At 41.3% G+C, this 72089-nt stretch overlaps 1 non-coding gene and 1 pseudogene across 1 annotated transcript; both read right to left on the bottom strand.

The window, feature by feature from the left end:
* Positions 1 to 14997: 14997 nt before the first annotated feature.
* On the bottom strand, positions 14998 to 15101 carry LOC137226910 (U6 spliceosomal RNA). The gene has a single exon (XR_010944602.1). It is a non-coding gene; the product is annotated as a U6 spliceosomal RNA (small nuclear RNA).
* A 5358-nt stretch (positions 15102 to 20459) lies between these two features.
* Positions 20460 to 41881, bottom strand: LOC137225980 (thiamine transporter 2-like; annotated as a pseudogene).
* Between the last annotated feature and the right edge of the window lie 30208 nt (positions 41882 to 72089).

Genomic DNA, 72089 nt, shown 5'->3' with positions numbered 1-72089 from the left:
ATCACACTGATGGCTTATAAGGATTAACATTTTATCCTCTCAACTAAGTTACTGTTTAAAGGGATTATTTTAATATTTATAAATACAAAAAAGACATGTGGGCCATTCTTTCTTCAATCTCCAGTTGTCAGAGGGAATTCCTTTTAATGATTGCTAATTTAAGGCATATGAAATAATGCCTTTATTTATTGGTGGGGTTGATTTTACCATAGTTTACTAGTTGAATTTTCTCATTTATGAATTGTTCTAAAAGTTAACTTGGAACTATTAATTGGATCACCTAAATCTGTATTTTTATTTATTACATTGTATATTGTTATGAAATTACAGAGGCACAGTCAAGGACTTTTCTATTGTTAATAATGTCATTTAACTTTCAGGCTGAATAATGTCATCTGTAATGGAATTTCAAATCTAGAAATTTCCTCTTAGTTCCATAATTTTTTTCCCCTTTAAACTAGTTAGAGAAGGATGAATGTATTCAGATACTCTAGTTGAACTGATTATTATTCAGGCTCAGAAGCTCATCTTTTCTCCCTACCCTGTAGTTGCGACACATAGCAACCTAGAAATGGCTATTGGTGGGGGCCTGGGGGGGCAGGGTATTAGTTTCACTACGATGTGTCTGGATGTGGGTGTTTATTTTTATTTTGTGCTTGGAATTTGATGTGCTTCTTGAGTCTGGATCGCTCTTTTTACCAGTTCTGCAAGTTTCTTGACTGTTCTATCTTCAAATGTTATCTCTGCAGTATGCTCTTCTTAAAAACCTTTAAGGTTTTTAAGAGAATTTTTGATGAGGGAACTAAGTAAGATTTTGTGGAATCATAGAATTTCAAACATTTTAATGCTTATGGTTATAAATAACAATTCAGACTAAATTTCTATAAGGCTATCACCGAAGAATACTGTAAACTTATAGAATACAGTAGTTAACGATTTTAGAACCGTACAGTTCCTTTCAAGCCTTATTGTTCTTTTCATTTACTAAATATATTTGGGTAGCTCCCTCAGAAAAGAGAGGAATTACCAGGCTTTCCAGATAAGATGTCCAGTATCCTAAACTAGGAATTTAATTAATTAATTAATTAATTAATTAATTAAATTTTTTTTTGTGGTATGCGGGCCTCTCACTGTTGTGGCCTCTCCCGTTGCGGAGCACAGGCTCCGGACTCGCAGACTCAGCGGCCATGGCTCACGGGCCTAGCCGCTCCGCGGCATGTGGGATCTTCCCAGACCGGGGCATGAACCCATGTCCCCTGCATCGGCAGGCGGACTCTCAACCACTGTGCCACCAGGGAAGCCCCTAAACTGGAAATTTTAGATTAGAGGACCTTGCAAATCCTAGTGCGCCATGCAGAGACTTCCAATATTTTCAGTTTCCCCTATTCAGAAATAATACCTTTTAAAATGCAGAACAATTTTGACTTTTTAAGTAACGTTTGAGAATTTCTCATGTGAAAGATTATACTGAATGCTGTACGTCATTGTCGTAGTAGCTTCCATTTAGTCGGTGTTAATTTGGTGCCACTTTGCTAAATGTTTTGTAAACATTATTTCCTATAATCACAACCTTATATGACTTCTGTTTTACCAGACGAAACTAAGGCTAATATGGCGGTTTACTTGCTCAAGGAAAGTAGGTGGCAGAACTCTCCAAACAGATGTTCAGAACCTCTCCACCACAGTGCCCTGGAAGAACTGATCGTCTAGATGGGGGAAGGCTGATGTATGCAAACACGCAAGCCAAGGGCAGGGAAAAGGGCTCTGGAGAGTAGGGGGGATCTCAGTCTGGCCTAAGGCAGACATATAAAGGAGTAGCCACCTTGAAAGGATAGTAGAATGTAAGACTGAGGGCTAAGGCTGAGCAGAAGCTGAAGGAAGCAGGAAAGACAGGCGTTTATGTTGTGGGAACTCCGTATTGATGGAGAAGCTGCTATTTGCTGCACTTTGGACAGCTTTGTCCTCCCAGCATTTGAATAAAGGATGGGGTATGTGTGTGTAGGAGTACTTGTTGCAAACACTTCCAGGTTCCTAGGGCATGAAGAACATGGAAAGCAGTGTAAGAGTCAATAATAATAATTGTATTTAAAGTTAGTGTAAAATAGTATTAGTTTGGAATTCTGTAAATCAGGGGTCCCCAACCCCCAGGCTGTGGACCAGAACCGGGCCACACAGCAGGAGGTGAGTGGCAGTCAAGCAAGCGAAGCTTCACCTGCCACTCCCCACTGCTCCCCATCGCACACAGTACCGCCTGAACCATCCCCAGCCACGTCCGTGGAAAAATTGTCTTCCACGAAACCCGTGTCTGGTGCCAAAAAGGTTGGGGACCACTGCTCTAAAGCATATATATTGCACCTATTGCATTAAAGATGATTATGGCCACTTGGTACTCAATGTGTGATCTGAGGACCTACAGCCTGGACGTTGCCTGGGAGCTTGTTAGCCATGTAAATTCCCATCCCAGGACAGTAATCAGAATCTGCATTTTATGCAAGCTAGTCTGTAGAGAATGGATAGTTGTGGCTCGCGGGCTCTACAGCACAGGCTCAGTAGTTGTGGCGCACGGACTTGGTTGCTCTGCGGCGTGATCTTCGCAGACCAGGGCTCGAACCTGTGTCCGCTGTATTGGCAGGTGGATTCTTAACCACTGCGCCACCAAGAAAGTCCTGAATTGTATACTTTAAAAAGGAAAAGTGTATGTGAATGATATCACAATTAAGAATGCAAAAATAAAATAACTATGCCCGGGTAAGTCATTCAAATGTTTAATCTCCCCTAACTGGACTATGGGGACTTCCTCTGTATCCCTAGCACCAAACCAGTGCTAGCAAGTAGTAAGCACTCATTCATTCTTTTTTTTTTTTTTTTTTTGGAGCAATTCAACAAGTGAACTAAATACATATGTCATCCTAAATTGAATTCCTTTGACTCATTTCCCAGGGGCGATGAAATGGGTCCCTGTGACTCATTTCCGAATGATGATGTGGCTGGCGGTTCCACTGCTTCCCTTCCTGGAATGGCTTTTGCCATCAGCCACTTAGCAAATATTATCCACTTGCTCAAGTGATGTTATGAGCAGTCTGGTCGTAATTGATTGTTTCAGCACTTTATTGACGAGTATTCTCAGACTTCATATAAGATGCTCTGATAACATGGTTGAAGACACCAGGTGGGTTGTGTCTGTGATGAAAGAAGCTCACGACTTTTACCGGGTCACGTTTGGGTTGAGGTGGCATGGGACACGAAAGAGAAGCTACAAGCGGCAGTGAGAAAAGCAAGGGATGGACTAGCTAAGGTACAAAGGGAAAATCGTCCTGTCCTCGGCTTGGAAAGAACCTGATATCTGTGTTTCTTTGCTGCTTTTAATGTGATAGAGCACTGACACAGCTCAAATCAAGAAAGAATTTAGCTGGCCTCAAATATTTCCTGATAAATTGATTGTCCTTATCCAGAGAGAATGAACAGTGCTGGTAGTTACTGCTAAAATATATGGAGGCGTCTGGTCACCCCTGCCCCACCATTTGCCCAAGTTTATCCAGCAACCCACTGTTTCTGTGACCCTGCTGGTGTTGGCAGTGCAGTAACTGAGAACATGGGCTATAAAAACTCTCAAATCTGGATCGAAATTCCAGCTCCACACCTCAGAAAGCCTTGCACCTTTAGCAGCTTATTTAATTTCCCTGAACGTTAGTTTTTCCCTTTGTAAAATGTAGATCATGATATTGATCTGTCAGGATTATCATCGGAATTAAGTTAGATTGATGTATGTATGCTCTCCGTAAGTGGTGACTATTATTATACCTTCATTATTATCGTGGGTTTTGTTTTCAAGTTTTTACTTGTTCAGAGTCTAAATTTCTTTTAGGTCTGGTCTAACTTTTAAGAATAAAATTTGGGTCTATATGCTTATATTAAATTACAGTTCTAGCATCATCTGCTTAACCTCATCATATAAGTAAATTTGACTGAAATCATTTCACAATTACATAGTTGTATACATTAAGTTAAAAAAAATGAAACCATCAATCCAGATCAAATAAAAGTAACTTCTGCCCTCTTTAGATAAATCAGTAATTCCCTTTATGAACATATATCTAGAGAATAATTTTTAAAATGGATCATTCTGTATTATCATTAAACTCACAGAAGAATTAAGAGCTGGACGGGTCCTTGGGAGAGCCTGAGCCCAATGTTTACAAGGGAAGAAATGGCTGTTTAGGAAGTTTAGTGACTTATTGACAGGCAGACAGCTGCACTGCGATATGGACAAAACCAGATGGCTCTGCCTGCCGTGCCCACTCAACGCTTGTTCCAAGGCACCAATTCTTGTATTAAGAAAAAGACAAATAGTGATACTGGTCACTTGCCCTTAAGGCCTTACTTTATGTTATCCCTTCAATTACCTGTTTGAACTCCCCAATCAATGTACATCTTCCATCTATCACAGCCTCCTGACCCATCCTAGCCCATCAGTCTTAAAACACTCAGGTTCTTTTCTGACCTCAAGGTTAAAAGGCATCGTAGAGCCACCAGTGGTAATTATAGCCTCCCACCCTCTATTCCCAGAGTCTTATGAACAGTTACAGAGCTGGTGATTTCTGGGTAAAAATACTCAGCCCCATATTCTATGGTCTCGTTGAGAAGTGTTTGATGAAGATTTGGTCCTACCTGCTGGCTCCTGGTGGGTTAGTGATGTGTCCCAGACACCCCTTTTTTGTTCCTTTCAGTGGCTCTTAGTTTCTAATTTCTTTATTCTGTCCTGTGTCAGAATAGCTCAAAGGGAAAAGAATATCCGCGAATACTCTCCTTGAAAAATAGTCAGAAGTCATTTTGAAGATCTTGGGTCCCAGGGAAATAGGCATATCTCTTTGGTCTTGCCTTGGTTCTGCTGGTAAGTCTTTTTACCCCAGGATGAAGAGGCTGGTGATGGAACTGAGCGGCGGCTCTGCCCCTGGGGCTAGGTGGGGCTGGGTGAAGCTCCCTCTGCAAGTGTGGAGCTGGTGGGAAGCACCGGGGGTAAGTCTTCTCTTTGGAAGCCGAGTTTCTGGCCTGTTGAGACACTTAGATGGAGGGTGTTAAGAAGTATCCACATAGATTAGACATTTTAGGTTCCTCATTCCAAAGGTTTTCTTTTTATTGTCCAACTATGGGGCCTATATATATATATATATTTTTTTGGTAGCTCAGTTTTGCTTGTATCTAATTATGACACTTTTTTGTAACAAGCAACAAAAACCACAAAAAAAAAACCTCTAGATGAATTGGGAGATCATCTTAATGTCTTTTTAAAAGGGCATTAGCATGATCTTACGTTAGCATGGGTTTAAAAAACCCACTTGGCTTTTAAGATGACTTTATTCTCTGAGTTTCCATCATCCGCTCTGGTGACCTCCCAGAAGCAAGGTCACTTGGACATCCCTTATGAGAATCACTGATTTAATTTTGAATGAAATTTGTTGTATGACTATTATGGGGCTTTCCTTTCCCTACTGTTTTAGATGAGGTACCTTTTTAAAAAGCATTCCAGTTTAAAATCTTTCTAGAAGATGCAATTGTGCTTTTGGTTTTCAGCTTTGCTCCTTTATTTTGTGAGTTTTCTGTGAAGAATGTCTTTGGCCAGAAGCTTAAGGACACGGCTGAATTGCGTACTTTAATGAGAAGGGAATTGTCAGGTCGTCGGTGTCTGACCCTTATACCTCACGTGAGACACTGTTCAATACCCATCCTCGCTGGCCTTGTAAATGGCTTTAAATGGATTCCTGGGGTCGTGACCACCTGGTGTCATCCCCTGGAAAGAGGATGGTCCTTCATTCATCAAATATTAATTGATGCCTCATACTGTGAAAAGACCTGGGAATTCAAAATCAAAACATGTGGCTCCTGCTCTCTAGAACTGCAAGGTCTTGTAAACAAGCACGTGCGTGATTGTGTTGATGTACCAGTGAGATCATGTAGAAGGCAGCTGCTTGCACAGGTAAGGGAGTAATTGACTCTGAAGGATGGGGAGGAAGCCAGCTGGTCAGAGTCAGCCTCCAGAGCTCCCCTTCTTTCTCTGAGTGGGTGTTGACTGAGGGTGTGCCTGGCACTGTGGTGGGCACCAGGCACACAACACTGATAGGCAGGTAGGACTCAACTCTCAAGGAGGGAGAGAGAAAAACAATAAGGGCCAACGGAGAAGCAAAATTCTGGTGTTTACAAACACCATACCCTAAGGGCTACTTCAGAGTGAGTGATCAGAAAAGATCACTCTACAGAGGTGAGGTTTAATTTTCTACCTGAAAGTTAAGCAGGAATCAATTGTGCAAAGATTTGGAAAACTTTATTCCAGGCATAGAAAGCAGCGAGGGCAAAAGTGTGCAAGTTGGAACATGCTTTATGTATTTGAGAATGGAAAGAAGGCAAGTGTGGCTGGTGGGTGGGGCTGATGAAGGGAAGGGGAGGGGTCAATCATGTAGAGCCTTGTGGGCTGGGGTAAGGGATTAAGACAAACCCAGAGCATGAAGGGAAGCCATTGGTGGGTTGTCAGCTCGGGCATGATGTGGTCCAAACTCTAGCTGCTGTGTGGAAAAGGGAATTTATCGGGGATAAGGGTGAAGCGTGGAGAGTAATTTGGAGATTACACCTGTAGTTCAGAAAAGAGACAGTGGCTAGTGGCGGGGTTGATGGTACTGGAGAAAGAATTGGATGTTGTTGAAAGAGGAATTCACTCAGTGTACATGGTGAAGGTAGGACAATCCAGACACAGGAGGAAGTGGGGGAGGAGCATAGTCTTCACAGGCTAGACTGAGAATGAGCAAACGGAGTCGCCAGAGAGGAGCTGGAAAGGAGGGCTTTAGGGATCTCAGTCAGCCTAGGTGCCATCTTGATCTAGATGTGTTCTTTGCAGCTTAATTTTTTTTAAGCTTTTTATTTGGTGATAGTTGTAGATTCACATGTACTTGAAAGAAAGAATGCAGAGAGGTCCTGCACACCCTTCACTCAGTTTCCCCCAATAGTAACATCCTGCATAACTGTAGTAGAGAATCACAGCTGAGAAACTGACATTACATTGTGTTTGGATTTCACCAGTTTTACAGGCACTCATTTGCATGTACTTACCTCTGTGCAATTTTATTGCACGTGTAGACGTGTGTGACCAGTGCAGTGAAGACACAACTGTTCTGTCACCAGGACCCCTCCCATTACCCTTTTCCAGTCACATTCACTCCCTTCCCTCTCTTCCTCTCTAACCCCTAGTAACCACTAACCTGTTCTCCATCTCAGTACTTTTGTTATGGCAAGAATGTTATACACATGGAATTATACACTTTGTATCCTGTTGAGCTGGGCTTTTCCCTCAGCATCATTCCATCGAGGTCATCCACGTTTTGCATGGAGCAGTAGTTCGTTCCTTTTTTATGACTGAGTGGTATTCCGGGGATGGATATACCATAGCTTGTTTAACTCTTCACCTATTGAAAGACTTCTGAGCTGTTTCCAGTTTGGGGCTATTATGGATAAAGCTGCCATAAGCATTTATGTATAGGTTTTTTGTGAACATTAAGTTTTCATTTCTCTGGGATAAATGTCTGAGAGTACAATTGCTAAATTGTATCGTAAACACATTTGGTTTTGTAAGAAATTGCCATATACTTTTCCAGAACGCCTATACCATATTTTATTCTTGCTCACAGTGTATGAGTGACTCAGTTTCTCTGCATCCTTGCTAGCTTTTGGGTTGTCACTATTTTGGTCATTCTGGTAGGTATATAGTGATATCTCATTGTGGTTTTAATTTGCATTCTTTAATGGCTAATGATGTAGAACACCTTTCCATGTGCTCATTTGCCATCGGTATATCCTCTTCAGTGAATTGTCTGTTCACGTCTTGTGCCCATTTTCTAATTGGTTGCTTGCTTTCTAACTGTGGAGTTTTGAGAGTTATTCATGTATTCTAGATATAAGTCCTTTGTGGGATATGTGGTTTATAAATATTTTCTCCAAGTCTATAGTTGTCTTATCCTCTCAACAAGGTCTTTAACAGAGCAAACATTTTTAATTTTGATGCAGTCCAATTTGTCAATTTTTTATTTTACTGTTCGTATTTTTGTTGTCAAATCTAAGAACTCTTCATCTAGCCTTAGTTTCCAAAGATCATCTTCTCTATTATAAAAAAAAACTTCCCTGGAAAAATGAAATAGAAATAGTTAACTAGATGCCTATTATAATGAGATGGTTCTCTAAATCTAAATGGAAAAAAGCTTCTTCTCCTATACTGATACAGTCCAAAGGTCTCAAATTCAAGCATGCATCAGAAACACCTGGAGGACTTGTTAGAACACAGATTACTGGCTTCACCTCCAGACTCTCTGAGAATTTACATTTCTAACAAGTTCCCAGGTTATGCCAATGATGCTGGCTCCAGGGGCTACACTTTGAGATAGACTAATATATTCTAACTCTACTGAAGGTTAAAAATTTGAGGTTGTTGCTTATTGGGGAAAAAAAAATGACTGAAGACTGCCCTCAGGTCTATAAAGAGTTCTGATGAGCAGACTCTCATCTAAGTCTACAGTGGACCAGGGGAAACATGAAAGCAGGGAAGGTTTCAGTTGTACATCTGGAAGATGTGAAGTACCAGGGTGAGGGTGCATTGGGATAGGCCAACAGTGGAGGACACGGATTTTTTATACCTGGAGTCTTTCTAAAGAAAATAGGCCAGAGGCCATCCTTTGCTCTGAATTGTTGAGAAAGTCTCTTGTTTAAAGGCAAATGATTAAGTTTCTAAAAATGTAGGAGATGGCACAAGTCAGTGTAGATGAATTCTTCCCAGTTTCTAAAACTACTAAGTATAGTAATTGGATCCTTCAATTTTGTAGACGTTTTCTCTCTATGTTAGACTTGCATTCACTTAGTTACACACAAGGAGAATTTTCCTGGGTCCTGACAGTCAGGTACGCATGGTATATTCCTGGCATTGCTTGGCTAAGAGTCATTGTAATCCTTATCCCCATATCACACAGAAATTTCAAAAATCTTCTTCCTCTTGCACATTAATGTGCATAAAATGAGTGGGAGGGGCCTTGATCAACATCTTAGATCTGTCTTGCTCATTTATTTGTTCTTCTCATAAGAATGGGGCAGAGAATCACTCTCAGAAACTGGCAAATGCAGAATTAAAATATTTTCACCATTTCTAAGAGTAGTACCAGAGTAAAAAAGAAATTAGGACCTAAATCTTCAGGTGCAGGCCTAACCTTGGGTCAGTGAACTTTGGTAGCACCTACATACACCTGTTCCCAATCCATCGCAACACATCCTGGCACCGAGCCATTGCTATGTAGGAGCCAGAGGCCATCCATGGTCATGGCCTCTTACAAAAATCACTCTCTGTGATAAGCGTTTTGTGTCAGAGGCCATATACTTCCAACTGAGGTTTGAAAAGAAAAGATTTAAGGCAGATTTGGAAATGTATTACATTTGTCTTAAGAATATCCTTTTCAGGGATGGGGTAGGCTGATTTGGGGTGAAACGCCAGCTGTTATTCTGGAGTGGCAACAACTCAAGCTGGGTTCGTGTTCTTTCAAACCAAGGTGAGATGTAGGAATTTTTGGAAAGAATAATAACATTCCCATTGACTTCAAAGAAATGAGTGTCACAATGAGATAAGGAGACAGAATGTGGGTAAATCAGGCTGCTCTGAGACCTGCTTGTGATTGTTCCATAACGCATCAGTGCAACTGATGATCGTAAAAGAAAAGAATCTTACAACTGGGGAAATCCTTCCCAGCAAGGGTTTCTTTATTTAGCTTTCCTGAATTTAGAGACCACAGAAGGTCTTTTCGTAGCAAGACAATTAATAAAAGTAGGAAAAAAAAAAAGGTCTTTAGCCATCAATGTATGGTGCATTATTCTATTTAAGATTTCATTTTTAGCAGTACAGCACTGCTGGGCAGAATACAGAAGAAATGGCATGTAATGTACGGGCACAGTGAAAACAAGTGCGGGCATTGAAGTTGTGTAAAAGAATTTCAGAAAAGCAAAAAAGTAACTGATTTGATTTTCAAGTTTGTTCAATATGTGAATTGTCTACAGCAGCTGGGCTGTCTTGTTTGCACAGTTCTTATTGTTCACCTCAATAGCAGGGTCTTTTGAAATTATCAATTTGTGATGTGGCAGAGATTACAACCCTTGAGTGCACAGGAGTGACTTCCAGGTCACGGAAGGAGAGACGGGGAGGGCTGGAGGAAAGACTTGCCAACAGACAAACCCAATCCCTGCAAACGCCGCCAGCAGCTGAGCTGGCCCACCCGGCAGCAGCGTTGCTTCTGGCAGCAGCTCTGGTGCTGGCAGCAGCCCTTCCACAGCCGCAGCCACACGGGCTGCAGCTCCAGGTGCTGCGATGGCGGCAGACCGCGGGGACGCTGCAGCAGCCCCCAGGGCCGCCGTAGCAGCAGGGGCAGCAGCTGGGGCAGCAGCCGACCCGGGAGCATCTGCACGGGGCGCAGCTGCCGCCAACCCAGCCGAGGCAGCCACCACAGCCACAGCTGCCCACGGTGTCAAGTAGGGAGGACGCGAGAGAGATGAGGAAGGAGATGCAGGAGGGGAGGGAGGTGTGATGCCACCTTCTGCTGGGGGAGACCCTTATATACCGACTCTGGGGACAGGAGAGGGAAGACACATGACCATTTCCCTGTTGCTATTTGGCTTGATTTACATGGAAGAATCCATCATCTCTTATTACTTCCCTTTTAGATATCTTTGTCTTCATCACATTTTCAGTTTTGATAATTTTTTCATAAAACTATATTCCAATGCAATTTGAAAAGGCCTAAAAGTTTTAGGGAAGCATGCTGGGAACCGGGCTGTCAACAGGAATGGGCAGACTTCTCTATCATCCCTCACTGCCCAGGGAACATTACTCTGTGTGTGGGTTGTCAGGGGGTCTGCAGACCATACCCATCATTGGACAGCCCCTAGGCCAGGTGGTCTGTGACCTTCCAAGGGGGTCAGTACAGTGAAGTTTAAGGTATAATCTTTGACCTCTAAGAGTTTGCAATAAAGTGACATTGGGAGATGGGGATGTGAAAATGGCAACAGAGTCAAAGTCCACCGCCAAGGCCAGAGGCCATGATTATGCTTTGTGACCAGTAGGAACTGCTGAGGCTAGAAGCTTTTATTCTTTACCTCTTCATCTGAAGCATACCATTGTGATTTGTCTTCTCACACCCAGGCTGTAATGATTATTTTAAAAACAGAAATACATCATCTGACGAGTCTGAATTTTGATGATGTAGTTCTTGGTATGTTTAGCTTTGGATGAGGAACTAATTTTGTCATTCATGATACGACATCAGTTGATGTCTGAGAGAAACACTATGCTAAGTAGCCTGACTTAGGTGATTCTGAGAGCAGGGCAGGTACCCTGAGGAGTGCAGGGGCAGAGGCCAGAGATGCAGGGGAAGTTGGGAAAAAAAGGACTCTGGCTATGAGGTAAAGCATGTAGTTGTGGATCCTGGTGAGATTTGAGGGTTGGTGACCAACATGGAAGCTGTAAAAATATAAGGTAGGAAAAATGGAAGTGCAAGTGGGCTATTCATCACACAAGCTGGTGTAGGAGCATCTCTAGCCATCACTGAGACTTCAGAGACCTTGGTGGGGATGTTTGGTGGCTGACTTTACCCCAAGCTTCATTTGCAACAGGCTTGCTGTTCAGAACCCATTTTGCCAATCTGGTAAGATTGTTCTTCAGGAATTTGAGTGAGAGGAAACGCTGTGTCGTCCCCAGGGCTGATTGTGGTGTTGTCAGTGATCCTAAACCATCTCTGTGGTACGTGGACCAAGAGCATTTCAGCTGTACAGGGGAGAGCAGCACAGTGGAGCAGAGATATGTGAATAGGTGTGAGAGCTTTTAAAGAGGCAGAATCAACAGAATTTGGTGAAAGACTAGATACGGGTTGAAAGAAAGGAAGGATTCAAAGATGACTTTTTTAATAGATTGCCAGTTTGATGGGTAAGGAACAGTGGAGAAATTTACTTTTTGTGGGGGTGGGGTGGGCAGAGAAGATTAGGACTTGAGTCTGGGGCAATTGACACTGGAAGTGCCTCTGAGATACCCGCAGGGAGAAGCTGGACTGCAAGTTGGGTAAGTTCGGAGTCTGGAGAAGATGCCAAGCTGGACGTGCACACTGAAGGAACGAGTCCAGGCATATACATGTGGAAGTGGAAACCATGGGTGTGGATGTGAGCACTAAGGGAAAGATTGCAGAGTGAGAGAGGAGAGCTTTGGATCCAGGCTTTTAATAGACAACTTTTGAGGTTAAAAAAGAAAAGAGGGTCATTTCATTTACAAACTTTATTTTCATTTCATTCCAAAAATTTTGGAAATATAGCCGTGAACATGTAACTTCACAAGAACGAAAATGGCCAGTTTAATGAGGTGGAAGGCACACAATAGTAACAAATGGGAAACTTTTGAAAGAGAATGGCTTCTTCAATTTGTATATTCATATTTACTCATCTGCATCTCGAAGTTACTGTTAAAGCAGGGTGATTTCAACTGAATATTTGGAGAAAAAAACCATTGAGGAGAAACGGAACAGGAGCTGGTAGTAATCAAGTGCCTTCTTGATTCAAAATCTCAAAGATTCAGCTGTGTTTCTGTGAAAATGAAGATCCCTTCCAACATGTTAGCATCTCTTGGTTTGTTTCTAAAATGACTTTAAAGAGAAAAGCTAAAATTAGCAAATGTATTGGGTCAAATATAGTCCATAAGAATGTAAACAAGGAATAACCCCAGACAACCCCATTTGGAATCTGCAATGGCAACAACGAGGGAGTGACCAGTGGTCAGGAGTCCTGGGTTGCTCCCTCCCCCTTCTCCCAAGATGGTACATAAGGGCTTTGTAGAAGGCGGCATCAGACCTCCCTCCCCTCCTGGGTCTCCCTCCTCACCTCTCCTGAGTCCTCTCTCCCGACACCGTGGGCAGCTGTGGCGGTGGAAGGGCTGCTGCCAGCAGAAGGGCTGCTGCCGGAAGCAATGCTGCTGCCAGATGGGCTGGTGCTGCTGGTACCCATTCTGTTGGTAAGACTTCCCTCCTTCCCATTCTGCTTGTTTTTCCTCCATTCTATGGTCCTGGACTCTTCCTGGCTTTCTTTTGTACCTCAAGTCTTCCCATCTGCAAAGTTTCCAAACTAATAGGAAACATCTAATGGAAAAAATAGGTATGCAGCCCAGCACCTGAGTAACTGTGCAAATCAGTAAACTCAGCTGAACAAAAATCATGATTCCTAATGTTTGGTTTTATGGATATGAATACATCCAACTGACTGCCATTCAGCTCCATCTTTGCTCTGTTTTTGCCTGTCCTCATGCATGGTTTTCTTTTCTTTTTTTCCTTTTGTGTTCTTAGTTATCACAGAATATTGTCCAAATTTCCTAATAAAATGAAAACTAGATGCCCATAAGAAAACATTCTTTTTGTCTTCGTTGTATTTGAGCACACGGAATCCTGGTTTGTCTGTTCTGAAACTTGAGAGAATTTATCTTTGAACAAAGCCTTTAAAACCCTCACAGCGGCAGCATCACAAGCAAAGGTCGGATAGGAAGCTCTGCCAGGTCAGGGGGGACTAACCTCTCCTCCCAGTGAAGCAGCACTTTGCCTCAGTGACTCCTCCCTCCCTTATACCCACGCGTGCAGCCTCTTCCCTGTTTCACTGATGCAACATGACACGGCCCATCAGCAGCTGGCCCATCCACAAGCCGAACAAGGCCATTCCCTTCAGGACCCAAATACAGAATTCAGTGGTGGGACTAAGACCACTTGGGCTTTTGACGGGTTTCTTTTTACCGACATATTCAATCTGTTTCTTCTCCTCTTCCTATTCTTTGTGTATGAAGTTTTCAATTTTTTCAGTACACTGCAACATTCAATAAAAGGTATTGAAACATTTTAAAATAAAACACATTAGATTGCCACAAACTCTCCCAATGCCTCTGTCTTCTCAGCTATCTTTAGCAAAAGTAATAAGTGAAATGAAGGCCTGATGAAAGGAAGCCAAGGGGAAAGGGGGTTTTCAATGCATTTTTTCCAGGAGGAAGACTTTTCCCCCACTCTTTCAATTTAATTAAAAGCAACAGGGTAACCGCTTCTTTTCTTTTTCCTTACCTTTCTATTCTCTTCTTTCCCTCTCCTCTTCTTTCCCTTCCTTTTCCTTTCCTTTTTTCTTTTTCTGGTTCTTCTCTACAACTTTCTCCAATTGTGGAGATTTTGCTGTTTTATAAGGAGTAGAGATCGTAGGCTGAGATTTTGGATAGCAGTGGTTCAGTATTTGCACATTGATGCAACCTCTATGTTCAAAAAGCAAAAAAAGATCTAGTATGGATAACATAAAATAAGTTAATAGTATAGCTGGACTCAAAATCAAGATAAATATCCCCATGGAGAAGACACAGAATGAGAATGCAGAACGCAAGGCTGTAGCCGTGGCCTTGTCGGGTTCTGGGCCTGAAAATGGGCTATTAAGAGACTGGGGATATGATAGCAGAGACTAGATATCCCACATGAGATGGGAGATCAGAGCCACGCTCACTTTCAAGGTTAGGTGCCAGGGTGGGTCCTCTTGGGTCTTGAAAAATATCTACTGCTCCTTGCTGCCTGGGGTGTGGCTTCTAAATTATTGTCCACCAGAGAGACTGGAGCATGGACACAGTCCTGAGATGGCAAATCTTTTCCTCCTGCTTCTCCTCTTCTTCTTCCTCTCCCCTCCCCTTCCCCCTCTTATTCTTTTTTTTTTTTTTTTTTTTTTTTTTTTTGCGGTACGCGGGCCTCTCACTGTTGTGGCCTCTCCCGTTGCAGAGCACAGGCTCCGGACGCGCAGGCTCAGCGGCCATGGCTCATGGGCCCAGCTGCTCCGCGGCATGTGGGATCTTCCCGGACCGGGGCATGAACCCGTGTCCCCTGCATTGGCAGACGGACTCCCAACCACTGCGCCACCAGGGAAGCCCCTCTTATTCTTTTAAATATGAAATGTTCCATGACTTTGCATGTCATCCTTGCACAGGGGCCATGCTAATCATCTCTGTATCATTCCAGTTTTAGTGTATATGCCGCATTTGAGACCACAGATTGACTTAAATCATCTGTGGTTTGAGGATAATCTATGATATCCCATGACTGCTATGGGATGGGTCCTGGGGGTGGGGCAGGAAAGATAACTACAAAACTTCCAGACAGGAAGAAGCAAGGTGTGGGGAGTTGGGGTGAGAAGAGAAAGAAATGAAAACAAAACCACAACACCTCTCACTTTAAGTAAGTCTGCAAACAAGTTTCAAACACTCTTTGTAGTAGGAGCCTCTAAGATGGCACCCAATGATCCTTGCCTCCAGGTGTTGACACACTTGTGAAATCACCTTCTCTTGAGTATTGGTTGGATCTAATGGCTAATGACCACAATGCCACACAAATCGTAGGATGTCACTTCCTTGATTAGGTCATAAAGTCTGTAACTTCCATCTTCAAGCTGACTCTTGATTTCTTGTCTTGTACACTTTGATGAAGCAAGCTGCCATGTTGCAGAGACCCACATGGCACGAAATTGAGGATGGTCTTCAGTCAACAGCCAGCAAAGGATTGAAGACCTCGGCTCAATGGCCCACAAAGAACTGAATTATGCCAACAGTCACATGAACTTGAAATGGATCCTGACCCAGACAAGCCATGAGGGGACCACAGCCCAGTCAATACCTTGACTGCAGCCTGTAAGAGACTCTGAAGCAGAGCACCCAGTTAAGCTGTACCCAGATTCCTGACTCAGAAACTGTGAGATAATCAACGTGTGCTTTTTAAGTCATAAAGTGTTGTAGTAATTTGTTATGCAATAATAAATAACTAATGCACATTTGGAAACATCTAATGCTGAGAAAGAACAATGAAATAAAACTTAGGACATGAATTCATTTCAGATGAAATTGACTTTATAGAACTGGCAATGTCTTTTTTTTTTTAAACATCTTTATTGGAGTATAATTGCTTTACAGTAGTGTGTTAGTTTCTGCTTTATAACAAAGTGAATCAGTTATACGTATACATATGTTCCCATATCTCTTCCCTCTTGCATCTCCCTCCCACCCTCCCTTATCCCACCCCTCTAGGTGGACACAAAGCACCGAGCTGATCTCCCTGTGCTATGCGGCTGCTTCCCACTAGCTATCTATTTTACATTTGGTAGTGTATATATGTCCATGCTACTCTCTCACTTCGTCCCAGCTTACCCTTCCCCCTCCCCGTGTCCTCAAGCCCATTCTCTAGTACGTCTTCATGACCATTTTTTTTTTAAATTCCATATATATGTGTTAACATACAGTATTTGTTTTCCTCTTTCTGACTTACTTCACTCTGTATGACAGACTCTAGGTCCATCCACCTCACTACAAATAACTCAATTTTATTTCTTTTTGTGGCTGAGTAATATCCCATTGTATATATGTGCCACATCTTCTTTATCCATTCATCTGTCAATGGACACTTAGGTTGCTTCCATGTCCTGGCTATTGTAAATAGAGCTGCAATGAACATTGGGGTACATGACTCTATTTAAATTATGATTTTCTCAGGGTATATGCCCAGTAGTGGGATTGCTGGGTTGTATGGTAGTTCTATTGGTAGTTTTTTAAGGAAACTCCATACTGTTCTCCATAGTGGCTGTATCAATTTACATTCCCACCAACAGTGCTAGAGGGTTCCCTTTTGTCCACACCCTCTCCAGCATTTATTGTTTGTAGATTTTTTGCTGATGGCCATTCTGACTGGTGTGAGGTGATACCTCATTGTAGTTTTGCTTTGTATTTCTCTAATGATTAGTGATGTTGAGCGTCCTTTCATGTGTTTGTTGGCAACCTGTATATCTTTGGAGAAATGTCTATGTAGATCTTCTGCCCATTTTTGGATTGGGTTGTTTGTTTTCTTGATATTGAGTTGCATGAGCTGCTTGTAAATTTTGGAGATTAATCCTTTGTCAGTTGCTTCATTGGCAAATACTTTCTCCCATTCTGAGAGTTGTCTTTTCATCTTGTGTATGGTTTCCTTTGCTGTGCAAAAGCTTTTAAGTTTCATTAGGTCCCATTTGTTTATTTTTGTTTTTGTTTCCATTTCTCTAGGAGGTGGGTCAAAAAGGATCTTGCTGTGATTTACGTCATAGAGTGTTTTGCCTGTGTTTTCCTCTAAGAGTTTTATAGTGTCTGGCCTTACATTTAGGTCTTTAATCCATTTTGAGTTTATTTTTGTGTATGGTGTTAGGGAGTGTTCTAATTTCATTCTTTTACATGTAGCTGTCCAGTTTTCCTAGCACCACTTATTGAAGAGGCTGTCTTTTCTCCACTGTATATTCTTGCCTCCTTTATCAAAGATAAGGTGACCATATGTGTGTGGGTTTATCTCTGGGCTTTCTATCCTGTTCCATTGATCTGTATTTCTGTTTTTGTGCCAGTACCATACTGTCTTGATTACTGGAACTTTGTAGTATAGTCTGAAGTCGGGGAGGCTGATTCCTCCAGCTCCGTTTTTCTTTCTCAAGATTGCTTTGGCTATTCAGGGTCTTTTGTGTTTCCGTACAAATTGGGAAATTTCTTGTTCTAGTTCTGTGAAAAATGCCATTGGTAGTTTGATAGGGATTGCATTGAATCTGTAGATTGCTTTGGGTAGTAGAGTCATTTTCACAATGTTGATTCTTCCAATCCAAGAACATGGTATATCTCTCCATCTATTTGTATTATCTTTAATTTCTTTCATCAGTGTCTTATAATTTTCTGAATACAAGTCTTTTGTCTCCTTAGGTAGGTTTATTCCTAGGTATTTTATTCTTTTTGTTGCATTGGTAAATGGGAGTGTTTTCTTAGTTTCACTTTCAGATTTTTCATCATTAGTGTATAGCACTGCAAGAGATTTCTGTGCATTAATTTTGTATCCTGCTAATTTACCAAATTCATTGATTAGCTCTAGTAGTTTTCTGGTAGCATCTTTAGAATTCTCTATTTATAGTATCATGTCATCTGCAAACAGTGACAGCTTTACTTCTTCTTGACAATGTCTTTTAAATAATATTTTTTTTGGATTTTCAAGGCGATAAATAAAGGGATGACTTCCATAAAAAAAGAATAAGAATTTAGGAGGCAAATACAGGTAGAAATGAAATAAGAATAGGTTGATATCAAAACAACCAATCTGAAATCTTGGGAATAAAAATATGCAAGTTGAAATAAAAACTCAAGCAACAAAATAAATGTGGGCACCATCAAAGAGAGAATTTGTGAATTGTAAAATTGATATGAGGTGTTTACTCAGCACACAGCAGGGAGAGATCAAGGCCTATAGTAGAGAATAAAGTCATTTGTCTCAACATTCTATCTAATCTGGGAAGAAACATTTTGAAAACTTTCCCAGTGGAGCTGCCTCCTATGCCCAAGCATTTCTTCCCACTACCCCTAAACTCATTCGCCTTGGACTTAAATTAAAGACACCTGGGTGGATTAAATTTCAGGCATCTTTTATCCTTGGGTGGATTAGTTTCCAGGCAGCTTTTACTCTACTAAAAACATCAGACTCTAAATTATCACAAAGCAAATGTCAGTGTTTTCCATTACAACGTTGAGTGAATATTGAGTTGCTTAAAATTAATTTGAACACCTCTGCTTAGATCAAATAAGAATTTAGTAGATTGTGCATCTGTTTCTTTTCTGGGGATGCTAACTAGCCAACACCACAGGTCTCTGTGAGTTAGGCTATTCTGATGACTGCTTTGGCTCCATTGTGGTAACCGTACTATCTTGTCTTTGGCAATTAAGTGACAGCACTTGGCCTCTGCTACCCCAGGACCCCATTATCTCCATTGCATTTAAGTATCTCATTTCAATGGTATCAGCTCCTACTGTAATTTCTGACCTGCAGAGAAAAGCAACCACAGAGTTCTTCAAGAATGCTGAGCTCCCCTCACAAATGCATTTCTCACAATCATGGTAGCATTTTTTAGCAATAGTGTATTTTTTATCTAAGATTTGTACATTGTTTTTAAAGACAATGCTATTGCACATTTAATAGACTACAGTATAACTTCTTTTAAACATCTTTATTGGAGTATAATTGCTTTACAATGGTGTAATAAGAAAGTGAATCAGCTGTATAAGAAAGTGAATCAGCTATACATATACATATATCCCCATATCCCCTCCCTTTTGTGTCTCCCTCCCTCCCACCCTCCCTGTCCCACCCCTCTAGGTGGTCACAAAGCACAGAGCTGATCTCCCTGTGCTATGTGGCTGCTTCCCACTAGCTATCTATTTTATATTTGGTAGTGTATATATGTCCATGCCACTCTCTCACTTTTTCCCAGCTTACCCTTCCCCCTCCTGGTGTCCTCAAGTCCATTCTCTACGTCTGCATCTTTATTCCTGTCCTGCCCCTAGCTTCATCAGAACCTTTTTTTTTTTAGATTCCATATATATGTGTTAGCATACAGCATTTGTTTTTCACTTTCTGACTTACTTCACTCTGTATGACAGACTCTGGGTCCATCTACTTCACTACAGATAACTCAATTTCGTTTCTTTTTATGGCTGAGTAATATTCCATTGTATATATGTGCCACATCTTCTTTATCCATTCATCTGTCAGTGGACACTTAGGTTGTTTCTATGTCCTGGCTATTGTAAATAGCGCTGCAATGAACATTGTGGTACATGACTCTTTTTGAATTATGGTTTTCTCAGGGTATATGCCCAGTAGTGGGATTGCTGGGTAATTCTATTTTTAGTTTTTTAAGGAACTTCCATACTCTTCCTCATAGTGGCTGTATCAGTTTACATTGCCATCAACAGTGCAATACAGTATAACGTTTATATGCACTGGTAAACAAAAAATTCATGTGACTCACTTCATTTTGATATTCACCTTACTGAAGCGGTTTAGAACCAAGCCTGCAATATCTCTGAACTATGCCTGTATACAGTACTAGTATAATAATAATAATCACACATTGATCACTTAATATGTATTGGACCTGTGCTCTGTATTTCTTTATCTATTATCCAAATCAAAACAAATCACACTTTTATGAGGTAAGGCACAGACAGCTAATATATATCATTCACTCTAGGATATTTCATCTTCCTGCTCTTGGATGATCCAAGTTGTCTGATTTCCATGTTATTTTGGGGACAGACTTGAAAGTATTGAAATGGTATTTTGGGTCCCAGTTGCTCACTGAGACCATACAGATGGTTTGTTTCAGTTTCATCAGCTCCATCTTTTGGTTGTATCCTGTTTACTGGCCAATAGCTGAGGCTTTAATGTGATGTTGATGAGGTTCATGATGGTCCTGTCTTTCATGGTATCTTAGTCTAGGATAAAACACTAAAGAACCATGTATTTTAGCACCACACATATTCAGGAAGCCTGTCCTCTGAGTCCATGGTGGGAGAGACCAGACTAAAACTGTGTTACTGGGCTCCTGTCAGGAGTTGAGTCCTCTGATTCGTTTAGTTTCTGACTCATAGTAGAACTACATTTTCCCTTTCTGTATTTGGCTGAATAGATTATGTAAATGCTTATTATTAGGAAAAGTCCAACAATGACAGAAAATTAACTCCCCTAAACTAAAAACTAAAAACTAAAAAAAAAAAAAAGAATGAAAGGAAAAGAAAAGGACAATGAGTCACATAAGTCTGACACTGAATATATATAATGATATTTTACTACAAGCTGAGAGAGCTTCCGCAGGTGTGATTCTCTGTCTCGGTTTTCTCATTTGTAAAATTAGAATAATAACAATACCTACTCACACACTTGTTGTGAGGATTAAATAAGTTGTTACATGTAAGGCATATAGAAGTGTGCCTATATAGTATGAATTCAGTAAATTTTAACTTTGTATGCTTCTGAAACTCTCCAAATATATACATATTCTAAAACTATAACTATATAGTTATATATACAGATATAATACATATTTACTATATCTGTATATATAGTTTATTCTTTTCCTAGAATGTAATATACTTGAAAAAATGGCAGTGTTTCCATCTAGAACCATTGAAATTATATTAATAGACCTATAAAAGTTTAGAATTAATGTATGTTTCTAATGAAATAATTGAACCCTTGTTTTAATGACTCTTTTATATGTCTAGATCAAGAGGCCTTAATTATATTTTATATTTTAAAAATTTAACTATAGTAACTTAAAAATTTTTTTGTTTGTATGGTGTGAATTTTTTCTTTCCCCCATCTCCCCCTTGAACCTTAGATGTCCTTGTATTTTAGATGTGTTTTCTATAAATAGAATATATTTGGAATCATTTATAATGATTCCATTTATAATTGGAATCCTGTCTGGCAATACCTTTTAGTATTTTACTTTTTTTTACTGGGTAATTTAACTTAAAATTGTTTGAATTTAATTTTTAGAAAATTATAAACGTTCACAAAAGTGGACAGAATAGTTTACAAATGCCTATTTATCCATCACCAGGCTTCATCAATTACCAGCTCAGAGCCAATCTTGTCTCATCAATGCCCCAAGCACTTACCCTTTCCCCTCATAGATTAATTTGAATCCTGTATCATATAGCTTAATAAATATTTGTGCGTATCTTTAAAAATAAGGACTCACGAAAGCATAACCACAAACTACTATCACACCTAAAAACATTAGTAATTCTTTAATATCTCTAGTCAGTGTTCAGATTTCCCTGATTAGTTTCTTGGTATGAATCAGGATTCAAATAAAATTCACACATGACAATTGATTGATAGATCCCCTAAGATACTATCAACTTCTTTTTCTTATCCCCTTGAATTTTATTTGTTGAAAAGAACCATAGCTTCCCAGATTCTGGTGTTTTTGAGTGATATCCCTGGATGTTATTTAATGAGTCCTTGTACCTCCTCTATTTTCTGTAAATCGGTAGTTCAGTCTAGGAGCTTGTTTATTATTTCTTACTACTATATTTTTCGTATTTTTTCATGCTCCTGAATTCTCCTCTCCTTTCTTGAATTCTTTAGGGTTATCATTTTTCCATAATATGTTGTATTCCTCTCTTCTGTATATAAATTATGTAATCTATTTCTAATTTTTTAGTAGTTACACTTGACATATTCACCCTTAAACAAAGCGGGGGTGTATAAGAATGCTGGTGGTAGGAGTTGTCTGTCCTGGGTGCAGTCAGTAAGGGGGAGAATTGTCCGTAGAGAATTTAAAAGCAATAATAAAACTGATTAAAACTCTGTTTGCATTTTATTATTGCCATGATCCAGCAATTCCACACAATGATGCTGATAATTCTTTTAAAACCTTTGTTGGTCTGATTATGCTGTTTATTATTTCAGTTGATTTGCTTATGATATTTTATATCCTTATATGATTTTGGATTTTGTAATCATAAACTCATATTTGGTGGAATTTCATCTGTGGCAATATTTTGATTCTTGTATTGAGGGACACTCTTCTAGAGAGCATCTGCTTTAATACATATATGTGCCTGCAACCATTGCCAATCCGGACCACTTTTTAAAAAAAATTTATTTATTTATTTATTTATTTTTGGCTGCATTGGGTCCTCGTTGCTGAACACAGGCTTTCTCTAGTTGGGGCGAGGAGGGGCTACTCTTCGTTGTGGTGCGCGGGCTTCTCATTGGGGTGGCTTGTCTTTGTTGCAGAGCACGGGCTCTAGGCGCGCGGGCTTCAGTAGTTGTGGCTCACGGGCTCTAGAGCGCAGGCTCAGTAGTTGTGGCACACGGGCTTAGTTGCTCCATGGCATGTGGGATCTTACCGGACCAGGGCTCAAACCCGTGTTCCCCGCATTGGCAGGCAGATTCTTAACCACTACGCCACCAGGGAAGTCCCCAGACCACTTTAAACTAAATTCTCAGTTTAAAAAAGAAATTAGCTTGCAGGAATTGGGTTCTAGAATTATGTGAGTGCTGGCTTATGAAGACAAATTCTTAGAGTTAATTCTTCCAATTCCACCCAGATTAGTCTTCTTTGTTAGGGTTCCCCCCCCCCCCGTTTTATTCTATTTCACCACTCACTGAGGATGTAGCCCTTTGGGGTACCACTGAAACCCAAACTCCAGGTCACTGGGAGAATCAGCAGATGCCTTGAGCACATGACAGACACAGCGCTTCCTTTTCTATCTGGTTTCCTATCCTGCTTTGGCCTCTGAGGAATTTTTCTTACTTATTACCAATTCAGACATTTATTTTTAAAAGTTAAATTTATATCCACAAGTTTTAGGTGTTTTGTAGTGTAAGGATTTTCCTGATATCTAGTCTGTTGTTGCTTTAATGGAAGTAAGCCTTTAATATTTTTAAAAACACTTGTTGAAATTTGTTTAAATGTCAAACATCACTCTCTTCTCCTTCTTCAAGTTCAATCCCTCAATCCTATTCCCCTGAAGATAACTGCATTGAGGCCATCTCCACGAGAATAGAAAGGTAAGAAAAAAGTTGTCCGAATGATCAGGGCCCAAACACGTTGGAAATCCATATAAGTCATTGTTTTGTTTGATATTGAAAATCTGGCTTTCAACTTCAGCTATTCTTTGAGTTGACTCCAAAATAGCTTATGAAATAGTGAAGCCTAAGGCTGAGCAGCTGTACCCATCACAGGTTTGGATTAATGGATGTGAAGTGAAAACACTCATCTGAGCTACCTGGGCTGGCAAGTATTACATGCTTTAAACACATCTGAAAATTTTCAGTTTTGGTGTATGTGAGGCTGCCCCCAATTTGAACACAACCCTATTTCATGCACTTAAAATAACAGCATCACTGCTCTACTTTCTGTGAGGTAATCTTTCTGTTTAGAGTGTCCCTCCCTTAATTAAGCCCTTTGGGGTTATAACTAAAAATCCATTTTCATGATCCTACTTTTATTTAATTTAGGGTAGACGAAGGCACCAGTTATCCTAGCTAGATAACCTAATGGATTATGTAATCAGGGTCCATCTGGCAGGTCCTAGAGTAGCTGAGTGCAATGGCTTTCTGCCAGGAGAGCTAGAAAGGATCATTTTGCATTCCCCAGGGAGGACAGGAAAGACAGAGCAGCATGGCACTGTGATTTTCATGACATCAAGTGACCACTTTGCACCACTACTCTTCTCTTCTTTTTCATGTGTGCTTCCCAAACTTGGTGGTAATGGGGTTTAGGAATGCTACCCCCAAATATGCATCTTGGCATACTAAATATTTTTTTTAGTAGGTTCTCATTTGTTATCTATTTTATACATAGTAGTGTATATATGTCAATCCGAATCTCCCAATTCATCCCAACCCCCATTTTCCCCCCTCGGTGTCCATATGTTTGTTCCCTATATCTGTGTCTCTATTTCTGCTTTGCAAATAGGTTCATCTGTACCATTTTTCTAAATTCCACATATATGCATTAATATACAATATTTGTTTTTCTCTAATTTTTTTTTTTTTTTTTTGCGGTACGCGGGCCTCTCACTGTTGTGGCCTCTCCCGTTGTGGAGCACAGGCTCCGGACGTGCAGGCTCAGCGGCCATGGCTTACGGGCCCAGCCGCTCCGCGGCATGTGGGATCTTCCCAGACCGGGGCACGACCCCGTGTCCCCTGCTTCAGCAGGCGGACTCTCAACCACTGCGCCACCAGGGAAGCCCCTCTAATATTTTTAATAGGAATTTGAGACACTGCAGAAAGGACTTTCTGACTTTCCCCTGAAGCAGGTCATTAGACCCTCATGTGAGAGGTGCCCTCCCTATACCCAGAGGAAAGGAGCATCCTTACCTCCAAAGACAAAGGGACACAGAAAGGAACCTGAATAAGCAGGCTATGCTAAGTTTCCCCCAGTTTACTACTCTTAGCTCATATCCTTTCTGTCCTATCACATTTTTTTCATGACTTTCCAGTTTTCATCAAATCTAAGATAAAAACACACAGGTTTAGATATTTCTCTGGGTCTTCATTTCCTTATGAAGGCTCCTGTGGCACATAAAACTTAGATCGAATAAATTCGTATGCTTTTCTCTTGTTAATCTGTCTTTTGTTACAGAGACCCAGCTAAGAACCAAACACGGTAGGAGGAAAAAATATTCTTCTAAAATTACAGAGTTGCTTTTCATATCTTAAGCCTCCAGACCATCCAGGGAGGAGGAGGGCGAAGGCAATGAGATTCGTGAATGAGAGGAGGTCCTAACTGTCAACTCCCTCAGTTGGGAAGAACGGATGTTCACCCAATCTGTTCCCCATTCAAAAGAGTATCTTTGCAAGTTGGAGGGTGGAAGGATGTGTGTGTGTGTGTGTGTGTGTGTGTGTGTGAGAGAGAGAGAGAGACAGAGAGAGAGAGAGGTGGAGAGAGAGAGTAACAGGCAACCAATTTGTCAATAGCTGGGTGTTTGGTGTGAAACTAGTGAGGTGTTATTACTTCATTTACTTAGCTAAAGGGTTATCTGAAGAAGTTAACCTTTATTGAGAGGTTGTGTGGTTATTCACCCACTTCCTCTAACACCCCGTGCCCCACCCCCCATATTTTAGACTGAGGAATTTCATCTATTAAAAATAAGATTCCCCCCAGGAAATTATGTTATATCATCTATATATCACAACATATTCTTATGCTTTTAGTAAAGATAGAGACTTTACAGTTACCACTCCTTGCCTAATTGGCTGTGTATTTAAAGATTATTATTAAATTACTCCTTAACTCTTTCTAGATGAGGTAAAAAGATTCTTTTAGCTTTTCTCATGGGCCTTTTTTCCCCCTAGTTTTCAGTAATCTTTGAAGATGTGCTTGAATCATCTTTTTAAGCTCTTCATGGCTTTTTTAAAATTGCAAAATTCATAAATAGCCTATGTTGCCATAACGGTTTGAGAAATGCTGAGAAAATAGAATTACTTTAGGATGTTTCAATGCAGTCTTCTCTCCGATAAATCTCTGTGTCATGTGGAAAATGCTGACGTGGTACTTTCTATTTTTTTAGATTCCAATCTTTTAAAATGGCATTACATTAAAGAGCTCATGGGATGTCATAAGTGCATAATCAATGATAAATGAACGTTTATGATGGAGATTAGGGAGTTATTAATCAATATATCTTTACAGTCTTGGCACTTAGAAGTTTAATTCAAGCATATTTAATTAGATTCCTACCAAAAATCAATTTTGAAGAAGTTTGCTTTTCAAAACCAGGGATTTGCAATAACACATTTTTGTCTAGGGAAATATTTTATTGAAATAGGATTTATCTTCTATTATGCCTTTGGATTGTGTGTTTTTTTGCTTACTCTGCTCTGGCCCCTGGGTAAACAAGTCCGTCCTTTGGGAGCTGAGGTTTAAAACAATTTTCAATGAAAGAACCTCAATGAAAGTTATTCCTAGTGCTGAGGATGTTGGCAGAAACTAGAAGAGAAAATATAGAAATACAAAGAAAGATCTTGGAGAAGTTTCTTAAATCTAGTTTTCCCTTGGTTGAGAAGTTAGAAAGATGAAAAATCTTGTATCGTCAAGGGAAACAAGATGAAGCTTGACTTTTTCTGCCAAATTTAATTTTTTTCTGAGTCTTTGATATTTGCATAAACTCCCCAGAAAGGTCAAAATGATTTGCCGGCAAAGCAGACATTGAAATCAGGTTATACAAAATAGCAGCAGAAGGAGGATAGACAGGTTGATGGATAATTTTCATCTCAAGTTCTATTTTGCCTACTTCAGTCATAGGAATATATTCATTTCAAATTAAGACACAGTGGGTTTGTGTAAAAAAAAAAGGAACTATCTGGAGATGATTAATGTAAAAGTCCTTAGAAAAAATAAGTACATCCTAACAGTGTGACTAATGTGAATATTTATTCAATTAGGAGAAGAGAGAAACACACCCATGTATTGAATACACTATGGGCCAGGAATCATGTGTTTAACAGGCTGGTATTCTGTCTCTGTAAAACTTCATGAAGTAGGTGTTATATTCTCCATTTTATTGATGATAAACTTAAATATTAAAAAAGGTGAGGAATTGCATGAGGAGTACAGATGAAACAAGATTGACCACAAAATGATCATTGTTAAAGTTGGGTGAAGTTGCACTACACTATTCTACTTTTTAAAGTGTATTTGAAATTTTCCAAAATTAGAAGTTTTAAAATAGTTACTAATAAACTTGAATATTCAAATCTATATTTTTCTGATTTTAAGCTTGTATTCTCTCCATCACACACTTAATAATTTCTGAAAAACAGGGGAGAGAATTGCAAGCCAGATAATAAATCGGGAATTCAAATTTAATTTTAGAGAGTAAAAACTGCTTGCTTTATTATCTCAGAAAGTACTGAATCTATATGAGTCTTAGTTTTAATATTTACTAAATGCAGATATCCTTCCTTCTATTGAACAAGTGGGAGGTTAAAATAGATTTTTTAAATATCCCGGTGTTATTTTATTTAATTGTGTTTTGTGAAATGATTTCTTTCTTTTGTTTTCAAAGAAGATAGTTCAATATTCTAAATATTTTGTATTACATATTTATAGAGTTATGTAAAATTGACCATTTTGTTCATGAGATTGAGTAGGCTTATGGAATTTGTGAACTAAGCTTTAATGAGAATGAACTTTAGCCAAGGCAAGGAAAAACCTTTAGCTGTGGGAAATGGGAACCACTTAGATGGGCATGACTTCATGGTCCTATTTTAGGTAGTTCCTTCATTCTTCCACCTGTTTAATAAAAAGGTCATCTGTTTAATGAAAAAGTTTCTTAAGAAATAGAATGCATCTTAACTACATTATATTTCTATTTCTCAATACAGAATTATTCCATCTGAAGACACTATGAGAAATGGAAGAAGCCAGAAACAAAAGGCTATATACTATTATAATTCCATTTCTATGACTTTCTAAAATGACAAAGCTATAGGGATAGAAAACTGATCAGTGGGCTGGGGAGGGAGGTTGAAAGAGGAGACTGACGAAAAAGGGGCATGGGGAACTGTTTGGGGTGAAGGAACTGTTCTTGATTTTCACTGTGGTGGTGACAACACAGTTGTATCTTTGCTCAAATTAATAGAACTGTACATAAATTTATTTATGTGTAAATTTATTGTATATAAATTATGTCTCAATAAATCTGATTGTAAAAATATATATATTTTTAAAGATATGCCTTTGTGTCAGTGCAGGCACAGAAGCAATGCACTTACCTCAATGTGGGCTGGAAGCCCTGGTCCCTGGTTGTCAATCACGGCCACAGTCAGGATGGTTTGGGTCAGCAAGGCAATGAAGGCGTTGACTCCCAACACCAGGGCAGAGGGTTCCATGCTGAGATTAATGGCGATCTGAAATCTGACATCGTACAAATGGGAAGAGTTTTAAAAGAGCACATATGTGGGCTTTTAAATACAGAGCAGTAAATCGAGTTGCTCTGCTCAGGAAGCCAAGCCTTTTGTTGCCACTTTTTTGCTAAAAGCTCTTTTAGCAGAGAAGAAGGAAAGGACAAATGGAATAGTGAAATGTTGCATTTTAGCATTACATGGGGGGATGTGATAGATTATGATAAGAATTTAAAACTAGTTAACCTGTTCTAAAATTAAGCCAAATATTCCAACTACTCTGCAACTAGAGGATATTGAATATTATGTGATGTAGATGAGGTTCAGAGGTCACCTTTTTTTTTTTTAAACATCTTTATTGGAGTATAATTGCTTTACAATGGTGTGTTAGTTTCTGCTGTACAACAAAGTGAATCAGCTATATGTATACATATATCCCCATATCCCCTCCCTCTTGCGTCTCCCTTCCTCCCACCCTATCCCACCCCTCTAGGTGGTCACAAAGCACTGAGCTGATCTCCCTGTGTTATGCAGCTGCTTCCCACTAGCTATCTATTTTACATTTGGCAGTGTGTATATGTCAATGCTACTCTCTCACTTTGTCCCAGCTTACCCTCCCCCTCCCCCTGTTCTCAAGTCCATTCTCTACATCTGTGTCTTTATTCCTGTCCTGCCCCTAGGTTTATCAGAACCATTTTTTAATTTTTAGATTCCATATATATGTGTTAGCATGTGGTATTTTTCTCTTTCTGACTTACTTCACTCTGTATGACAGGCTCCATCCACTTCACTACAAATAACTCAATTTCGTTTCCTTTTATGGCTGAATAATATTCCATTGTATATATGTGCCACATCTTCTTTATCCATTCATCTATCGATGGACACTTAGGTTGTGTCCATGTCCTGGCTATTGTAAATGGTGCTGCAATGAACATTGTGGTACATGTCTCTTTATGAGTTATGGTTTTCTCAGGGTATATGCCCAGTAGTGGGATTGCTGAGTCATATGGTAGTTCTGTTTTTAGTTTTTTAAGGAACCTGCATACTGTTCCCCATAGTGGCGGTATCAGTTTACGTTCCCACCACTTTTTTTTTTTTCTTTTTTTTTTCCCCACTACTTTTTAAAGGAGCTGTATCAGTGAGTGAAAACACAGGTCCATTGATGAACTTGTACTTATTTGGAGATTGTTCACTGGATCACTGATTGTCTAAATTAGCAGTTTCAGAGTCTAATAGGTGAATTTTTCTCTGGAAAAGTCACAAATTACTTCCTTTCACAGGTGATAATATCTGGCAGTTAATTCATTTTAAATAATCTTACTGGTTTTTAAATTTAGTCAGGCCAAGCTAACATATACCAACTAGAATTCTTCCATGCAATTTACTCAAACATTTGTAACTTGAATCTCTTTAAAAACATAAAACCAAATGAGAAGTTTTAACTACTTTTATATCCCTTCCAAAATCCTCACATTAAAAACAAATGCAAGCTATTTACAATAGCCAGGACATGGAAGAAACCTAGGTGTCCATGGACAGATGAATGGATAAAGAAGATGTGGCACATATATACAATGGAATATTACTCAGCCATAAAAAGAAACGAAATTGAGTTATTTGTAGTGAGGTGGATGGACCTAGAGTCTGTCATACAGAGTGAAGTAAGTCAGAAAGAGAAAAACAAATACCGTATGCTAACACATGTATTTGGAATCTAAAAAAAAAAAAAAGGTTCTGATGAACCTAGGAGCAGGACAAGAATAAAGACGTAGACGTAGAGAACGGGTTTGAGGACACGGGGAGGGGGAAGGGTAAGCTGGGACGAAGTGAGAGAGTGGCATGGACATATATACACTACCAAATGTAAAATAGAGAGCTAGTGGGAAGCAGCCGCATAGCACAGGGAGATCAGCTCGGTGCTTTGTGACCACCTAGAGGGGTGGGATAGGGAGGGTGGGAGGGAGACTCAAGAGGGAGGGCATATGGGGATATATGTATACATATAGCTGATTCACCGTTATACAGCAGAAACTAACACAACATTGTAAAGCAATTACACTCCATTAAAGATGTATAATATATATATATATATATTTAAAAAAAACAACAAATGCAAGCATTTAAAAATTATGTGATTCAGTGAAAATGCACTACCTCAGGGTAAAGAATTACCAACTAAACATAACTAAAACCAAAAATAACCCTAGGTCCCACAAAGAGAACAGAACAGGTGGTCCAAATGAGCCTTATAATTTCAGGTATTTCTTGTTAAGCTAAAAATTTTTCCCTTGAACAAATGTTATACTAGATTGATGTTTTGAAACCTAGATTAAATCAAATGGCAGATTCCCATTTAGTGTGTAAATTATTCCAGGCTGGAATGTTGATTTAATTTGTACAGATGCTTAAACAGCTTGTCAGTGATGACTTGGTTTTGGATAAGACCTATGCACATGGTGGTTTCGGATGAAACCACAATTCTGATGGCAGACTGAGAGTGGCATTGACTACTAAGATTTCTCAGTCTAAACCCAGAAATTACTTTCCCAGTTACCTGAAATTACATGTAATCATATTATCTAAGACCTTATTTCAGAATTCCTGCTGGGTCATTTCTCAATGGCATCCACTTGTTCACTCTGGAGCCATAAAGCTACCATGCAGAGTACATGGCCCCAGCTAGTAAGTTCTTTGGAAAAGAACTGTATTCATGTTCTTTTGTTAGGCATTTAACACTAAATACAAGTGAGCCTTTGGGATAGTCTATAATTTAAAAGATAGAACCACCTTGAAATTTTATTTAATTGTTTATGCCCCATGTATTATGGAATCATGGGATTGGCATTTACCAGCTTACCCTGTAACCTAAAGGAAAGTAATAGGAACACTTTCTAAAGCATTAAAGAACATTAATTTGTACCTATATGAAAATAGAATGGTTAAATTTTAAAAAATTCAATAGCCCAAAGTTTTAAAAATATTTTATTCGTTCTTTTTTTTTCTGTAGAAAGGCTGGTCAAGTGCTCGCCATAGAGCAAGGACCAGGATAAGTACTGGGTGTATAATCATGAACAAGCGTGACACTATCCTCACAGAGCTTGCACTCCATCAGAGAGTAAGTAATTGGTACTAGATAACTGTTTTGTCTAATATTTAATTAAATTTATCAGTTTCTGTATTATGAAAAAGAAATAGGAATAAATATATTTTTATAGAAGAATCACAATCATTTTATGTGAACGTTTTATATCACATGATGGTTGAAACCATGGTCAATAATTTTTAGAATTTCTTCCAAACTTGAACACTAACCTTTTGCATTATAGATACATTTACTCCACACTTGTTAAGTTTATTTTAAAATTTGCCTAGAAGTTAGAGTAGTAATTAGATATGAGTGAATTTACAGAGATTGGATCTTGAAGAGATATTAGCACTCCCATGTTCATTATAACACTATTCACAATAACCAAAATATGGGAACAACCTGAATGTCCATTGATGGATTAATGGATAAAAACATGTAGTACATACATGCACTGGGATATTATTCAGCCTTTAAAAAAGAAAGAAATTCTGCAATATTGGACAACATGGATGAACCTTGAAGACATTACACTAAGTGAAATAAGCCACTGACAGAAGGACAAATACTGCCTGATTCCATTATTACAATGTATCTAAAATATAAAATTCATAGAAACAAAGAATATAGTGGTGGTTTCTAAGGGCTGGGTAGAGAGGAAAATGAGGAATTGCTAATCAACCTGTAAAATTGTGTATGTTTCAGTAATGCAACATGAATAAGTTCTAGAGATCAGATGTACAACATTGTGCCTATAGGTAACCATACTGTATTGTACACTGAAAAATCTGTTAAGAGGATAGATCTCATGTTACGTGTTCATACCAAGAAAGAAAAGGGAGGCACTATGAATGAAAAAAATCAATAAAATGATTCTGTTAAATAAATAAATGGAATACCAAAAAGATAAAAAATCAAAACTGAAAAATATATCACTGTTTATTAATTGTGAGAACTCTGATTTTTTTTTTGCCTGATTAATAATTTTAAGTCCCAAGAGAAAGTTCGTTAAAATAGGAATATAGTTCCATTGTCTCTTATACAAAGCATTAAATATAACGATGCAAAATGCTATTTAGAGGAACTGGAAGAATAAAGAAAGAAACATATTTTGTTGCTTGAGATTTAGATGGTTAAAGAAAGAAATGATACATACATAAGCTGCTATAGTTATAAGAAGCATGTAACTTGAGTTGAATATCAAAGACCAGCAGAGCACACCCAGCTATTAGCTGTGGACGCATGAGAAATAGAGATCGTGCATCAGCTGCAGAGAAGATTCCCAAAGCCAAGATTCCCAAAGCCACTCTCCCAGAAGATTCTAGTTGACGTTTACATGGCCCACTGCCATGTACCCCTGAAAAGAGAGGAAACCCCAATCATCCTGTTATTCTATGCATAATAAAGTAGTGTACTGTTTTGCTAAAATCTACATTGCATAAGCACTGAAGCATCTCCAGGCTATGGTAAATAAGGTTGACTTATTGTGAACTTTGATTGAATGAAAAATCACTTGATCCAGCTCTGCAAACTGTACCTATCTTTTTTCTCTCAGCGTTTGAAATAGACCAACTATGTTTGGGTTTCCAAAAATCATAGACTGCAAAGGACCCCTAGAGGTCACTTTTTCTTTCCTCTTCCCTTTGCAGAAGGTAAAACTCAGGCTCAGAAGCCTGGTGTCAAACAAAAGCAAATCCAGACGTCGACAGGGAGAGGCTTATTTATAAGAAAAACGATTGGAATCTGGAGAATGCTGCAATTGCCCAAATCTGAAAGTATCTTAAAATCAAACTGAAAAATGTTTTTCTTTTAAAAGATAACCCTTTGCTATTGGGCAAGCAGAGATATACAGGATCTTTGGAGGGGAAGTTGGACAAGCAAGGGGAAGTGACCAATAGAGTCTGACAGGAAAGTGTCCCTCTGTGGTCAGCCAGTTCCCAGGAGAAACAGATAAGGCAGGGGGTGGAGGCCTGTAGGAAAGAGAGGAGCCTGATTGAAGTTTGGTCAAGACAAGGCGATAGGTAAGAAATGGGCAATTGTTAACCCTTGGTGACCGAGTGAGGTACCAAGTTCTTCAACACAAACACTAGCTCTTTCTAGCACACCCTTTCTCTGTGCCATGTAAGAACGGCCTAGTAAGAACGGCCTCTCTCTTTGTCCTTGTCTCTGTTTTTCTCTTTCTTCTCTGTAACATTGTTTAAAAATTTTTTCAAGGTCCCTGACAGGTACCAAACTTCCTTTCCAGAATTCTTTCTACACACTTCTTCCCCATTTGTGTGTTTGTTCATTCCCTTCTTTATTTGGTCATTCATTGACTTACTTGCCCACCAAGCATTTTTGAGCTTCTCTGTGGGAAAACATGGTAGTAAACTATGGATCCTTGCTCTTGAAAAATAATACACCCTACTGAAGAAATGAGACAAATAAGTTTGTAGTTTTTTTAAAGAAAAATGTTTTATTGAAGTATAGTTGAATTACAATGTTGTGTTAATTTCTGCTGTACAACAAAGTGACTCAAATATACATATATATATTCTTTTTCATATTCTTTTCCATTATGGTTTATTACAGGATATTGAATATAGTTCCCTGTGCTATGCAGCAGCACATTGTTGTTTACCCATTCTATATATAATAGTTTGCATCTGCTAATCCCAAACTCCCCAATCCATCCCTCCCCCACCTTTCCTCCCCCTTGGCAACCACAAGTCTGTGTCTGCGAGTTTGTTTCTGTTTTGTAGATAAGTTCATTTGTGTCATATTTTAGATTCCCCGTATAAGTGATATCATATGGCAATAAATTTGTAGGTTGTTTTTTTTTTTTTGCGGTACGCGGACCTCTCACTGTTGCGGCCTCTCCCGTTGCGGAGCACAGGCTCCGGACGCGCAGGCTCAGCGGCCATGGCTCACGGGCCCAGTCGCTCCACGGCATGTGGGATCTTCCCGGACCGGGGTGTCCCCTGCATCGGCAGGCAGACTCTCAACCACTGTGCCACCAGGGAAGCCCAATTTGTGGTTTTAATAGAGTGTGACAAAGATTGTAAAAGTTCTGATCCTAACTCAAATCGAACGTAACCCTAACCCAGTGGTTCTCACCAGGGGTGTTTTTGCCTCCAGGGGACAGATGGCAATATTCGAAGACATTTTTAGTTGTCATGACTGGGGGAGGGGCTGACTACTGGGATCTAGTGGGCTGGAGACTGGAGATTCTGCTGAACATCCTACAATGCACAGGACAGGCCCCATGACAAAGAATTACCCTGCCCAAAATGTCAACAGTGTGAGGATGAGAAACCCTGACCCAAGCCCTGATCCAACTAATGGAGTGCTTGGGAGCATATGCGGCCACAGGACAAGCCATTTTATAATGTGCATAATATAGACAAACTTCCAGTGTGTTCCCACAATGTGCTGGGAGCTAAGCAGCCAATTGTCAGATTTCTTACTACCCTCAGCTTTCTTTCTTGAAGACATAGTTTAATTTGCGTGAGGCCTTAGGTCAGCAACCCAATCCTACCTCACCTGGTTTTGCCTAAAAATTTGACACTAAGTAAGGTCTTCACTATCACCAAGAGACTAAAGACTACTTGTGTTTAAAGGGCTTGTCAAGAATACATTTTATGAAAATTTTATCTTTTCTGCACATTACCTGGAGAGAAGAGGAATTTTTCCTGCTTCTCCCCAGGAGCAAGTACTTACAGAGGAAATAAGTGAAGGGGAACCAATTCCTAGAACAGTTTTCTAGGAGTCAAAATAGAATTTCCAGAAAGGGAAACGAGAAGAATATGAGCCCAACAATGGACTCTGATATGTTCAATAAATACGTGGGTGTGGGACACCCCAACTTCAAACGTAAGTATCTTCAAAGTCTTATTTGATGTGAAGGCTTTGTTTCATCAGGAAGATCCGTGTGCATTGTTGGGCTAACTTCAAAGATGGCTCTGGGCTCTGCCTTCTGACGGTAGAGTATTAACTTCTGCATCAGCCCATCTTCCCTCTCTCTCTGCAGTTCCCTCCTTTTGGAAAAGTGTTTCAAATTTCACAAAATATGTTCTGGGAAAAAGGAAGAGTGCTTGGACATGCATCTAAAAAACCCCAAAGACTGTAGCTTCTCAGCTGGGAGGGAAGTTTTGCCAAAACAGAAAGCCCAGGAAGCGTTGAAGGGGGACTCCTGTAGCAGAAGCTGGATACCCTCCATCCCCTAGAGAACTTCTCAAGGCTTCTCCAGGCCACTCAGTCTCCCTGCCTTCTTCCTACTGGACAAGATGCAATATCAGAAATCTATAGTAAATAAGGATGAAACAGACACATACCAGCCAACTCAAGGAAAAGCCATAAATGCTCAGGGACACCATATCCTCTCAGAGGGCCTTTCCATTTCCAGAAGGCTCTTTGTCCTCTGCTGCCATTTTCACCAAAATCAAGGATTACTGTTTATTTGTTAAGGGTGACTATGTCCTCAGTTCTTACTAATGACAATTGAATGAAAGTATTATATGCATGAAAGGCCAGAGAGAAAATTATATGGGATAATACAGTAACTTGGTTGTGGAGAGACGATTGGATGGAGGGTTGTTAGAATCCGGTCTGGATGTACTTTTATTCTAGCAGATAATTGGATATGGGAGGGAATGGGGTAAATGGGTATGGAAAATAGTCTTCATAGAAGGCAACAAACTTTGGCAAATCCCCACATGTATAGTTAAGGAAAGATACAGATATTTAAGTTGTCTCAACTGGAAAACTTTGAAGTGATAAGACAGATTCTAGAGCAGTAACTTTCAAACCTCTTTGACTAAAGCCTGAGAAAGAAATATCTTCTATATGTTGACCAGTACATATATATGTGTGTGTAAACTAATTTTCACAGAACAGAATTTATCCTTACAGACTGATACGCTCTCTATTCTACTCCATTCTATTCTGGTTAGAAATCCACTAAACTGATTTCAAGATCTGTATGCTATAAAGGGCCAGAGAGTAAATATTTCAGGCTGGTGGGCCACATATCTTTCTTTGTTTTTATTTGGTTGTTTGGCGGGATCTAGTTATTTATTTATGTATTTATTTTTTATGTATTTATTTTTTAAAACCCTTGTCATATATTCTTTTTTCCCCCTTACAATGTTTTAAAAATGTAAAAACTATTAGCTCTGGTAGCCCGTGGGCCATCATTTACCCACCTCATATTAGTGGTTTGCAAATCACAGTTTAAAGACTAGAGTTACTAAAAGGTTAGAGAGAGGAAAGAGTTTTGATAGTTTGACTTTGAACCACCCAACTCGCCATGGCCAAACCATGTTTGACCAGTGGGACACCAATGTGCAGCCCTTGTTTTTAGGAATGAGTGAAACTCTATCTTCCATGTATAGCTTCATCAAAGCCTTTTGTTATATTGTTTCTTTTAAATTTTGTGACAATAACTCGTTTCTTTTTCAAAGTATCTGGTATTCAATGTTGAAATCACTACAACAAGATTATCCAATAATACAATTTGAAAGAATACATTTCTTGCACAATGATAAGATATAACTACACATACCCCTAAAGATAAACTATAGCTACCCCCAAAGTTTGCAAGGGCTTCCACTGCTCCATTATATATTGTGGAACTCTGGGACAGTGCCTTGTAATCTCACAGGATTTGAACATAGTTTAAAACCTGGCTAAAACCTGCTGTAGAAAAAGCCCACCATAGGGACCAGTAAAAAATATGTGTTGAGGAGCTTCCCTGGTGGCGCAGTGGTTGAGAGTCTGCCTGCCGATGCAGGGGACACGGGTTCGTGACCCGGTCCGGGAAGATCCCACATGCCGCGGAGAGGCTGGGCCCATGAGCCATGGCCGCTGGGCCTGTGCGTCCGGAGCCTGTACTCCACAACGGGAGAGACCACAACAGTGAGAGGCCCGTGTACTGCAAAAAAAAAAAAAAAAAAAAAGTGTGTTGAGGAGTAACACTCCTTCAAGTCCTAGAACTACTGCAGAAACTCTCAAAGCTACACTTTCTGGCTTTGGGCTGCTCAACTAGCCATCATCCAGGTCCCCTGAAATAGTGATTTGTTCTTGGCAGACTTGTTTGTGATCCTTTTGAGGTTCCTCTAAGACAGCATCCTTTCCTGATGGCTTTGGAGGACCTTCTTTGCTGGGTTTTGCATGAAAAAAACATGCTCTTCTTAGGCATCGGTAGGAAAAGTGAGAAAAGGAAGGTCATGGAGACAGAGGCCAAGGATATGACGTTGAGGTAAAAGTACGATAGGCTGGCCAGGGATACCAAGAGTTGGGCCAGCACTGAGGCCGCCGTGTAGGCCACCAGCGTGGCACTCCTGCAGTAGCCACTCACTTTCTGATAATGCTCTGGGCTGACCACGCTGTAAATGTAGGCATAGTAGGCCGCCTCGGTGACAGTGACCATCCCATAGAACTCTACGACCTGCATGGTCTTCACTCCTTGGCCAAACAAGAGCAGCAGCCAGGTAATTATGAAGCTGATCCCTTGTAGGTTGATGGCTGGCTTGTACTGGATGTGATCGGTGAGATTAAACACCGGGAACAGCAGCAGGTAAGAATACAAAGTGAAAGACATCTTTTGTGATCTATAAGAACAAATGGGCAGGACGTGAGGATGAAACCCCAGGAAGAGAAATGTGCCATGGCTCTCTGACATATGCATTATCCGGATGGAATGTATCAATCCGAGGACACATTGCTTGGCCCCTGCCAAAGTGGGTCCACTTTGTTACCTCACATGCATTTCTGACAGTATAATGAAAAGCAAAGGAAAACTGAAATTCAAGGAAACAAACTGCAACGATGATAGATGTTCATCACATGTGGATTTATTCCTCCAGGTATAAAGAAAGAGCAGCTATTGCTCTTAGTTGTTATCTGCTTCTTACATTTTAACATGTAATTTGATCTGCATAAGCTATGGAGGCTGGGAAAAGAGTCCACGATGCATACATTCATCTTCCACACTGCATGGTGTTTCCAGGGCAATTCAGGGCTGCTCAGGTACTGTTGCCTGTGAACACTTAATAGTTTACTCTTCTTCAAAGTCAGAAACACAAGGGTAAAAAGGAGGTTTCAGTCCTGAAGAACCTGAACATCTTCACCTTTGATCTGCATCAGTGTGCAAGGACAGACCATCGAGATGCCACCGTGGTGATCGCGCAAATATAAAACAAATGGTCAGTTCAAGATCGAGAGTCAAAGAAAGAAATATGTTTGTGTATCTTGCTCTTCCACATTCTTGGCCTTATTTTACTGGGCTGTGATGGAGGAGCCGTGAGAAATTGCTTAGTAGCTCTCTTGCTTAAGTCAATTTGGGTCACAGTTTCCCACAGAACACTGGCTGTATTAGCAAATTATCTGACCCCATCAATAGCACATGATTATTTCAATTTCCATAAGAGTAATGTATAGTGGAGGGGAGATGACGTAGAGGAGGTTGGGGTAGACCCTCTCGAATCTCAGTGTCTCTCAGACCTCTGAAATAAACCCACTGATTTACTAAGCCTGAGAATGTCCTTTGTTTTGACAGAAGCTGTGTCCTCACCTCTTGAGTTCCCCGGTAGACTTTTTTTTTTTTAATTAATTAATTTAATTTATTTACTTTTGGCTGTGTTGGGTTTTCGTTGCTGCACGTGGGCTTTCTCCAGTTGGGGTGTGCGGGCTTCTCATTTTGGTGCCTTCTCCTGTGGCGGAGCACAGGCTCTAGGTGCGCGGGCTTCGGTAGTTGTGGCACTCGGGCTCAGTAGGTGTGGTGCAGGGGCTTAGTTGCTATACAGCATGTGGGATCTTCCCGGACCAGGGCTCAAACCCATGTCCCCTGCATTGGCAGGCGAATTCTCAACCACTGCACCGCCAGGGCAGCCCTCCCCGGTAGACTTTTGTCTAAGTGTTCTTAAAGTTTGGTAGAATGTTATTCTTCCTCTTTCTGGCCTTTAGGTGTAATTACCAACCTGGGAAAAGCTGCATTCCAGATCTGCTTTTTATGACAGTCTGGAGTCTAAGTTTGGAATCTAAATTTAGCTGAGATATCTCCCAGCTAAACCAGTTTGCAGTTAACGGCATTCAAAGTTGACATGTACTTGTGTTTGGTGTGAGGAAGAAATGGTGGATTGGGTTAGGGGGCGAGGTTTCCTTGGTGTGGGGTGGGGGGATGCGGATGGTGGCTCGGCAGGGCAAGGAAGCAAAGGGAGATAAAACTGTCATGCCCCGTTTGCTGAATCACCAGGATGTAAATCAGATGGTAGTGATTTTTTTTTTTTTTCCCTAAAGAAAAGTGAACTGATTGAGTTCCTTGTCTGATTTTTTTTTTTTTTTTTTTTTTTTTTTTTTTTGCGGTACGCGGGCCTCTCACTGTTGTGGCCTCTCCCGTTGCGGAGCAACAGGCTCCGGACGCGCAGGCTCAGCGGCCATGGCTCACGGGCCTAGCCGCTCCGCGGCATGTGGGATCTTCCCGGACCGGGGCACGAACCCGTGTCCCCTGCATCGGCAGGCGGACTCTCAACCACTGCGCCACCAGGGAAGCCCTGTCTGATCGTTTTATTGCTCAATGGTTCAAAGCAGTGGTTCTCAAATTTCAGCATAGCTCAGATTTACCTGGGGGGATGGCTAAAAACAGATATTCAGATTCAACAGACCTTGGGTGGGGCTTAAGAACTTATATTTCCAACAACTTGCCACATGATGCTGATGTACTGGTCCGAGGACGATACTTTGAGATCCACTGACTAATGGGCTTCTTGAGATTAGATCCTATCACCTGACAGTTAAAACTGCCTTAATGTTTGCAAATAAAGAGGGGAAAATCTTCAGAGGATTTCTCACATGGTTTTCCAGTAACTTCTTCCCCTCTAAATCTTACACTATCTTCTGAGACTTGTGCTCATAACTAAGAATGACTTTATTTTAGGTTAATGATAATAAGCAATGAAGTCCTCAAGTATTCTTTTTTTATAACTGAAACATTAAAGTTGTTCTGCACCCACCCTATTTTTGTTGTAGCTTGAGTTTATAGTCTTACATGGCAAATACATGAAAATCATTCAGGCCCATTTGTTCACATTTGAGATGTAGGAAGTGCTGATACTTTGCTCCTACCCAAGGCTTTAGACATTGGTTCTAACTGGACTTAAATCTAAGATCAGCGTGGTAGCTAACTTACCACACTGAGGCTTATATTTTCTTCCGGTCCTGCTGAGTAAAATATGACAAATGGCTCTGATAATGTCATCATTGAGAAAAATCCAAATAAGCAGAGAATGATTGGGGGAGAAACCCAGGAATGGCTTGGTGACGTTGGGCACCAATTCAAGGATGGTTAAACCACTGCAGAAAGAAGAGGAAAGCAGGTAAGAAGAGTGGTCATCAATCTAATTGACTTCTTTTCATGAAACTTGCATTCTCTTCCCCATGCTCCATTGTGACAGTGAGAATGTATCACAGGTCAAAACACAAAACTTGAGTCTTTTCTTTTGGATTTCTTGGTCTAAAGAGAAAACTAATGATTATTGGAAGACATTAAATTTCATCTCAGATGGAATGATGGGGTCGCTGATAGAAAAGTACTCTCAAGCTTTGCCTGAGTAAGTCGCACCCTCCTTTTGTCTTTTTGGTAGAAAACAATCAGGAAATTTCTCCTGAGGCAGAAATCATGGACAGAAGATAAGATTGGTAGAAAAGAGAGTTTCCAACAGACATAATTGCTAAGCAAAAACATCTACTTTGTGCCCCACCCCCCCATCAAGAGGTTATTAACATGTAGCTGTTGATAAACTGGAAATTCATTTTACTGAGTATTTAGAAATGGTGAATAAAATGGCCTTTGGGAAGTAAGGATTTATAAAGCAGTTAGACCCCTTGCTTTTTCTAAGTACAGTCGTCCCTCGGTATCCCTGGGGCATTGGTTCGGGGGGGTGGGGAAGGGTGGGACGCGGATACAGGTGCTCAAGTCCCTTATATAAAATGGCACAGTTCAGTCAACGCTCGGTATGGATCTGAGGTTAGTTGAATTCAGGGATGTGGAACCCGCAGATGCTGAGGGCCGACTGTATCAAACTCAAAGTGAACATTGATTTTGATTTAGTGTAAGAAGCCTTAATTAATTTTAGCTGTCATCCATTGAGGTGAATTGATTTGTTTTTAATACCTGTTTTCAGAAGAATTATCCCGCCATCTAGATAATATCATGTCATGGGTAAAATGAAAACACAACACTTAGAAGTATTTTTGGGAGTTGATATTTAGCCTGTGCCCTGTTCCTATTTGTTTTCCATTTATGTTGCTAATACTGAAAAGTGAGAACTTATGTTCTGGATGATAAGCCTTAAGGTTGGCTGACAAAAAGGAAAGCCGTGGGCATCCATTAAGAAAGGCAATACACAGCTCCAGGCGAAATCTCACTCACTTGGTCATTGACTGGGTTTTCCTCTCTGAAGCCTCCTGACTCTTTCCTGCTTCTCTCCCTCCTTACTCTGTGTCTCATCTCGGTTACAGCCCTGGGCAAGACATAACGGCACAGCAGTCAAACACAGGGCTCTAGAGTCAATTAGGTCCAAATCCTTCGCTGCTACATACAGCCATGTGATCTTAGGCAAGTTCCTGGACCTCTCTGCACAGATTTCTCACGTGTAAAATGAGGATGATAATAACTACCTTATATGGTGAGGATTACATGAATCAGTACCTGGTAGAACAACGCCAGTTCATAAGCATGAACTATACAGTCTGTAGCATTGAGAGCTTTGAAAGGCACTGATGTGTGGACGTGCAGTTCTGCTCCGTGGCCTGGGAGATCCTCGGGAGCAGGGGTTCATCTTTGTCACCCAGAGTCTAGCACAGGATCTGACACACTGAAGGTCTCCTGGAAAGTTGTTGTAAGTACAGCCATTGGACCAAATGGAGTTTCTAACTGACCAGAAAAATTCGAAATAATGAGAACAAGAAGTTTTCCAAGTGTTCAGTTATTTAAAGTTGTTCTCTGGAGTGGGAACTACACACCATTTGATTTTCAAAAATATGTACGCTACTCTTAGAGCAGTTTTGGAATAAGGAAAAGAGGATTTCCTGGTTGGAAGACATCGGCTTTGTGGTTGAGCAAATTCAAATCTCGAATCTGCCCTCTCGAGTCGTGTGACTCTGGACAAGTTTCTTAGTGTGTTGGGACCTCAGTTTTCTTCACCTGCACAGGTGTATTGTAATGTCCATCACATGAGTGTAGCTGAGGGGAGATTTCCTGGTATAATGCCTGTCATTGTTGCAGGTACATAACATGGACTAGATTCCTGCCTCTACCTGGAGAATCCACATCCAACTTCTGTGGCAATGGATAGGGAAAATACTAGAGAGTGGTGGCATTTGGCACCATTGCGCTGGTTTCTGTTGGAGTAGGACATGCTTAATCTGCGGGTAGGTTCTAGAACCTGGGACAATTAGGTTTTAAGTGAGTGAATTTAGCAATTGAGATGTTTTTTACACAGATGAGTCCTGCTGGCAGTTAAGGGGAATAGCCAGGGGAGTTTTCTATTCATGAGAAAGTAATCCCCGAAAGAGCAACATACTAAATAATTGCACACTTTATAAAAATTCATAATTTCTCACTGTCAGACCCACTGAAGTTTTTGAAAGTGTTTTTGAGAGAGTAGTAATTCTTGTGATACTACTAATAAAATGCAGAGTAGAATCAGATAGTTTCTAATAGAGGTTGTATCGAGGAAATCTCAAATCCCCCTCCTGAATCTATGCCTCGGTTGTTGGCAGGGATGAAATAGCGTCATTTCTGAGACCAGGGACTTTGGTTCCAAAGAAACCATGTCTCAGGTTTTTATGTTGAAAAAAGCTTCCGATTCTACCCCTCATGTCGGCAGCCAGTGGGTAAAAGCAGAATATTGGACTCAAAATGTGGATTGGTTTGACTAGATTATGGAATCCATTACCACCACCATGAAAAGACTTCTATAATAAGTGATCGCATGGAGAAATAGTACAGCAAATCCTCTCGAATGTGAGATTTCCACTACAGTACTTCAGTAAGGACAGGCTCCAAGTTTGCCCCCTGCTGTTATCTTTATTTATTGCAAAAAGACGGTGTGTTTTTATTTTACCTATCGATGTTCTGCCTGCACAGCCCCTCTGCATTGAATGACTTTCCTATGGTCTACGGAAGCCTAATGGCTCCCTAGGAAGGACTTTGAAAACATGAGGAGTACAGTAGTCCTTGATCTGTTGTCTCTGCTAAGATTGAAGGGAGCAAAAAAACTCAACCTGAAAGATGAAACACACCTTTCTTAGAGCTCTTTTTCTAATTCCAAGGCATTATTTTTTCAATTTTAAAAATTAGGGGTGGAGTTGTAACTTTAAAAAAGGCCAGATACTGAATTTACAATCCCAGATAGTCTTAGTGGTACAATTTTTAATATTTCAAGCAAGTGATAAGTTTTAGTTAATTTTTAACCCGTTGCTTCAAAGGTTACTGGTAATCAGTTAAAATGTTACCAAACAGATGCCTTGATATGCTCCTAAGTATGTTAAAATGCAAAGTTGGGTGCACTGAAAGCGGGGGGCTTCTGTTTCAGGACACTGATCTATCCTAGCGTCATTTCAGCTCTGGAGTCTGGGAACCCGGAGGCCCTGGCTGTTTGTGTAGGTGGCTCACTCCATGAGTGGGTGGGAATTAAATAAATATCCCAGCTATTATGTGATGTGGGCCATCAGACCACATATATATATATTTTTTTCTGTTGTACTTAATCATAGTTGGCTGAACTTACTCAAATCCCTTAGTCTTTCTGAGTCCCACTGATTAAAAGAAGATAAAAATTATCTACTTTAAAATGGTAAATAAAAAAGTAGATAAAAATTATCTACTTTATCATTTGTGAGGAGTCAATGAGCTCAATAGGAGAGGGCTCAGAGCAGTGCCTAACACAATAAATACCAGTGTCTTTCCCTTGCCTTTCTTTGAGAATCTGATCTAGTCTCCGTGACCCAGGAAATCACAAGGGCCAAAGAATTGCTGATAAAGTAAAAGCTCATATCAGAGCCAGCTAATTTGGACTGTGGATCATTAGTACAAAGTGTATAATTAAGGTCAAGGTTATTTTAAGACAATAAGGAGAGATTGAAAAAGTAAAGTTACAGTTTAATAAGGTTGCAAGAAAAACTATTTCTTGAAGGAATTACCTTGTCTGAAAACCCCTTATAAATACCAACTTACATAAAAAAATCGTAAGTCATATTTATCTGCCCTTTAATCAAATCTTTATGATCTTTCACTACAAGAACACTTGGTCAGTTTAGTTAGGTTCTGCTCAAAATGCATGTTGTCCACACACATATTTCTCCATTCAGATGTTTTACTAGTTCATTTAGATTCTTCTCCTTATAGTCTAAATTAATGAACATTTACTGTATGTACTTTTTAAAGAATTGAAAGGAAATGATCTCTATATTCCAGCTCATCATGACTCAGTGCTAAAAATATTTTTTACCCAGGTTACGTATATCAGCATTCCATAACAGCATTCTCCGTCTGGACCCTGCCTTGCCCTTTTTAACCAGTAGTGTTGGTTAATACACACTGACTATGTAGCCTCATCATTTTTTAATGGTGATTAGACAGATTTTCTCCTAGTTCACTTTCAATGCTCAGTTAACTCATCTCACTATGTCCATGCTATGAGCTAGCTGTAGGGACTCATTTCAATTGCATGTTTCCTTCGTACCCAGGAAATCACAAGGATTGATGAATTGTTGATACCAATTGGTATCAACAGTTGGTACAGTTGGTACTGGGAAGTAGGATGCTGCTGTGACAAACACCTAAAAATGTGGAAGTGGCTTTGGAACTGGGTAATGGGTAAAGGCTAGAAAAGTTCTGAGGTACTTGATAGAAGAAACTTAGAATACCTTAAAGAGATTGTTGGTAGAAATATGGACATTAAAGACATTTCTTGATGAGGGCTTGGAAGAAGAGAGGGGCTATAGAGAAAGGGTCTACTGTCTTAGAGAATACATATATCATCATGAACAGAATAGTTAGAAATATGGATGGTAAAGGTGCTTCTGTAGAGGTCATAGATGGAAAGGAGGACCGTGTTATTGGACGCTGGAGGAAAGGTGATCTTTGTTATAAAATGGCAGAGAACATGTTTGAATTCTGTTCTATTGTTGAAAGTATAATAGAACTTGTAAGCAATGAACTTGGGTATTTTGCTTGGAGATTTCCAAGCAGTGTGGAAGGTATAGTTTGGCTTCTTGAATTTTTGATAATTTGGGCAAAATGTAAGATGTATTTCACATTAAAAAATTTTCACTAAATATACTCTATCCTGGATTTCCATGTATACATACTTTCATTATTGTTAAATATAAATAGAACAAATGAGTCTTTATTTATATGTGGAGTAAAATTTCCCAGTTTGTTTTTACAGCTATGGATAAATATCTTTAGCTAAGTAATGAACATCAGTTACACCCCATATGGTGGTTGTTTGAAAACTTAAGTATTCTCATAAAAGACTGAAATGTTAGTTTTTAAAATTTGATGTTATATGAATTGCAGAAATGATACTGCCTCGCCCTTTTAGGTGACCTGCCTTTTTAAGCAAACCATAATTTTCATATAAAAAAATTATAAATTTACTTATAGCTTAGTCATTATTCCACTTGTAAAGTTATCTTATACTGATTTTCTGCTTGTGAGACTAATGTGTATAACCATTGCTCTGCTTTTTACTGGCTCTGTTGTCTTTGTCAGATAATCAAGTCTTGGAAACAAGTGTGCCATGGTGGCAATGAAGGTGCCTCTTGTATGGGAGGCTGTGCTCCCAGAGCATTTAGTGAATTCGTGCTTTCAGCCGACGGAGCCCTCATCCATCCTAAGTATTCAGGCAGCCTCTGGGGGAAGGAAGAAGGAAGAAAGACTTTTTTTCTTGTCGTTGTAGTGAAATTGCTTTAATCCATTCATGCACCTTTATCTGGTTTCCCTGGTCATGAACAGAACATAAATTCACGATGGCGGCCAGAAAAAAAAACTTATGCTGGAAATACCATCTTTTATTCATCTTATCATAGGTCAGCTTTATAGGATTTTCACCACTACTTCACAATGCAATCCCTGTTTTTTACAATGGGTGTTATCACCACAGAAATTTTCTTTCAAAGTAAAGTCGATCAGATCCATTCTAGAATGTTCTTTTGTCATTCATGGCAGTGCTACAAAAAAATTGGGTCCAGTGATTTGTTGGAATAGATGCAACTCCTATGGCATAAAGTGAAAACTGCTGAACAAATGCTAAGTATGGACACTCTTCTGTTTATGAGCTTTTGGGTTTTCAACAGGCTGCTCCCAAGTTCATTTTTTCTTAATTAAAGGCAACATGGTATAAAAAATTGCTCTCCACCTGTGAGTGATAGACTGAGTTGTGATTTTGCTCCTCATGTGGGAGGCGTGTTTAAATACTGATTTTTGGGTCCCTCCCCCATTAACTGACACAGTGGGTCTTAGGGAGGGAGATGTGGGTTCATACTGAATATTTTCATTTCTAACAAGTTCCCAGGTGATGCTGATGTTGCTGCTTGGGGACCTTACTTTGAGAGTCACTGCTTAGCAGACAGTCATCTTGGGTCAACTCTTAGGTCGAAAGTTTGAAAGAATAGATTTCTGTACTAATTTCAGCTTTACTTTCTTTGAAGATTAGACACTAGAGGGCAGTGTGACCACAGTACACACACTAAATCGAGCCTAGTGATTTCCAACTAGTCTAAACTACTGCTTCAGTCCAGGCATCTTTGATTTTAACTGTTTTGTTTATTGATGTTTCACATTGGAATATATATGTAAGAAAGGTTCTGCTGCTAAAAATAACTTTAAAAGCTGCACTCTCTCCAGTCCCTTCTTTGTAAAGTCATAGATCCTGTTATCTGGAGAGCTGGGGCTCTGGGGGGAGTGTGTGTGATTTTATGTCCCATTATTCAGACAATTTTATTTTATTTTTTTAATTTTTAAAGAATTTTTTTAAAATTAATTTTTATTGGAGTAGAGTTGACTTACAATGTTGTGTTTCTGCTGTACGACAAAGTGAGTCAGTTATACATATACATATATCCACTCTTTTTTGTTTTCTATTCCCATACAGATTATTGAGTAGAGTTCCCTGTGCTATACAGCAGGCAGGCCCTTACTAGTTATCTCTCTTATATATAGTAGTGTATATATGTCAATCCCAATATCCCAGTTTATTCCTCCCTGGCACCTTTCCCCCTTGGTAACCGTAAGTTTGTTTTCTACATCTGTGACTCTATTTCTGTTTTGTAAATAAGTTCATTTGTACCATTCTTTTCGATTCCACATATAAGTGATATCATATGATATCTAATTCAGACAACTTTAGAATTGAAAGATGGGTTAGCTCTTTGAGGCTAGCATTTCTTAAGTGCTTTCAATGAACCCAAGTTCAATTAACAATGGAAATAGGGTTTTGAGACCAAGTAAGTTCGGAAACATTGGGTTAAATAAAGTTATACAGGTTCCTTTACTGGAATGTTCCTCAGAGCCTTTAATTTGTCAACTGGAAACCACTGCGAGGGGGTTGTAGAATGCAGGGTGACTGTGGGTATTTTGGACAGGAATCAATGATCTGGTCCTAATCCTTCATCTTTTCCAGAAGGAATCAGAGACCAGTAGATAAAATGACTGCTGGGCAGGGACTTTCCACAGGATCAAACACCTACAGGACTGCGTGCAGTGACAGTGCCCAGCCCAGTCACATGCAACTCCCTGTGGGCCCTTGGGTCTTCATTTCCACTTGTTGGAATATCTTTCCTCCAGGTACCTGCAGGCCATGCCCCATCCCTTGGTACAGACTGCTCAAATGCCCCTTATCAGAGACAACTTCTCAGACCACCCTGTTCAATATGGCCCTTCTGATGTCATCCTCTGTTTTCTTGCCTTGCTTTGTCACCACCTGTTATATATTAATATGCTTAATCGTTTTTATCTGTTTATTCCTTCTAAAATAGAAGTGCTATAACGGAAGGGATTTTTAAAATTGAAGTATAGTTGATTTATAATATGTGTTAATTTCAGGTGTACAGCTAATGACTCAGTTTATATACATATATGTATAATCTTTTTCAGATTCTTTCCCATTATAGGTTATTATAAGATGTTGAATATAGTTCCCTGTGCTTTACAGTAAATCCTTGTTGTTTAACAGAAGGGACTTTATCCATCTTGGTGTCTGCTATATTCCTAAGTAGATGCTTATTAACCTTTTTTGGATAAATTAACTAATGCTATCCAAGTATATAAGATTGATTATTGTATCAGTCAGGGTTCTCCAGAGAAACAGAACCAACAGGAGTTCAATATTATGTGTTAAATGTGTTAAAATGGTAAAAACTGGAGTGCTTTATGAAATAGTTCTAACAGGATCCAGATAATCTGAACACTCTTTAAATTTATAAGAAAATTTCCACTTGCATTTCTGGGGTTAAAAGTCCAATAATATCTAACACTTTTTAGTTTAATGGTATTTAATTTTTATACCCTCTGGTTATGTTAGAGAATATTCTTACAGGCTTCAGGAAGTTTGAATTTAAATATTTTTAAGATAATGGGTATTTACATTTATGCAACGGCATTTCTGAGAAGGAAGTCTACACCGGGTTTGACTGGGATTAAAAATAATGTTATAACCAGTGTTATTTCAATGAAAATAAAATAAAAATAAAAATAGCAGGATGGGGCTTCCCTGGTGGCACAGTGGTTGGGAGTCCGCCTGCCGATGCAGGGGACGCGGGTTCGTGCCCCGGTCCGGGAAGATCCCACATGCCGCGGAGCGGCTGGGCCCGTGAGCCATGGCCGCTGAGCCTGCGCGTCTGGAGCCTGTGCTCCGCAATGGGAGAGGCCACAACAGTGAGAGGCCCGCGTACAGAAAAAAAAAAAAAAAAAAATATATATATATATATATATATATGGCAGGATGAACATAAGGAAAGTATACAGTTGGAAATAATTAAAAGCAGAAGTTAACAAACAGAAAATAAAGAGATGACAAAGGATTAAGAACTCATTGTGACTTAATGGGTGGCCTTAAAAGACAATGTGTTCAGGAAAATCTGCACCAAATTTTTCAATAAGCGTACAGCTTTCTTAAAAGAAAAGATAACTGCCTTGGAGAACACTGGTCATTTAAAAACCTTCCCCTCTAGGAACGTCACAGGAGTGCCTCGAATGGGCAGACTGACCTGCAGCCCTACAGGGAAGTGAACCCAGGCAAATGTCTTTCCAGGCTTCTCCGATGCAGGAGGGAGGGGTCCCCGGAAGGTGGTGGTGGTAGTGATGATGCCGAGTTGCCAACAAACAAGGAAGCACAGGATCTTTCCAAGTTGTTTTTGAGGTGAACTGCCTTACAGGGATAAGGTCTACCTTGCCCGCCATGCTGAGTCTCAGAGGGCTTTATCTTTTCTCCTTGAATCACAAGACCCCTCCCACACTTCTCCTGCTGACCATGAGGTAATAGAGTAATAGAACTGAGGAGTGGAGGGGTGTGTGTGTGTGTGTGTGTGTGTGTGTGTGTGTGTGTGGTCTCCGAAATAAAAGAAAGCTTGAAAATAGATGTGGTGTGTCAAAGAACTCACCTGTTAAATACCTGGCTTCTGGTATTAGCTGGAGCAATCCTGTCTACATGAGAGATGAAATTACCTTTATAAATGCATTTACACTAACTTGCTAGTGACAGTCGATTAGTCCTCTGGTAATTTTGCTTTGAAAGGAGGTTAGAGATAATGTTCACTGTGAAAAATGATACTCACCTGAAAAAAGAATGAGGGTGGTTCCAGCTCTCAGCAGAAGAGCTTTGGGAGGGATGGACCTTCCAGGTCACCCTGTATTGTTCACCACCCACTCTACCCTTTTACACGCTGGGTCCACATGAAGATGTCTTATTTGGGGACCTATCAGATGAACTGACCTCTTCTTTGAGGTAAAATAAATACTGATCCAATTTATATCAACAAAGCTCTTACTTAGAGTAGGTGGCAATGACAGTCAGAAACAGGATTATGTCACTAGAGAACAATGACAACGAAAAAAACTTGCCAATGATTAAGTGGAGGTGACTGCTTTCCATCTACCTCTACTTCACAGAAAGTAGGGAGTTGCTCTTCTATGCAGGATGCTTCTGGGGCTTTCCAGGTCTTTCTTGTGTAAGTAACTGATGAGTCATTGATGAGCCTTACTGGGATCATCTCTTTTCTGTGCTTCTGGAAGCCCAGTCTCTTCTTTTGTCCATTATATTTCTATCTATTCTGATCATGAGTTGTTTGCCCAAGTCCAAGGTTGAATTTTGAGCTGAACTTCTTGTGTTTTCTTCTCCATGTCTCTCATGGACCTACGACTATTTCTGCTGTCCTGGAGATGCTGAAATTCTGTCTTTTCTCATCTTTTTGTCGATTCTAGCATTCTTGCCCTCTGAATTTGGCTTGAGAAAATCAGAAAGAAACCTAATAGAAAAAACATAATCTCCCACTTTGCTGGGGATGGGAGAGGACCAGAGCCTCCTTGAAGAGAGGAGAGGTTGAATAGGAAAATGTGCCAGGATCAGGCAGAAATAGAGGAAGATGATCTTGAGGAAGAAGGGAGATGGAAGTTATTTTGCCCAATTGATAAGGAGACCAATAATGTTGCCAGGGTTGTTCAGGTTCTTGAGTTCAAATACCAGTTTCACCCTTTTCTAGCTGTGCTTTTGGGCTTTTAACATGTGGTAACTGATGTTCTCCTTGCTACTCATTGCTGCTCCAGTTATTCCCAACCTCCTTAAGAAAATATCAACAAGCTCATTTTCTGGTAACTCATTTAACTTGACCACTTTCTCCTAGTTGCTGGTATCTGTGGACCTCCTGACCACTTTTCCTTAGTCATCAACCTCTTTGGCATCAACTCTTCATCCCAAGTCCTGCTATTATCTTGCAGTTCTTCAACAGCCACATGAAAATGTATCTTGACTTTCCAGTTCCCTGAACTTCTTATTTGCAAAGACCTCTTTCTTCATTCTACTTTAGCTGTCCATTCTCATGGCCACACCCTATTCCCCGTGAATTAGAGAATTCGGTCATCTGGCTCTGACTACACTCATCTCTTCTGGCTTATTACTCGATCAACTAGTTCCATTGCACCATTCTTCATCAAGATACCTCTATTCTCCTTCCAATCTCCCAGGCTTCTCCTTTCTTTCTTTTCCTTATTATTTCTATAATAATCACACCAATGCCCTAAATTCCCTTGCCTGTAAATGTTTTGATCACACCTGTGTGGAAAACCCCCAATTCTGGGGTTTTTACAGAGCCCATTTCTTGGTGGTTTTACATTCGTTATTGTATCTATTGGATTAATAGCTGAGTTCTCCCTTAGGCTGTAAGCTCCATGACATCAGGGATTAAGTGTGTTATTTTATTTGCAAGTTTATTCGCAGTGCCTAGGAAATGGTCTGGTAGAGTATGGGCTTAATAAATATTTTTTAAATGAATGGAAAATCTACTGAGCCCAAATTGCCTCATTTTTTAAAGTAGGGATCGTAATATAGGCTTCAGAGTAAGGCTGGTGAAGATTAACTGAGATCTGTGCATGTAAGGAACCCAACACAGTATCTGGCATAAATTTACTGCTCAATATAGTTTTCGTTCAATCTTTTTCCTTCTTCCCCCTTTTTCTTCCTCCCATTTTATAACTAGCAACTGTTTACCTGCCTGCATGAGTGTGTGGGTGTTCTGTGGTCCAGACCCTGGTCTTGGCGGATGAAAACAATGAGTAGTGGCCTAGGGAGGGGTGGAGGGCTCATTGTTGACCTCTGGGGAGGTTCAGAGGCTCCCTTAGCCTATATTTCTCCGGACCCTTGACCACGTCCACTGTGCCTAGAGCAGGTGTTTCTGCCAGAGGGAAGTGACAGGAAGACCATTTGCTCAGACCAGCCAACAGACCTTTGATCTTGGGAGGATGGGCAGAGAGGCCAGAGTCCAGGACTGCAGAGAAGAGCTGAGGTTTTCAGCAGTCATCAGAGGATTCCTTGGTAAGAAGCAATTTTATTGGCTTTGACCTTCAACCCCAGCTCTGAGTTCTGCTGGGAGGCTTCTGAGCCTGAATCCTGCCTCTCAAACGCTCAGATGTGGGCACTCCTCCAATTCTACCTTTATTCCAATGTTTGGGTGACTGTCCCAGTTGATTCATTTATGTGCTGGCCTTATCCTTTGATTCTCTCACACACAGGCCATTTACCAGGACTGTAATGAATAGCTTTTAGCATTGTATTCACTTGGGGAACTTGGTAAAAATATAAAGGTCCTGGTCTTATCTCTATAGCTTCTGATTGAATAGATAAAGTTTGAAGTCCAAGAATCTGCACGTTTACAAAGCAGTAGTTTTACTGATGGAGTGGTCACAGTTTGTAGCAGCAGACCAAGGGACACTGCATTTCATCCTCTCCATTGGCCCAGGTCTCCCAAAGACAAGCCCCTGAGGTATGTACGAGGATGGCCATTCACAAAGGTAGGAGGTGAGTTTATTACAACATTGTACTTTGCATTTTCCCCATATCTCATGGAGATCCTGGAGTGCCCTTCCAAGAGGAGGCACTAGAATCTCCTATGTGCAAGTTTCAGCTTCTACTCTGTGATTCTTCTGTTTCTGATGTGCTCCACCCCTAAGCTGAGGACCACTCTGGCGCCCCTGCCCAGATCGCTTTCCCAGAAAGGGATCACCTGAGTGTCAGGTCTGCATGCTGTCCTGGTTTAGTGCTGCACAAAGTGGTATGGCAGGGCTACACTGGCTAAAGGAGACATGCACATAAATATCTGACACTCTTCAGCCCACAAAAGACTTCTACCACCTACACACCTCCTGGAAGTCCCTCAAGTAAAATACGACTTGTCTTCTTCTAAAACCTCTTTAATTTTAATAACTGCCTATAAATATGCCTTCTAGCAACCTAATTAAGTCTGCTTGTCCCTGTCCGTCCACATTTCTTGAGATTCTGAGTGTTCAGCTTGTCTTCCAAGTACGCAATTGTCCATCAAAACCAAATCAATTCTGGGAATTCCCTGGCGGTCCAGTGGTTAGGACTTGGTGCTTTCGCTGCTGTGGGCCCGGGTTCAATCCCTAGTTGAGGAACTAAGATCCTGCAAGCCGTGAGGTGTGGCAAAAAGAACAAAACCCAAAACCCAAAAAAACCCCCAAATCAATTCTTCCTAACGAATACTATCAACAAGCTCATAAAAGTAACACTGCTGGTAATTGCCGTTTTTTTTTTTACTTAATTCCTACTTGGACAGCTATTTATACCACTTGCTTTCCATGCCTTGTCTCTAATCCTTTGAAAAATTTGCAAAGTAGCTATTATCTCCATTCGGTGGATGAGAAAACAGAAATTCAGAGACAGATAATGTGGCTTGCCCAGGGTCATAGAATTTTAGAATCCAGTTCTGTAAGTATGTAAAGCCTGAACTCTTTTTTTTTTCCTACTGGGTTAGGACATGATGATCTCAGTTTCTTTCTCTTATTCCTTTCAGGCTGATACACAGCTTGTTTACTTCCTCTGTCCTTGCTGTCTACTCCTAGAGATTGAACCTGGGATGAGTTCCCAATTTAAGATTGTCATCTAAAATGATGAGTATCATAAATGTTCATGTATCACCCCAACTGATAAGAAGTGGAGCATGCGTTCTTGAGATTATTTCAGTGACATTTATAGAAGATCTTTGACTAGTTTAAGCACCCCATCCCCCAAAGCTGTTCTTTATACCAAAGTGATACTTGACTATACTGCTGGTGACATCTACCAGTTGTCAGGCTTTTAGTGGTAAGACAGTTAATTACCATCTGGAAAGGTTCCTAAATTGAAAGTTCAGATGGAAGGGAAGGAGCATTTACACTGAGAGCCGCCTGTGTCTGTGAGGCCTGGGGATGCAGGCCTCTTCCCTTCCCCCAGGACCCCTGTTCCAGTCTGCTGCTGGTGCTACTAACAGAGTTTTGGAGGTTGCTTCGAAAATGTTTTGCCTTTATTATTGCACCTAATGGTATATAATTTTGAGTATATGTTGCAGACCCTCTCCAACCTATGGCAAATTACAAGATCAATGACATTTAAATCATTATTTGACTCATGTAAAGGCCTTCTCCCTAACAAACCCAATGAGGAGTAGAAATAAGAATTCATACAAACTGCTATTTTGCTATTGCCCTCTCTGTTCTGATGTAACAGTTTTTCTTCCCTCTGGAATGAATAATTTTTCCGTACTATATTTTACTGTATTAAGATCAAGCAAGAGTGGTTTGATATTTGGTGAAACCAATGTCTGAAGCAAAAACTAGAAAGATGTTTTTCATCAGCTGCCTCTTTCAGCAGATTAAGTCAAGCTTGTCTGGGCTTACCTTTGTGGTCTTGGAAGAGAAGGCTTTCCACAAAGGGAGAGTGTTAGCCAAAAAAAACCCAAAAAACAGAATTAACAAGGTGAATGTGGAGTTCTGTACTCTGCTCCATTGGAACACAAAGGCCAGCTGCAATCAGTCACGATCTCAAAGTTCCCATCTATAGGGCAGATGGGATAACACTTGCCACAAATCTTTATTGAGCAATACGTCAGAGTTCCATTACCACAGGTTAGTGAAATGTCTGCAGTTGCGTTGGAGAGAATTGATTTTTCCTTGTATTAAAAATAAATTACTACTATTATATTAACAACTTCTTGAAGAAGTTAAGTTTTTGGATTTTCTCAGCACCTAATTTTGTTAGTGACCAGAAGAACAGTCCCATTCTTACTATTTCACTAGCTTCATATGTTAATCTTATGCCATAGGGCTCTTCTAAAGTCACAGTTTTCTTCCTGGAACGTTTAATTGGGTTGAACTTTTAGAAGTCTGCACACTTGTCCTTTTTCTCTATGACATTTTATTAATTCCTATCTCCAAAGTTGGTTGTGTTTTTTCCTCTACCATTTTCTTTGATAAAGTCTTCCTTCCAGGATCGCAAAAGCATTTTGGTCTTTTAGGATTAAAATTTAGACATCTACCTCCTTTTACGGCAATTATTAGTGTGCTGCCTCATTTTTCCTGTTATAACACTTACAACCTGTTCTTTTTGCGGGTCTCCCCCTGCTGTGGGCTCTCCCGTTGCGGAGCAACAGGCTCGGGACGCGCAGGCTCAATGGCCATGGCTCACGGGCCTAGCCGCTCCGCAGCATGTGGGATCTTCCCAAACCGGGGCACGAACCCGTGCCCCCTGCATCGGCAGGCGGACTCCCAACCACTGTGCCACCAGGGAAGCCCACAACCTGTTTTTGAATCACCTTCTTTAAGACATTTGCATTGGCTCCAGGCCAGCATTCCTCTGTCTGAACATGGGTATAGCTCATGGCTATACAGGGCTAGATGTTTGCCTGTCAGCACTATGGATTTTATATAATGGCCCTGAAGCCCACAAACATTCTTAGGTTTGGTCAGCTGTCTTTATACAGCCATCCCTCGGTATCCGTAGGGAATTGATTCCAGGACCCCCTTGGATACCAAAATCCACAGATGCTCAGGTCCCTATATAAAATGGCATAACTTTTGCATAGAACCTACAAACATCCTCCTGTATGCTTTAAATCATCTCTAGAGTACTTATATATCTAATACAATGTAAATGCTATATAAATAGTGACCAAGGAGTGGCAAATTCAGGTTTTGCTTTTTGGAACTTTTTGGAATTTTCTTTTTTGGCCTCACCACATGGCATGTGGGATCTTTTTGGAATTTTTTTCGAATATTTTCGCTCTGAGGTTGGTTGAATCTGCAGATGTGAAACCCTCAGATATGAAGGATTGACTGTAATCATTTTGAAAGATCTGAAGGAAGAAAAGATCATGAAGAAAACAAAAAGGAACAACAGTGTTGCCAAGATTCCAATTTGTGCAAAGTAGAAGGGAACAGGATGTGGGATGTACATTCCGCCAAATACACTTAAGAATTTGCTTTGGGGAATTTTAGCCTCCCCTTGCTCTTCAAGATTCATCCCTTATCTTTCTGGGTCATCCTGGGAGAGAGACTCAAACGCAGTACCTCTAATAATAGTGTCTGTGGAGTGGACACAGCCAAATGCCCCAATATTTTTTCACTCCTCCCCTCCTTTTTAATTCCAAAGGTCTAGAGGAGCTAAGCTGGGGATAAGAAATTTGTAAATGATTGATTTTCATTGCCCCAAATGCCCACCTTATTTTGGCAACAATGTTTTACACCCTTCTTCATAACCCACTATTTCCTTATACTGTCCCCAGAATAAACTCTGACAATAAAGTTATAGATTGGGGGCTGGGGGTAGGGACTACAAAAATTGAATACCTAAAAATGGAAATTTAAGGATTTAGTTGAATTTCATATACATTCAAATAAAATAAATTTCTAATTTACTCCTAGTGTTAAAGCAAGGAAAATCCCCCATCCATTTAGATAAGGCCATCATATGATGTCCTAATCTGGGCCAAGATCTAATCTGGTCCAGTTGAAGCAGAAGAGAATGCTAAGGGAAGAGAAGAAACCTGTTTGATTTCTATTTCTCTGCTGAAAATAGGAAAATGGAAGGTGGTTCTGATTAAGGCAGGACCTAGAACAATGACTGGTTCATATCAAGCACTCCATTTATTACTGGTACATAAAAGGTCTTACTTTCGATGGGTTCTTCTCCAGAGCAATTCAGTATTTTCAACCTCAAGCAGACCGTCTCCTTTCAAGACCTCTAATTTTCCCATTAGTGCAGTGACAATAGTTTCCAAAACCCAAACTACTGCTCTGCTACGTAATTACTCAGCACAGTGAGATATCTGAAACTTTGTCCTAGAAAAATGCTAACAATGCGGTCTCTGAGTCAAAACTTGGGTAGCTCGAGAAAACATGTATGCCTGAACATCTCATATTTAGAGAAATAATCATTAACAGTAATATTAGCCAAGACTTACCCAGGGCTTACTGTGACCTGGGCCCTCTTGGGTACATGACATGTATGTCTTAACCCATTTAATCCTCACAGCAATCTTATGATGTAAGATCATTCTTGTCCCCATTTTGTAGGTGAGAAAACTGAGTTACAAAAATGTTGAGTATCTTTCCCCAAGTCATTCAGTGCACAGGGATGGGAAGCTGGGCAGGTTGACTGCACAAATAAAACAAATCCCCTTGAAGCTCCATCAGAATACCATATCAAATCACCCGATTCCCTCTTCTGTCGTCAAGGAAGACAGGAGGTTGGCAAACGGATGGAGTTACTTTTTCTCAATTCTGCCTGTTTTGATTCCTTTCTGGATGAGTTCTTATTTCTGCTTCCCCTGCTCCCAGTATCTGTGATCGCCCAGCTTCTGAGACCCCGTAGCCACCCCCCCTTCACTGCTAAACTGTAAGGGCATAGTCTGGGCACCAATGCACACACCCAGCTGAAGTCAACTTCTTTTGTAAAGTCACACAAAAACTTGATTCTTGGGTCCAGTTCTTTCTGGAAATATGGGTAGCTGGGGAAAAAAGCATAAACCAAGATTTCCCCCAGACTGATATGATCAAAGAAACCTAATTCAGAATTTCTTTGGAATTTTGTGTTCAGCGGCCTAAAGTCTCCTAGAACCTCAGATTTATAAAAGATTTCCAGGGTAGCTTCCCGCCCAGAGTCACTGCCACCAGAATACTCCCCCCACCTCCCTGTCCCCCCGTGGTGTTTTTCCAGCCTCTGCAAAGCAAAGGGACACGGAATGGTGGGGTTAGAATGTTGTTGCTTTTATCTGGCTTTTTTACTTTTCAGTTGAATATGAGGTATTTTGACATATAGGGAAGAATTTGTGCATCGTGGAGAACTAGACATTATCTAGACTCTAGTGCAGGGGTCCCCAACCCCCGGGCCGTAGACTGGTACCGGTCCATGGCCTGTTAGGAACCCGGCTGCACAGCAGGAGGTGAGCGGCGGACGAGCGAGAGAGGGAAGTTTCATCTGCCGCTCCCCATCGCTCCCCATCGCTCCCCATCGCTCACGTTACTGCCCGAACCATCCCCCCACCTCCATGCTCCGTGGAAAAATTGTCTTCCACAAAACCGGTCCCTGGTGCCAGAAAGGTTGGGGACCGCTGCTCTAGAGCACATGCCTTCCAGTTACCTGATTCTAGCCTTTCACTGCCACGTGGGCTATTTCACAGAGCTGTATATTGTAGATAACTAAAAGCAACAGGAAATAATTCTCATCTGTGAACGTGCAAATGAATTCTGTCCAGTACAGGGACCATCCTTCTTCCTTGTGGTAAAAACACTTGAAAGGGAGTTTCTTTTGGATACAATTCTTGGTTGACTTTTGTCTTCTACTGTCTCCTGACTTTCATTGTGTTGAGATATCTGCCTTTGATTTAGTAATCATTTCTTTGTAGGTAATTTTCTCTTTTTTCTTTTTTTAACTGGCTATGTTTAGATTTTATTTTTGTGTGTTCTTCAGTTTCACTTTGTGAAAGTGTGGATTTCTTTGATTTTCTCCAACTTGGTATTTGTTGAGATACTTGATTTGAGGATTGGTATCTTACATCACTTTGGAAAATGACCAGCCACTACCTTTGAATATTAAGTCTTCTCCAACTTCAGTTAGATATTTATTAAACTAATGTTTCTCAACAAAAGTACTATTGTAAATTTGGATAGGAGATTCTTTATTGTGTGAGACTGTTCCTTGCATTATAGGACATTTTACATTCTTGGTTCCCAGACACTAAATGTTATTATTGTGATGAAAGTGCCTCAGACATACCCAAATACCCCTAAAACTAAGTATCTCTGCTTGGGGACCACTGTGATAAATCTTCACTCTTTCATCTAAGTCTTTTCACCTTCATAGTTTTAATCTTTATGCCTCTCTGTGCTGAATTGTAAGTAATTTATTAAGCTGTGTTTTCTGTCTCTGGTTTTCTCTTCAGCTGTGTCTAATGATCTGTTTAACCTTTCTGTTGGGTTTTAAAAGTCAGTTATTTTTCATTTCTAGACATTCTAGAAATTTGCTTTTTTTGTAAATGTATTTTGTAATCGTTGATAACCTTGTGTTCCTTTGTCATATTTATATTAGCTTCTTTTATTTCTTTATACATATATTAACCTTTTTATATTTCTATATGTCATTGAACCCAAGACATCATTGATTATAAGAAATACCACTCATTCATTTATCACTAAGAAAGATAAAAGACTCTGTATGACAGACAAGTAACCTTACAGTACCTCTCTGTAAATAAATATATTTTCTTTTTCATTCAATATCTTGAGGCCATGGACAGACTCTTACCCATTTTTGGAAACTGATCAAACATCTAGCACTTTTTCTTCAGATTCCCCTGTAATCTGAATTAAGGCTTACATTTTTTTAAGGCTTACATTTTAAGACTGTAGTGGGAGAAACCAGAGAGATTATGACTCTCATAGAATTCAAAATTCAAAGGGAAACTTGGTTCAGATACAAAATAAGATTTCAATTGCACAAGTTATTTTTATAATTTCTTTAATTCTATTTTGTCCATCCATGATCATCTTTGTGTTTGCAAGTCAACACATCAGATATGGATGACAGGATGAATGACATTGCCATATTATTGTCAGAAGGATATGTACTTTCAATTGTGCGTCTAGAGGTGGTACTTTCAATTGTGCGTCTAGAGGTGGTACTTTCAATTGTGCGTCTGGAGGTGGTACTTTCAATTGTGCGTCTGGAGGTGGTACTTTCAATTGTGCGTCTGGAGGTGGTACTTTCAATTGTGCGTCTGGAGGTGGTACTTTCAATTGTGCGTCTGGAGGTGGTACTTTCAATTGTGCGTCTGGAGGTGGTACTTTCAATTGTGCGTCTGGAGGTGGTACTTTCAATTGTGCGTCTGGAGGTGGTACTTTCAATTGTGCGTCTGGAGGTGGTACTTTCAATTGTGCGTCTGGAGGTGGTACTTTCAATTGTGCGTCTGGAGGTGGTACTTTCAATTGTGCGTCTGGAGGTGGTACTTTCAATTGTGCGTCTGGAGGTGGTACTTTCAATTGTGCGTCTGGAGGTGGTACTTTCAATTGTGCGTCTGGAGGTGGTACTTTCAATTGTGCGTCTGGAGGTGGTACTTTCAATTGTGCGTCTGGAGGTGGTACTTTCAATTGTGCGTCTGGAGGTGGTACTTTCAATTGTGCGTCTGGAGGTGGTACTTTCAATTGTGCGTCTGGAGGTGGTACTTTCAATTGTGCGTCTGGAGGTGGTACTTTCAATTGTGCGTCTGGAGGTGGTACTTTCCATTGTGCGTCTAGAGGTGGTACTTTCCATTGTGCGTCTAGAGGTGGTACTTTCCATTGTGCGTCTAGAGGTGGTACTTTCCATTGTGCGTCTAGAGGTGGTACTTTCCATTGTGCGTCTAGAGGTGGTACTTTCAATTGTGCGTCTGGAGGTGGTACTTTCAATTGTGCGTCTGGAGGTGGTACTTTCAATTGTGCGTCTGGAGGTGGTACTTTCAATTGTGCGTCTGGAGGTAGTAATTTCAATTGTGCGTCTAGAGGTGGTACTTTCAATTGTGCGTCTAGAGGTGGTACTTTCAATTGTGCGTCTAGAGGTGGTACTTTCCATTGTGCGTCTAGAGGTGGTACTTTCCATTGTGCGTCTAGAGGTGGTACTTTCAATTGTGCGTCTAGAGGTGGTACTTTCCATTGTGCGTCTAGAGGTGGTACTTTCAATTGTGCGTCTAGAGGTGGTACTTTCAATTGTGCGTCTGGAGGTGGTACTTTCAATTGTGCGTCTGGAGGTGGTACTTTCAATTGTGCGTCTGGAGGTGGTACTTTCAATAGTGCGTCTAGAGGTGGTACTTTCAATTGTGCGTCTAGAGGTGGTACTTTCCATTGTGCGTCTAGAGGTGGTACTTTCCATTGTGCGTCTAGAGGTGGTACTTTCCATTGTGCGTCTAGAGGTGGTACTTTCAATTGTGCGTCTAGAGGTGGTACTTTCCATTGTGCGTCTAGAGGTGGTACTTTCCATTGTGCGTCTAGAGGTGGTACTTTCAATTGTGCGTCTAGAGGTGGTACTTTCAATTGTGCGTCTACAGGTGGTACTTTCAATTGTGCGTCTAGAGGTGGTACTTTCAATTGTGCGTCTAGAGGTGGTACTTTCAATTGTGCGTCTAGAGGTGGTACTTTCAATTGTGCGTCTAGAGGTGGTACTTTCCATTGTGCGTCTAGAGGTGGTACTTTCCATTGTGCGTCTAGAGGTGGTACTTTCCATTGTGCGTCTAGAGGTGGTACTTTCCATTGTGCGTCTAGAGGTGGTACTTTCCATTGTGCGTCTAGAGGTGGTACTTTCAATTGTGCGTCTAGAGGTGGTACTTTCCATTGTGCGTCTAGAGGTGGTACTTTCCATTGTGCGTCTAGAGGTGGTACTTTCAATTGTGCGTCTAGAGGTGGTACTTTCAATTGTGCGTCTGGAGGTGGTACTTTCAATTGTGCGTCTGGAGGTAGTACTTTCAATTGTGCGTCTAGAGGTGGTACTTTCCATTGTGCGTCTAGAGGTGGTACTTTCCATTGTGCGTCTAGAGGTGGTACTTTCCATTGTGCGTCTAGAGGTGGTACTTTCAATTGTGCGTCTAGAGGTGGTACTTTCAATTGTGCGTCTGGAGGTGGTACTTTCCATTGTGCGTCTAGAGGTGGTACTTTCCATTGTGCCTCTAGAGGTGGTACTTTCAATTGTGCGTCTACAGGTGGTACTTTCAATTGTGCGTCTAGAGGTGGTACTTTCAATTGTGCGTCTAGAGGTGGTACTTTCAATTGTGCGTCTAGAGGTGGTACTTTTAATTGTGCGTCTAGAGGTGGTACTTTCCATTGTGCGTCTAGAGGTGGTACTTTCCATTGTGCGTCTAGAGGTGGTACTTTCAATTGTGCGTCTAGAGGTGGTACTTTCCATTGTGCGTCTAGAGGTGGTACTTTCCATTGTGCGTCTAGAGGTGGTACTTTCCATTGTGCGTCTAGAGGTGGTACTTTCCATTGTGCGTCTAGAGGTGGTACTTTCCATTGTGCGTCTAGAGGTGGTACTTTCCATTGTGCGTCTAGAGGTGGTACTTTCAATTGTGCGTCTAGAGGTGGTACTTTCAATTGTGCGTCTAGAGGTGGTACTTTCAATTGTGCGTCTGGAGGTGGTACTTTCAATTGTGCGTCTGGAGGTGGTACTTTCCATTGTGCGTCTAGAGGTGGTACTTTCCATTGTGCGTCTAGAGGTGGTACTTTCCATTGTGCGTCTAGAGGTGGTACTTTCCATTGTGCGTCTAGAGGTGGTACTTTCAATTGTGCGTCTAGAGGTGGTACTTTCAATTGTGCGTCTGGAGGTGGTACTTTCAATTGTGCGTCTGGAGGTGGTACTTTCAATTGTGCGTCTGGAGGTGGTACTTTCAATTGTGCGTCTGGAGGTGGTACTTTCCATTGTGCGTCTAGAGGTGGTACTTTCCATTGTGCGTCTAGAGGTGGTACTTTCCATTGTGCGTCTAGAGGTGGTACTTTCAATTGTGCGTCTAGAGGTGGTACTTTCAATTGTGCGTCTGGAGGTGGTACTTTCAATTGTGCGTCTAGAGGTGGTACTTTCAATTGTGCGTCTAGAGGTGGTACTTTCAATTGTGCGTCTAGAGGTGGTACTTTCCATTGTGCGTCTAGAGGTGGTACGTTCAATTGTGCGTCTAGAGGTGGTACTTTCCATTGTGCGTCTAGAGGTGGTACTTTCAATTGTGCGTCTGGAGGTGGTACTTTCTATTGTGCGTCTGGAGGTGGTACTTTCAATTGTGCGTCTGGAGGTGGTACTTTCAATTGTGCGTCTGGAGGTGGTACTTTCAATTGTGCGTCTGGAGGTGGTACTTTCAATTGTGCGTCTGGAGGTGGTACTTTCAATTGTGCGTCTGGAGGTGGTACTTTCAATTGTGCGTCTGGAGGTGGTACTTTCCATTGTGCGTCTAGAGGTGGTACTTTCCATTGTGCGTCTAGAGGTGGTACTTTCCATTGTGCGTCTAGAGGTGGTACTTTCCATTGTGCGTCTAGAGGTGGTACTTTCCATTGTGCGTCTAGAGGTGGTACTTTCCATTGTGCGTCTAGAGGTGGTACTTTCCATTGTGCGTCTAGAGGTGGTACTTTCCATTGTGCGTCTAGAGGTGGTACTTTCCATTGTGCGTCTAGAGGTGGTACTTTCCATTGTGCGTCTGGAGGTGGTACTTTCCATTGTGCGTCTGGAGGTGGTACTTTCCATTGTGCGTCTGGAGGTGGTACTTTCCATTGTGCGTCTAGAGGTGGTACTTTCCATTGTGCGTCTAGAGGTGGTACTTTCAATTGTGCGTCTAGAGGTGGTACTTTCAATTGTGCGTCTGGAGGTGGTACTTTCAATTGTGCGTCTGGAGGTGGTACTTTCAATTGTGCGTCTGGAGGTGGTACTTTCAATAGTGCGTCTAGAGGTGGTACTTTCAATTGTGCGTCTAGAGGTGGTACTTTCCATTGTGCGTCTAGAGGTGGTACTTTCCATTGTGCGTCTAGAGGTGGTACTTTCCATTGTGCGTCTAGAGGTGGTACTTTCAATTGTGCGTCTAGAGGTGGTACTTTCCATTGTGCGTCTAGAGGTGGTACTTTCCATTGTGCGTCTAGAGGTGGTACTTTCAATTGTGCGTCTAGAGGTGGTACTTTCAATTGTGCGTCTACAGGTGGTACTTTCAATTGTGCGTCTAGAGGTGGTACTTTCAATTGTGCGTCTAGAGGTGGTACTTTCAATTGTGCATCTAGAGGTGGTACTTTCAATTGTGCGTCTAGAGGTGGTACTTTCCATTGTGCGTCTAGAGGTGGTACTTTCCATTGTGCGTCTAGAGGTGGTACTTTCCATTGTGCGTCTAGAGGTGGTACTTTCCATTGTGCGTCTAGAGGTGGTACTTTCAATTGTGCGTCTAGAGGTGGTACTTTCCATTGTGCGTCTAGAGGTGGTACTTTCCATTGTGCGTCTAGAGGTGGTACTTTCAATTGTGCGTCTAGAGGTGGTACTTTCAATTGTGCGTCTGGAGGTGGTACTTTCAATTGTGCGTCTGGAGGTAGTACTTTCCATTGTGCGTCTAGAGGTGGTACTTTCAATTGTGCGTCTGGAGGTGGTACTTTCAATTGTGCGTCTGGAGGTGGTACTTTCAATTGTGCGTCTGGAGGTGGTACTTTCAATTGTGCGTCTGGAGGTGGTACTTTCAATTGTGCGTCTGGAGGTGGTACTTTCAATTGTGCGTCTGGAGGTGGTACTTTCAATTGTGCGTCTGGAGGTGGTACTTTCAATTGTGCGTCTGGAGGTGGTACTTTCCATTGTGCGTCTAGAGGTGGTACTTTCCATTGTGCGTCTAGAGGTGGTACTTTCCATTGTGCGTCTAGAGGTGGTACTTTCCATTGTGCGTCTAGAGGTGGTACTTTCCATTGTGCGTCTAGAGGTGGTACTTTCAATTGTGCGTCTGGAGGTGGTACTTTCAATTGTGCGTCTGGAGGTGGTACTTTCAATTGTGCGTCTGGAGGTGGTACTTTCAATTGTGCGTCTGGAGGTAGTAATTTCAATTGTGCGTCTAGAGGTGGTACTTTCAATTGTGCGTCTAGAGGTGGTACTTTCAATTGTGCGTCTAGAGGTGGTACTTTCCATTGTGCGTCTAGAGGTGGTACTTTCCATTGTGCGTCTAGAGGTGGTACTTTCAATTGTGCGTCTAGAGGTGGTACTTTCCATTGTGCGTCTAGAGGTGGTACTTTCAATTGTGCGTCTAGAGGTGGTACTTTCAATTGTGCGTCTGGAGGTGGTACTTTCAATTGTGCGTCTGGAGGTGGTACTTTCAATTGTGCGTCTGGAGGTGGTACTTTCAATAGTGCGTCTAGAGGTGGTACTTTCAATTGTGCGTCTAGAGGTGGTACTTTCCATTGTGCGTCTAGAGGTGGTACTTTCCATTGTGCGTCTAGAGGTGGTACTTTCCATTGTGCGTCTAGAGGTGGTACTTTCAATTGTGCGTCTAGAGGTGGTACTTTCCATTGTGCGTCTAGAGGTGGTACTTTCCATTGTGCGTCTAGAGGTGGTACTTTCAATTGTGCGTCTAGAGGTGGTACTTTCAATTGTGCGTCTACAGGTGGTACTTTCAATTGTGCGTCTAGAGGTGGTACTTTCAATTGTGCGTCTAGAGGTGGTACTTTCAATTGTGCGTCTAGAGGTGGTACTTTCAATTGTGCGTCTAGAGGTGGTACTTTCCATTGTGCGTCTAGAGGTGGTACTTTCCATTGTGCGTCTAGAGGTGGTACTTTCCATTGTGCGTCTAGAGGTGGTACTTTCCATTGTGCGTCTAGAGGTGGTACTTTCCATTGTGCGTCTAGAGGTGGTACTTTCAATTGTGCGTCTAGAGGTGGTACTTTCCATTGTGCGTCTAGAGGTGGTACTTTCCATTGTGCGTCTAGAGGTGGTACTTTCAATTGTGCGTCTAGAGGTGGTACTTTCAATTGTGCGTCTGGAGGTGGTACTTTCAATTGTGCGTCTGGAGGTAGTACTTTCAATTGTGCGTCTAGAGGTGGTACTTTCCATTGTGCGTCTAGAGGTGGTACTTTCCATTGTGCGTCTAGAGGTGGTACTTTCCATTGTGCGTCTAGAGGTGGTACTTTCAATTGTGCGTCTAGAGGTGGTACTTTCAATTGTGCGTCTGGAGGTGGTACTTTCCATTGTGCGTCTAGAGGTGGTACTTTCCATTGTGCCTCTAGAGGTGGTACTTTCAATTGTGCGTCTACAGGTGGTACTTTCAATTGTGCGTCTAGAGGTGGTACTTTCAATTGTGCGTCTAGAGGTGGTACTTTCAATTGTGCGTCTAGAGGTGGTACTTTTAATTGTGCGTCTAGAGGTGGTACTTTCCATTGTGCGTCTAGAGGTGGTACTTTCCATTGTGCGTCTAGAGGTGGTACTTTCAATTGTGCGTCTAGAGGTGGTACTTTCCATTGTGCGTCTAGAGGTGGTACTTTCCATTGTGCGTCTAGAGGTGGTACTTTCCATTGTGCGTCTAGAGGTGGTACTTTCCATTGTGCGTCTAGAGGTGGTACTTTCCATTGTGCGTCTAGAGGTGGTACTTTCCATTGTGCGTCTAGAGGTGGTACTTTCAATTGTGCGTCTAGAGGTGGTACTTTCAATTGTGCGTCTAGAGGTGGTACTTTCAATTGTGCGTCTGGAGGTGGTACTTTCAATTGTGCGTCTGGAGGTGGTACTTTCCATTGTGCGTCTAGAGGTGGTACTTTCCATTGTGCGTCTAGAGGTGGTACTTTCCATTGTGCGTCTAGAGGTGGTACTTTCCATTGTGCGTCTAGAGGTGGTACTTTCAATTGTGCGTCTAGAGGTGGTACTTTCAATTGTGCGTCTGGAGGTGGTACTTTCAATTGTGCGTCTGGAGGTGGTACTTTCAATTGTGCGTCTGGAGGTGGTACTTTCAATTGTGCGTCTGGAGGTGGTACTTTCCATTGTGCGTCTAGAGGTGGTACTTTCCATTGTGCGTCTAGAGGTGGTACTTTCCATTGTGCGTCTAGAGGTGGTACTTTCAATTGTGCGTCTAGAGGTGGTACTTTCAATTGTGCGTCTGGAGGTGGTACTTTCAATTGTGCGTCTAGAGGTGGTACTTTCAATTGTGCGTCTAGAGGTGGTACTTTCAATTGTGCGTCTAGAGGTGGTACTTTCCATTGTGCGTCTAGAGGTGGTACGTTCAATTGTGCGTCTAGAGGTGGTACTTTCCATTGTGCGTCTAGAGGTGGTACTTTCAATTGTGCGTCTGGAGGTGGTACTTTCTATTGTGCGTCTGGAGGTGGTACTTTCAATTGTGCGTCTGGAGGTGGTACTTTCAATTGTGCGTCTGGAGGTGGTACTTTCAATTGTGCGTCTGGAGGTGGTACTTTCAATTGTGCGTCTGGAGGTGGTACTTTCAATTGTGCGTCTGGAGGTGGTACTTTCAATTGTGCGTCTGGAGGTGGTACTTTCCATTGTGCGTCTAGAGGTGGTACTTTCCATTGTGCGTCTAGAGGTGGTACTTTCCATTGTGCGTCTAGAGGTGGTACTTTCCATTGTGCGTCTAGAGGTGGTACTTTCCATTGTGCGTCTAGAGGTGGTACTTTCCATTGTGCGTCTAGAGGTGGTACTTTCCATTGTGCGTCTAGAGGTGGTACTTTCCATTGTGCGTCTAGAGGTGGTACTTTCCATTGTGCGTCTAGAGGTGGTACTTTCCATTGTGCGTCTGGAGGTGGTACTTTCCATTGTGCGTCTGGAGGTGGTACTTTCCATTGTGCGTCTGGAGGTGGTACTTTCCATTGTGCGTCTAGAGGTGGTACTTTCCATTGTGCGTCTAGAGGTGGTACTTTCAATTGTGCGTCTAGAGGTGGTACTTTCAATTGTGCGTCTGGAGGTGGTACTTTCAATTGTGCGTCTGGAGGTGGTACTTTCAATTGTGCGTCTGGAGGTGGTACTTTCAATAGTGCGTCTAGAGGTGGTACTTTCAATTGTGCGTCTAGAGGTGGTACTTTCCATTGTGCGTCTAGAGGTGGTACTTTCCATTGTGCGTCTAGAGGTGGTACTTTCCATTGTGCGTCTAGAGGTGGTACTTTCAATTGTGCGTCTAGAGGTGGTACTTTCCATTGTGCGTCTAGAGGTGGTACTTTCCATTGTGCGTCTAGAGGTGGTACTTTCAATTGTGCGTCTAGAGGTGGTACTTTCAATTGTGCGTCTAGAGGTGGTACTTTCAATTGTGCGTCTAGAGGTGGTACTTTCAATTGTGCGTCTAGAGGTGGTACTTTCAATTGTGCGTCTAGAGGTGGTACTTTCAATTGTGCGTCTAGAGGTGGTACTTTCCATTGTGCGTCTAGAGGTGGTACTTTCCATTGTGCGTCTAGAGGTGGTACTTTCCATTGTGCGTCTAGAGGTGGTACTTTCCATTGTGCGTCTAGAGGTGGTACTTTCCATTGTGCGTCTAGAGGTGGTACTTTCAATTGTGCGTCTAGAGGTGGTACTTTCCATTGTGCGTCTAGAGGTGGTACTTTCCATTGTGCGTCTAGAGGTGGTACTTTCAATTGTGCGTCTGGAGGTGGTACTTTCAATTGTGCGTCTGGAGGTGGTACTTTCAATTGTGCGTCTGGAGGTGGTACTTTCCATTGTGCGTCTAGAGGTGGTACTTTCAATTGTGCGTCTAGAGGTGGTACTTTCCATTGTGCGTCTAGAGGTGGTACTTTCCATTGTGCGTCTAGAGGTGGTACTTTCAATTGTGCGTCTAGAGGTGGTACTTTCAATTGTGCGTCTAGAGGTGGTACTTTCAATTGTGCGTCTAGAGGTGGTACTTTCAATTGTGCGTCTAGAGGTGGTACTTTCAATTGTGCGTCTAGAGGTGGTACTTTCCATTGTGCGTCTAGAGGTGGTACGTTCAATTGTGCGTCTAGAGGTGGTACTTTCCATTGTGCGTCTGGAGGTGGTACTTTCAATTGTGCGTCTGGAGGTGGTACTTTCAATTGTGCGTCTGGAGGTGGTACTTTCAATTGTGCGTCTGGAGGTGGTACTTTCAATTGTGCGTCTGGAGGTGGTACTTTCAATTGTGCGTCTGGAGGTGGTACTTTCAATTGTGCGTCTGGAGGTGGTACTTTCAATTGTGCGTCTGGAGGTGGTACTTTCCATTGTGCGTCTAGAGGTGGTACTTTCCATTGTGCGTCTAGAGGTGGTACTTTCCATTGTGCGTCTAGAGGTGGTACTTTCCATTGTGCGTCTAGAGGTGGTACTTTCCATTGTGCGTCTAGAGGTGGTACTTTCCATTGTGCGTCTAGAGGTGGTACTTTCCATTGTGCGTCTAGAGGTGGTACTTTCCATTGTGCGTCTAGAGGTGGTACTTTCCATTGTGCGTCTAGAGGTGGTACTTTCCATTGTGCGTCTGGAGGTGGTACTTTCCATTGTGCGTCTGGAGGTGGTACTTTCCATTGTGCGTCTGGAGGTGGTACTTTCCATTGTGCGTCTGGAGGTGGTACTTTCCATTGTGCGTCTGGAGGTGGTACTTTCAATTGTGCGTCTGGAGGTGGTACTTTCAATTGTGCGTCTGGAGGTGGTACTTTCAATTGTGCGTCTAGAGGTGGTACTTTCAATTGTGCGTCTAGAGGTGGTACTTTCCATTGTGCGTCTAGAGGTGGTACTTTCCATTGTGCGTCTAGAGGTGGTACTTTCCATTGTGCGTCTGGAGGTGGTACTTTCCATTGTGCGTCTGGAGGTGGTACTTTCCATTGTGCGTCTGGAGGTGGTACTTTCCATTGTGCGTCTGGAGGTGGTACTTTCCATTGTGCGTCTGGAGGTGGTACTTTCAATTGTGCGTCTGGAGGTGGTACTTTCAATTGTGCGTCTGGAGGTGGTACTTTCCATTGTGCGTCTAGAGGTGGTACTTTCCATTGTGCGTCTAGAGGTGGTACTTTCCATTGTGCGTCTAGAGGTGGTACTTTCCATTGTGCGTCTAGAGGTGGTACTTTCCATTGTGCGTCTAGAGGTGGTACTTTCCATTGTGCGTCTAGAGGTGGTACTTTCCATTGTGCGTCTAGAGGTGGTACTTTCCATTGTGCGTCTAGAGGTGGTACTTTCCATTGTGCGTCTAGAGGTGGTACTTTCCATTGTGCGTCTAGAGGTGGTACTTTCCATTGTGCGTCTAGAGGTGGTACTTTCCATTGTGCGTCTAGAGGTGGTACTTTCCATTGTGCGTCTAGAGGTGGTACTTTCCATTGTGCGTCTAGAGGTGGTACTTTCCATTGTGCGTCTAGAGGTGGTACTTTCCATTGTGCGTCTAGAGGTGGTACTTTCCATTGTGCGTCTAGAGGTGGTACTTTCCATTGTGCGTCTAGAGGTGGTACTTTCCATTGTGCGTCTAGAGGTGGTACTTTCCATTGTGCGTCTAGAGGTGGTACTTTCAATTGTGCGTCTAGAGGTGGTACTTTCAATTGTGCGTCTAGAGGTGGTACTTTCCATTGTGCGTCTAGAGGTGGTACTTTCCATTGTGCGTCTAGAGGTGGTACTTTCCATTGTGCGTCTAGAGGTGGTACTTTCCATTGTGCGTCTAGAGGTGGTACTTTCCATTGTGCGTCTACAGGTGGTAATGATTTGCTCTGAGTAATACACATCTCCTCGCCTAAGCCAACCTACCAACCCATGGGGTACATTTATAGGACGATAGGGAGATTTAGATACAGTCTGTGGTTGTGATGATGGAATAAAGATAAGTGGCCTACATATGAGTAAAACCTGTTCTCTGGCCTCAGTCAAGACCCAGCGGTCCTTTCTTGATGACACAGCCCCAAGTGGGCTCTCTCTGGTGCCGCTGAAAGCCTGGAAGATGGGCTGTATCTCCCATTTGACCATAATCCTGGATGTCTGCCCTCAAGTCCTTACTTCCAGGATCATTTTACTCCTGCCCAACCTCAGAACCCCTGGCAACCTCAGCAGCTGGCACAACCAGCTCTCCTCCTCGTACTTCCTCAGTGCCAGGGGACACTTAGCATTACTCTCTCAAGGTGAACAGAGTACTCCAGGGAGAAGGTAAGATACATGTCCACTCATTCCTTCTACCGCCATTTTTCTTTCTTTTCTTCTCCCTGCAGTGTCCCTGTGGTCTGCTGCCACCATCGCCACACCTGTAGCTGCAACTCGTATGGCTGCGGGTTTGGGAAGGGCTGTTGCTGGCAGAAGAGCTGCTGCCGGAAGCAATGCTGCTTCTAAGTGGCCTGGCCCGGCCTTGCTTCTGGGGTAAGAGATGCTGGAAGCTGTTCTCTGCAGTTAAGGAGACTTCCCTTCCTCTTCCCCCTTGCTGTCACCTGGATCTCCTGGGACTTACTCTTTTGGACAATATCTCTGGTTTTTGAACTCTGTGCTCCTCTCTTTCAAAATGATGGTCTTAAACCTTTTTATTTGAAAAACATTCCAAACAAACAAGAAATGGTTTGAAAAAAATTCCAAACAAACAAGAAATGGCCATTACAGAGCTGTAAACCCAGCCAAAGGGATCACAGTTCTGAGTGTTCTATCTGATGGGTGTTTTGCAGCCTTCCAACTTGGTACTTCTACCTCTCTGTGTGCACACTATGTCTATTACTCTTACCTGCTCTAGTCCTATTACTATTGTTTCCAGTCATCACATAGCTCCTGCCTAAATTTCCTAATAAAACATGAAAACCGACCCTCAGGAATTCTGCTTTTATTCTGCTATGGCAGCAACAGCTTTCCATCTTCTTGAAAAATTTGAATGACCCACATGCAGAGACAGCAATGCACGCACAGGGCTTCTGGGGTCCAGGCCTCCCAGCCGCACGCCGTTTTCCCATCTCATGAGATGGATGGTTCCGTAAGATAATTCAACTCCTGCTACCTTGTGTACCTCTCCCCTAAAGGCCCTGTGACCCTGCTTATCTGTCAAAAGTGCATCACATTCCTCCAGTGACAACTTCCTCAACCAGATCTACAGATCTCACCTATGTCAAGGCCTAAATATAGGCAAAGGGCAAGTCCAAACAAGCTAGAACTATCACCTTATTTATTTCTTCTCAGAAATGTCTATTGTCTTGCCATTTCTATCCCCTTATTTCTGTTATTTGTCTATGAGTTCTGTTTCTGTTGTTGTTTCTGAGTCATTCTATGTAC

This window comes from Pseudorca crassidens, chromosome 6 (genome assembly GCF_039906515.1).
Source record: "Pseudorca crassidens isolate mPseCra1 chromosome 6, mPseCra1.hap1, whole genome shotgun sequence".
Classification (NCBI taxonomy): domain Eukaryota; kingdom Metazoa; phylum Chordata; class Mammalia; order Artiodactyla; family Delphinidae; genus Pseudorca; species Pseudorca crassidens.
The sequence above is the reverse complement of the archived record's forward strand: the minus strand, read 5'-3'. Positions and strand labels throughout refer to the sequence as shown.